The following is a 72,089-nucleotide window of genomic DNA, read 5'->3' on the forward strand; positions in this document are numbered from 1 at the left end:
ACAACAGGTGTAGACCTTACAGTGAAATGCTTACTTACAAGCCCTTTAACCAACAACACAGTTCAAGAAATAGAGTTAAGAAAATATTTACTAAATAAAATAAAACCATTTTTTAAAGTAACACAATAAAATAACAATAACGAGGCTATATACAATGGGTACCGGTAACGAGTCAATGTGTGGGGGTACAGGTTAGTCGAGGTAATTTGTACATGTAGGTAGGGGTAAAGTGACTATGCAGGGGTGTAAATAGTCAGTGTGGCCATTTGATTAATTGTTCAGCAGTCTTATGGCTTGGGGGTAGAAGCTATTAAGGAGCCTTTTGGTCCTAGACTTGGCGCTCCGGTACCGCTTGCCATGCGGTAGCAGAGAGAACAGTCTATGACTTGAGTGACTGGAGTCTTTGACCATTTTTTGGGCCTTCCTCTGACACCACCTAGAATTTAGAGTTGAAGTCGGAAGTTTACATACACTTAGGTTGGAGTCATTAAAACTCGTTTTTCAACCACTCCACAAATTTCTTGTTAACAAACTATAGTTTGGGCAAGTCGGGTAGGACATCTACTTTGTGCATGACACAAGTAATTTTTCCAACAATTGTTTACAGATCATTTCACTTATAATTCACTGTATCACAATTCCAGTGGGTCAGAAGTTTACATACACTAAGTTGACTGTGCCTTTAAACAGCTTGGAAAATTCCAGAAAATGATGTCATGGCTTTAGAAGCTTCTGATAGGCTAATTGACATCATTTGAGTCAATTGGAGGTGTACCTGTGGATGTATTTCAAGGCCTACCTTCAAACTCAGTGCCTCTTTGCTTGACATCATGGGAAAATGAAAAGAAATCAGCCAAGACCTCAGAAAAAAAATTATAGACCTCCACAAGTCTGGTTCATCCTTGGGAGCAATTTCCAAACGCCTGAAGGTACCACGTTCATCTGTACAAACAATAGTACGCAAGTATAAACACCATGCGACCACGCAGCCGTCATACCGCTCAGGAAGGAGACGCGTTCTGTCTCCCACGTACTTTGGTGCACAAAGTGCAAATCAATCCCAGAACAACAGCAAAGGACCTTGTGAAGATGCTGGAGGAAACAGGTACAATAGTATCTATATCCACAGTAAAACGAGTCCTATATCGACATAACCTGAAAGGCCGCTTAGCAAGGAAGAAGCCACTGCTCCAAAACCACCATAAAAAAGCCAGACTACGGTTTGCATCTGCACATGGGGACAAAGATTGTACTTTTTGGAGAAAAGTCCTCTGGTCTGATGAAACAAAAACAACTGTTTGGCATTAATGACCATCGTTATGTTTGGAGTAAAAAGGGGGTTGCTTGCAAGCCGAAGAACACCATCCCAACCGTGAAGCACGGGGGTGGCAGCATCATACTGTGGGGGTGCTTTGCTGCAGGAGGGACTGGTGCACTTCACAAAATAGATGGCATCATGAGGAAGGAAAATTATGTGGATATATTGAAGCAACATCTCAAGACATCAGTCAGGAAGTTAAAGCTTGGTCGCAAATGGACAATGACCCCAAGCATACTTCCAAAGTTGTGGCAAAATGGCTTAAGGACAACAAAGTCAAGGTATTGGAGTGGCCATCACAAAGCCCTGACCTCAATCCTATAGAACATTTGTGGGCAGAACTGAAAAAGCATGTGCGAGCAAGGAGGCCTACAAACCTGACTCAGTTACACCAGCTCTGTCAGGAGGAATGGGCCAAAATTCACCCAACTTATTGTGGGAAGCTTGTGGAAGGCTACCCAAAACGTTTGACCCAAATTAAACAATTTAAAGGCAATGCTACCAAATACTAATTGAGTGTTTGTAAACGTCTGACCCACTGGGAATGTGATGAAATAAATAAAAGCTGAAATAAATCAATCTCTCTACTATTATTCTGACATTTCACACTCTTAAAATAAAGTGGTGATCCTAACTGACCTAAGACAGGGAATTTTTACTAGGATTAAATGTCAGGAATTGTGAAAACTGAGTTTAAATGTATTTGGCTAAGGTGTATGTAAACTTCCAACTTCAACTGTAGGTCCTGGATGGCAGGAAGCTTGGCCCCAGTGATGTACTGGGCCGTACACACTACCCTCTGTAGCGCCTTATGGTCAGATGCCGAGTAGTTGCCATTCCAGGCGGTGATGTAACTGGTCAGGATGCTCTCAATGGTGCAGCTGTATAACTTTTTGAGGATCTGGGGACTCATGCTAAATCTTTTCAGTCTCCTGGGTGGGGGAAAAGGTGTTGTCGTGCCCTCTTCACGACTGTCTTGGTGTGTTTGGACCATGATAGTTAGTTGGTGATGTGGACACCAAGGAACTTTAAACTCTCAACCCGCTCCACTACAGCCCTGTTAATGTTAATGGGGCCTGTTCGGCCCTCCTTTTCCTGTAGTCCACGATCAGCTCCTTTGTCTTGCTCACATTGAGGTTGTTGTCCTGGCACCACACTGCCAGGTCTCTGACCTCCTCCCTATAGTATGTATCATTGTTGTCGATGATCAGGTCTACCACTGTTGTGTCGTCAGCAAACTTAATGATGGTGTTGGAGTCGTGTTTGGCCAAGCAGTCGTGGGTGAACAGTGAGTACAGGAGGGGACTAAGCACGCACCCCTGAGGGGCCCCAGTGTTGACGATCAGCGTGGCAGATGTGTTGATGCCTACTCTTACCACCTGGGGGCGGCCCGTCAGGAAGTCCAGGATCCAGTTGCAGAGGGAGGGGTTTAGTCCCAGGGTTCTTAGCTTAGTGATGAGCTTTGTGGGCACTATGGTGTTGAACGCTGAGCTGTACAGCTGCCCCAAAATTAATACGCATTCATAACACCTTGAGGAATATTGTGTGTACAAAAAAAATGTTTTATCATACAGCCGAGTTCATTACAGTATACAGTACCAGTCAAACGCTTGGACACACCTACTCATTTTTCCCCTCTAGTTGCACATGTGACATGCTGGTAGAAAATAGGTCAAACGGATGTCAGTTTTTCTGCATTAAAGTCCCAGGCCAATAGGAGCGCCACCTCTGGTTGAGCATTTTCTTGTTTGCTTATGGCCTTATACAGCTCGATGAGTGCGGTCTTAGTGCCAGCATTGGTTTGTGGTGGTAAATAGACAGCTACGAAGAATATACAGTACCAGTGAAAAGTTTGGACACACCTACTCATTCAAGCGTTTTTCTTTATTTGTACTATTTTCTACATTGTAGAATAATAGTGAAGACATCAAAACTATGAAATAACACATATGGAATCATGTATTAAGCAAAAAAGTGTTAAACAAATCAAAATATATTTTATATTGAGATTCTTCAAATAGCCACGCTTTGCCTTGATGACAGCTTTGCACACTCTTGACATTCTCTCAACCAGCTTCACATGGAATGCTTTTCCAACACTCTTTAAGGAATTCCCACATATGCTGAGCACTTGTTGGCTGCTTTTCCTTCACTCTGCGGTCCAACTCATCCCAAACCATCTCAATTGGGTTGAGGTCGGGGGATTGTGTAGGCCAGGTCATCTGATGCAGCACTCCATCACTCTCCTTCTTGGTAAAATAGCCCTTACACAGCCTGGAGGTCACAAAGACACGGCGGTTGGAACAAAAAATCTCAAATTTGGACTCCAGACCAAAGGACACATTTCCACCGGTCTAATGTCCATTGCTCATGTTTCTTGGCCCAAGCAAGTCTCTTATTTTTATTGGTGTCCTTTAGTAGTGGTTTCTTTGCAGCAATCTGACCATGAAGGCCTGATTCAGGCAGTCTCCTCTGAACAGTTGATGTTGAGATGTGTCTGTTACTTGAACTCTGTGAAGCATTTATTTGGGCTGCAATTTCTGAGGCTGGTAACTCTAATGAACTTATCCTCTGCAGCAGAGGTAAGACTGTGTCTTCCATTCCTGTGGCGGTCCTCATGAGAGCCAGTTTCATCATAGCGCTTGATGGTTTTAGCGACTGCACTTGAAGAAACCTTCAAAGTTCTTGGAATTTTCCGTATTGACTGACCTTCATGTATTAAAGTAATGATAGACTGTCGTTTCTCTTTGCTTATTTGAGCTGTTCTTGCCATAATATGGACTTGGTCTTTTACCAAATAGAGCTATCTTCTGCATACCCCCGCTACCTTGTCACAACACAGCTGATTGGCTCAAACGCATTAAGAAGGAAAGAAATTCCACAAATTAACTTTTAAGAAGGCACACCTGTTAATTGAAATGCATTCCAGGTGACTATCTCATGAAGCTGGTTGAGAGAATGCCAAGAGTGTGCAAAGCTGTCATCAATGCAAAGGGTAGCTATTTGAAGAATCTCAAATATAAAATATATTTTGATTTGTTTAACACCTTTTTGATTACTACATGATTCCATATGTGTTATTTCATAGTTTTGATGTCTTCACTATTATTCTACAATGTAAAAATGTTTTACAAATAAAGAAAAACCCTTGAATGAGTAGGTGTTCAAACTTTTGACTGGTAGTGTATGTGATATTCAGTTACATGAGGTTACTGCTGAAGTCCAGCATTCAGGCCATAAGGCCTAAAACTGACACCTGAGTTAATTACACATTATCTGATACAGGCTGCAGGACTGAAGGGGTGAAGTGGCCACCAGTGCAGAACAAAACCTCTGCAGTCTTCTCTGCTGAGGGGGACCATGTGCGAAGCTTCTTTGTAAGTGTTGGCTGTGCAGCTGAAGGGTTACTGGACTCAGTCGTGCATCTGCCTGTGCAGCCGGTCACTTAACTCACTCAAGCATGTGGTGCAACTGGAGAGCAGCTGCAGCCAGCTGTTGGTCTGAAGCAGTGAGTGGTGAAAACTGGAGAACCCCTTTCTAGGTCCTATGTGGCCCTCACAATAACATACACAATCACACTAGTTAGCTGACTGCTACTCAGACTAGATTACAGAGATCAGGACGTTGTCAATACAGATGAATGTCCTAAAGGTCCTGTAAAAACTGTTCATCAACCAGAGTGCACTGTACCCGGGAAGGAGGGCTGTTCACCAGGCTTCTAGATTTGCTTTATTGTGAAAATAATATTGATAAGTGTATCTACATTCACACAACATTGAACCGGCTTGATTGATCATGATTGAACCAGACAGACTCAGGTCAGTTGTGGCACTGTCACACCAGGGCCAGTTCCAGGCACAATCGACATAAGTGATCGCTTAGGGCCCCCGACCCCAAAAAAATAAAAGATACACGTTTTTTAGGAACTCAGTCGGTATCTCAATTTACTGTTGAGAGTTAGAATAGTAGATTGTAAATTCAAAATTTGGTTGTGCAGTTTTTCTCTTGTTTTGTCAGTCACTGACAGTCAGCCATGACAGTTAGCCATGTCAGCTAGCAGTTAAAAAATTGGCAAGTTAGTCTAGATAGTTAAACTTGTAGTAATCATGGCCGCATACCGACCGGATACGCAGGGCACGTGCCCAGGGGCCCTGACCTACAGGCGGCCCCATTGATTTTGTTAGTCACTCTCACTCAGATATCATTAACATGGCATACATCATGGCAATGTGTAGAATCACAATCTCGCTTAGGGGCCCCAAAAGGCTAGTGCCGGCCCTGTAACACACAAAACCTTTAACACAGCAGAGAGAGATGGAAATTAGCAACCTACACCCACACAGACACATCCCAGTCAACACCAAAGACATCAAAGGTAGATCCACCAACGCTTCAAACACCTCAATTATTAACTCTGTGGTTTATCATCAGTTTAGGCCTTATTCTGGTGGTACGATATACCTGGCTAAAGATACCTCACTGGAACAAAACCAGTAAACGCCTTCCATTCATACACTCCCTTCTTTACCTCCCTCAAATGACACCCCTCCATTAACTGCTCCATTCCAGCCTGGTGAGACGGAACGGCGGTGAAAGGTGCCTACTGCATGACCAGTCTCCACTTAAGCAGCTTGTCCACCGGGGCGAGGGTACTCTCCTTATGGAGGGGCAACAGGTGTGAGGCAGGTGCCCCGGCTTAAAGCCTTCTCTAGTCAAATATGCATGAGGAAGGTCCCATAACCATGCTGCTGTCTGCGCTCAGCCTGGTTTAACAGCCTGGCAACAAGAGAGGATCATTACACCCTGAGCCTATACCCACTGCAAGTCAAAACAGCAGAGGGGCCTTTTAATTTAAAAGCCCTAATGAGTTTGTATTTTCCATGAGCTTGCCTGATTAATAATTGATATATAATAACAAGTGATCCAGTGTTTGTTTTGACTAGGGTTGCAAAATTCTATAAATTCCCTGGTTTTCCCGAAATCCCGGTTGGAGGTTACCTGGAATGAGGAGGTAATAAGCAGGAAATACAGAATCCTCCAACCAGGATTTCTGGAAAACCGGGGAAAGTTCCTGGAATTTTGCAATCCTAGTTTTGACCCAAGGGAGAGAAGCAAGCCAGCGGAGGGATGTATGTGAGCCTAGCAGTTGCGTGTATTCATGGATGCCAAGGGAAGCCAGGTTTCCCCAGAAACAATTATGTATCTTTGGTCTCTCTGTGTTTCATAATTTTCCTTCCATTCGCAAGAGGCTGAATGTATCTCACCGGAGAAAGCATCCAAACGAGCGAAACAGCGCCCGTCTGTCTCAGTATGTGTTGCCCATCTACAGTGGGGAAAAAAAGTATTTAGTCAGCCACCAATTGTGCAAGTTCTCCCACTTAAAAAGATGAGAGAGGCCTGTAATTTTCATCATAGGTACACATCAACTATGACAGACAAAATGAGAAAAAAAATCCAGAAAATCACATTGTAGGATTTTTTATGAATTTATTTGCAAATTATGGTGGAAAATAAGTATTTGGTCAATAACAAAAGTTTCTCAATACTTTGTTATATACCCTTTGTTGGCAATGACACAGGTCAAACGTTTTCTGTAAGTCTTCACAAGGTTTTCACACACTGTTGCTGGTATTTTGGCCCATTCCTCCATGCAGATCTCCTCTAGAGCAGTGATGTTTTGGGGGCTGTCGCTGGGCAACACAGACTTTCAATTCCCTCCAAAGATTTTCTATGGGGTTGAGATCTGGAGACTGGCTAGGCCACTCCAGGACCTTGAAATGCTTCTTACGAAGCCACTCCTTCGTTGCCCGGGCGGTGTGTTTGGGATCATTGTCATGCTGAAAGACCCAGCCACGTTTAATCTTCAATGCCCTTGCTGATGGAAGGAGGTTTTCACTCAAAATCTCACGATACATGGCCCCATTCATTCTTTCCTTTACACGGATCAGTCGTCCTGGTCCCTTTGCAGAAAAACAGCCCCAAAGCATGATGTTTCCACCCCCATGCTTCACAGTAGGTATGGTGTTCTTTGGATGCAACTCAGCATTCTTTGTCCTCCAAACACGACGAGTTGAGTTTTTACCAAAAAGTTATATTTTGGTTTCATCTGACCATATGACATTCTCCCAATCCTCTTCTGGATCATCCAAATGCACTCTAGCAAACTTCAGACGGGCCTGGACATGTACTGGCTTAAGCAGGGGGACACGTCTGGCACTGCAGGATTTGAGTCCCTGGCGGCGTAGTGTGTTACTGATGGTAGGCTTTGTTACTTTGGTCCCAGCTCTCAGCAGGTCATTCACTAGGTCCCCCCGTGTGGTTCTGGGATTTTTGCTCACTGTTCTTGTGATCAGTTTGACCCCACAGGGTGAGATCTTGCGTGGAGCCCCAGATCGAGGGAGATTATCAGTGGTCTTGTATGTCTTCCATTTCCTAATAATTGCTCCCACAGTTGATTTCTTCAAACCAAGCTGTTTACCTATTGCAGATTCAGTCTTCCCAGCCTGGTGCAGGTCTACAATTTTGTTTCTGGTGTCCTTTGACAGCTCTTTGGTCTTGGCCATAGTGGAGTTTGGAGTGTGACTGTTTGAGGTTGTGGACAGGTGTCTTTTATACTGATAACAAGTTCAAACAGGTGCCATTAATACAGGTAACGAGTGGAGGACAGAGGAGCCTCTTAAAGAAGAAGTTACAGGTCTGTGAGAGCCAGAAATCTTGCTTGTTTGTAGGTGACCAAATACTTATTTTCCACCATAATTTGCAAATAAATGCATTAAAAATCCTACAATGTGATTTTCTGGATTTTCCTCAATTTGTCTGTCATAGTTGACGTGTACCTATGATGAAAATTACAGGCCTCTCTCATATTTTTAAGTGGGAGAACTTGCACAATTGGTGGCTGACTAAATACTTTTTTCCCCCACTGTATCTTATGCTGTCTGGTCAAAAATAATATGATATTGTTGACGCCTATAGCATTTAATGCAACGGAAGTCAGCGAGCATTTGGCCTCCCTTGATATTTTTAAAAATACAATAATAGCCCATTAGCGTTGAGCTAAACTGAGTGAGCTCAACTGTGAATGGTCCTGGCGCACCAATTCGTTTTTTGGAATTGTTGCCTTTCCTAAATTAGCCATGGATGGAGATAGGGATTTGTACTTGTGGTTTTACTTAATTCTCCGTATTCGCCAATGATTATAACGGCAATTCTGATCCAACCATAAATTCATACATTGTGCCCCTGGCCTGAGAGGATGGAAGTTCAGTATGTAGCTTTGTAGTAGGCTAATGTTAACTAGCTGGCTCATCATTACCCATGAAAGGAAGTTAGGCTAGCGAGCAAGCATTTTAGTCAGGTAGCCTAGGACAACAAAAACTAAAAGCGTGTACTGTATGACAGAGTCATAGACCGTTTCGTCAACATGAAAGAGAGAATGGCATTGGCGTTTCTCTACAAGTAGGGTGAGTCAACATGTTTTTCTACTTATGGACACACACACACACACAGATAAATAAATCAATACCATGGACAGCCACATGATATTTAGCTTACATTGATTGGAATTAATAGTTTTTGAAATATTTTAGATGAAATGGTGCTGGAATAGCAGTGGCAGCTCCTGTTTTCTTTGTGACTTGCTGTAACTCTCCAGTGTTCTAAATCAATAGTTGTTTAGTAGTCCGAAAATGTCGGAAACATTAACTTGATTGACCATGCTGTAGGTCATGTAACTGTTTGTTATATGCAATATGCTTTGTGGACTCCACCGGACAGATGTTGCTCTCCGGTTTTGTGATGAAACAAATGTGTGGTTGAAAATATTCTGCCACTGTGTCTTCTTATTGTCTCTGCCTTAGGCCTATATACACAGTATATCACGGTCGCAAGGCATATGAACTAACAGGTTATAGAGCAAACAACGCAATTATCACAACACATAGGTTGTAATATGGCATTTCTTTCCTGGCTTGGCTTCCCCAGTGATTGTCCCCATGCACCGATACTGGAGCAGAGGACACAGGAACAAGCAGAGTGGACGTTCCCAGAACAAGCAGAGTGGACGTTCCCAGAACAAGCAGAGTGGACGTTCCCAGAACAAGCAGAGTGGACGTTCCCAGAACAAGCAGAGTGGACGTTCCCAGAACAAGCAGAGTGGACGTTCCCAGAACAAGCAGAGTGGACGTTCCCAGAACAAGCAGAGTGGACGTTCCCAGAACAAGCAGAGTGGACGTTCCCAGAACAAGCAGAGTGGACGTTCCCAGAACAAGCAGAGTGGACGTTCCCAGAACAAGCAGAGTGGACGTTCCCAGAACAAGCGAGGGTCAGACACAGCCACCGGCTGTCATCTCTCTGAGAACTGCTGCTGGCTTTATGATAGGATCTGTTAATGTTTTATTTAATGATAAATTGTCTTTTAACACATAAAAGTCTTGCAATCCATCAAAAAAAGTGTGTTCCAGAATCTGAACATAAATCCTGGTCCTCAAGACTCCTGGTGATAAAGACGTCCTTATCTCAGTGCGCCAATGGGACTCCAGGGCAAAACAGTTTGGCAGATTGCAATAAAATAAATTCTCAGAGTTTGACATGTTATGCAGCAAATCATAAACTCAAGAGACGCTTTGACATCTTCTCTACTCTACAGCATTTTCATTCCAACTAGGGATGTTGTTTATTTTACTTCTGCTCTTTTTTTCTCAACACTTTTTTGTTGTTGTTTTATTTTACTTTTTTATTAAAAATAAATGCACTGTTGGTTAAGGGCTGTAAGTAAGCATTTCACTGTAATGTCTGCACCTGTTGTATTCGGCGCATGTGGCCAATAAAATTTGATTTGATTTGATTGAAGGACAGCAAAGGTGGCTCAACAATAGCTCTTGGCTTCCATCTAGTGGTAATTTAGGATAAAGCACAGCAACCTTTTATTGCTCCCTTTAGACCAGTATGCATAAAACCGCATACTGCACATTTCCAGTATTCCTCTACTAGCCCCTATGATAAAAATTATTTAATTTAAACTAATGACTGATATACATTGTAAATAAGAGGGCAATTTACACAAGCTCATTGTTCAACAGACCAAGCCAGGCTTCAGTTGTTGAACGCTGATATGTTGACTGACTGGGCTCCTCAAAATAAACACCGGCTGTTGAGTGGAACACTGGCCTTTCTATGCCAAGCGGCGAGCGTTCACATGCGTATTATTACAACGTGGCTCGCTGCTGTACCAAACTGCCCATTGTACTCCACACCCTCACCTATCAGATGACAGGGACATGCATGCGTCTGTCACTTAGTGTAGTCTACCTGGTCGCCACGTGGCAGCTGCTATATGACTTCACAGCATCACCTGGGCCCAAAGTGACAGTAAGAGGCAAACTGATCCCCTTTGACTCTCACCTGGACAAAGCTGGTCAGATGCTACACAGGGCCATGCCCTCCAGGTGACAAATTGGTTGCACTTAAGCGAGTCCTTGTCAAATACACATGAGAACTATTGTGGTGCCTGCTGTATGTCTGGTTCTATTGACTGTGGCCTTAGAAACTTCACATAACATGTGGTGGTTGATTTAGCATTCTAATGTAACTGTCACCTGAGAGGAATAGGCTGTAAATAAAGAATATTTGCCGTCAGCACTTTGATGAGCACTTATTGGGGGACACTGGCAGGAAGGGAATTTTAGGGACATAATCTGTGCTTTAATGAAACATCAGGGCAGTCATGGGTTATTAAAAAAAAGCTTTTACTGGCAAAAATCTTTACTTCAATGGCAATTACATTTCAAATCCAATTGAGGCAAAGCAAATCCATATATACAGGATTACCAAACTTAATCTTAACAATCAAAAGTACAAAAACTATCAAAAACTATCTTTAGAATTGAGGATTAGCTTGTTGATTTGATCATTGTCTGTAATCACATTCTATTATTGTGCAGATTTTGACTTCTTGGGTGTTTTTATTCCTCCTTTTTTCTTGGGCGTTGAGAACTCCTTGTTGCAACACTCACAAACCCAGCAACCTGAGGAGAAAAAAACAATGATGTTACATATCACAGTACATCCACATGAAACCAAAGGCTAAAAAATAGACTGCATTGTGGGATCCTTCAGACTAAAAGGCATCTAGACAAAAACCAGCTATTTATAACATTTGATTTCAACACTTATAAATCACTTTGACCACATTCCAAACATGAACTTTGATGTTTAATGTGCAGCTACACTAATTATAGCAAATTGAGGTAACAAACAACCCTCCTTGACTGCACAGTCTTGGAAAACTCTAAAAACAGATTTCCAATTTAGCATTATTCACCACAAGCCGACAAGTAGCTCAGTTGGCTAAGCAAATTAATACTGCTGTTTTCACATAAACCCAGCTAAATTCAATCACCTCAAAACTCCATATGAGACTACATTAGATAAAATGAGAGAGCGAGAGTGCAACAGCAAGACAGATATATATATTTTTTAAACACACCCACCCTTCCTTCCATGAAGTAATCACTGATCTAACACACATATTGATAGGAGTAAGCAATGATTCCATCACAAAGATTTCACCAAGGAAAGAAGGAATGATGCATCCTTAAAGTATTTACAAAAGCCCCAGAGAGAGAGCTCACCTAGAGGGATAGAGTCCAGGCCCACGCAAAAGGTGTGAAAGCCCCGGTCACACTTGTCACAGAACATCATCTCCTCCTCGTGGTGGGGCTGCTCACACACCGTGCATGTCTTACACTCCATGCACTGCCACGGGTAGGTCTTAATCAGGCCCATCAGCTCCTCACTCATATCCAGGCACGATGGGTGACCTGGGACACACACACACACACACAGAGCATCAATCGCACCACAGCACTACTCCAAATCACACCGCATAATCCCAATTTGTGATCACGACTAGGCTAATCAAACAAAGTTCTGCTGCTCATATTTTAGAAGCTTTATGTTCATTATGAACAATGCTATGTTGTAAATGCAAGCTAGTGTGATTTGTTTCAGTTTTAATTAAAAAACAAACAGAAGTTCCACTTACCACTGTTCTTGCACTGTGAGCAGTGAATGAGAGCTTCTGGCTTTCCTTTCTTGTTGGACTCCTTACCCTTCTGGCAAATGCCACATATAGCATTGGGTATGACCTTAGGCTGCAAGGGCAGAACAATGCTATAATTTTTTAGCAACAAGGCCTAGTGCACCATGTGACAAAGGGCTTCTGAGCAACACACATTATACTGTACAATGTGTAAAAGCCTAAAAGGCCTGATAGGATGTATATATTAATTTATTTCACTCGCAATTGATCCAATCTTGTTAAGTGCTTCTTATTTCACACCCCCAAATAAGAATGACTAGAAATAGCCTATTGTCTAATTTTGAGAACCTCCCACATAAAAAATGACCAGAAATGTGCTTGTAGACATCACTTATATATAGTCGTGGGGACTGGGAGACTACGATAATTGGATCTCAAGAACTCCAAAAGGCAAAACCCAAGAGGTTAAGTTGATTTAAGATTAATTTGGATGTGCCACGCTGTCCCTCATTGCCGCTCATAGCAGGTTAAACACTTGAATGTCCCTCCTGAGGAGACCGAGGTGTTTCCACCCATTGTTTTCCCACATTTATAAAAGGCAGTTAGCCAAAGTCATTTCTGACAGGAGGAAAACTCCTCTTTCCCTGCAGATATTTCATTACAGGATTGCTGCTAACACAATCAAAACATCTCTGTACAGTCTATTTGTTTGAAATCTTTATTTCAATGGTTAACTGTGTCTAAATACTGACATATCAAACGTTTTCCTACATAAAAAGTATTGTATTAGATAAGAGCAGTTAAAGCCTTTCTAAGAAACAAACAACGAAACGTGGAAGGGCGAACCGGAGGTTTGAGACACACAGTTAAGTTAATAAAGGATACAGCTAATTGAATATAAGATGTCATCACAGAAAGAGGGGTGCCAGCTAAACTAGGAGAACAAAGATTTAGCCAAAGGAAGGTATGACAATCAAAGGGACAACTTTATGCCATTGCACTCAAATCAAACACGTAAGACACATGAAATTCTAAGAGAGAGACGTATACAAGTCAGGAACAAATTGAGCTTTGAAGGATCAACATAAACTGTACCTACTTAGGTGCACAGTCTGCACAAATATTGGGAATGTGTGCAAGCAATTGGGAGAATACAGCCAATGAGTATGAAGTAGGCTGTGTGTTCATGGAAATATCTATTTTAAAAATGTCAACCTGTTTGGTGTTGCCATCCTGAAATGTTTCATTTGACTGGTGCAAAACAAGAAGAAAGAAAGGGTTACATATTTTCTGTTAGACTTCAGATGGCTACCCCTGCAGTGTAGTGCCAACACAAGCAATTTATACCATTATGATTCTGAAAATAATCAATTTCTTGTACAGTTCCTGAACTCTACCTTACATTAAAATTATAATAAAGTAAACTTTAAGGCCATGTTCTCTATGGCGACAATAATAGGTTGGGTAAATTATTCTGCAAGTATTGTATCCGTATCGGCTTCAGTCTTAAATTCAATGAGCACCGATATTGGAAAGTTATAGTTACATTCCGAACACATCTATGATGCATTACATACTAAAAATAAATGGAGGGTAAGTAGATAAAAGTTTTACAAAGTTTGGTTTAAAAGTGTGGTGTGCACTCAAATAAATAATTCTAATTCCCTTCGGAAACATGCTGATTGGAAACGTAACAGACAACTCCATCCCTGTGGAAAGTTATGAGCTCTCCACATCCATCAATGACCAATGATCAAATCCTGATGTATGATATGGTGTTTGTGGTGTAGTAATACTAGTCATACCATGACAAACTATGTATATTTGTGCTTACTGCTCTTGCTGTCGTTTTTGGCAAACTAAATTGTATTAATCTGCCATGTTGCCCTTGCAGTAAAACAGATGAGAGTAAATTGCCAGATTGACAGAAGGTAGATCATGTTGATCCCGGAAATGCCACTAATCAATAATTTAAACTTAACACAACAATACATTTCAGAGGCAACCGAAAGTAAAAAAGCCAACATATAGAATGTGTATTAACAGGCCTCTGGCACACTGACATTGTGTTCTCCAGTCTCATAATAAACAAAGAACAGTCTGTAAGGTAATATCAAACAACCGTTATAGAATAACGGCACAAGAATACTGGTTTAAAAGCATACTAATATACACAGATATAACTTGAATTATAAAACTTTCAAACACTCAAGTATTAACGTAATTTTAGTGCTACTACTAAATAAAATGTATGCATCTTATAAAGTCTATCATAAGAAATATGTTGTTTAAAAACAATGAATCTAGCAGCCAAATATACTGTAACTGCTCTCGTCTTAATTAGCCTGTTGCTAAGTACACAGAAAAGAGGTATATTAAGACATTCAAAGAATAGGATAAAACATGTATAAGTCTTTAAGACCAATCAAAAGTGCAGTGAAGAACAAGTCCCAGATGTGACAGAACTACTCCAAAATGTTATTGCTCATAAAGTCTGATATGGAACCATCAGTGTTTTAACCATATGGTTGATATGGCACCATCAGTGTATTAACCATACGGTTGGTATGGAACCATCACTGTTTTAAAGAGACTTTCCGGAAGATTTGCACTTTTTAGCCAGTAGTTCTGAAAGTAACGCTCAAGAGCCAGAGCGGGTCCCCTAAAACTGCTTACATGTGCAGTACGTCATTGCTCTCTCTCTCTCTCTCTGCTGTGTCACTGAGCCGTTGGGCCCATCCTGCAACCTCATTGGATAACGCTGGGCTGGGCTAGGACAGCCTTCTTCTTTCACTGTGCAACTCGTCAATGTGCATCTTGCTAGCTGTCACTCAAAATGGCAAGGGGCTGAAGCAGATTGGCTGGAACTCTAATTGCTAGGGGGCTGACCCACGTGGGTCAAGCCTGCAGTGCTCAAAATGGCAAAACAGCTTCCAGAAAACAGTTGCTTTCAAACTAGGGATTTTGTGGCCAATTGAGGTAAGACAGTAATTTTTCTCATAGATTATGCATGTATGAACTACACATTGACACATCCAGCCCAAAGCGGGAGGTTTAAAAAATACTTAAGTAGTCGCCAAAGATCCGGAATGTCTCTTTAACCATAGGGTCGGTTCACAACCAAACTGGACCAATTGGAAGAGGGAAGGCAGAGTGCTGCCACAAGAGAGAATTATTTCCAACTGGTGGAGTGTTAATGTGTCTGTTAGGAGTGACAGGGCCAGAAATCGGGGTGGGGACAAAGGAGGGTCTCTCTACTGAAAGTGCTGAAGAAGCTGGAAGAGGTGGCAGAGTAGGGGAAAGGGAAGAGAAGTGCTGTTGGAGAAAGTCAGGGGCTTTTTTCTTCTACCTTGTACCCAGGGACAGATTTGTGTTGGTTGGGGCGTGGGGTGGCATCTTTAGCCGGGGTGGCAGTCCTGTCCTTGGCCTTGCCCTTTGACTGCACTCCACTGTGCTGACTGTCCCCATCTGAAGTGTTTCCAGATGAGCTGTCCTGTAAACACAATTCAGTTCTTACTATTCAAGCAAGCTGCCAAGGAGTTTACATAGAAGTCAACTTACAAAGCATCTCTAGGCATTTCATTGTCATTGCATCTCTAGCTCTGAAATCAAGTGAAGTGTGTAAAAACATTTCCAGAATCCAGTTCCTTACTGAATTTTTCTTGCCCTCTTCTCCCTTGTTTTCATCTGCGTCATCCGAATCCCCATCGCTGTCCAGGGCAGGCAGCTCCGGGTCCAGTGGGGGCTCGAACAGGGCTGTGTTCAGGGGCAAGTAGCGCAGTTCGTTGGGAGAGTACCTGTATCAAACACAGGAACATCAATTTATCAGCTATTCAAACATCTTTAGAGGTCAGGACCTCATTCATGAAGACTAGTTTTTTGGTTAGTGAACCGTACCTTTTGTAATAGTCCTGGAACTGCCCAGGGATGAGGGCCACTGGATAGGGTCCAGTCTTGGTTCTCTCTGGGGGAAGGACTTTATACCTCCCTTGGGGTACTTGGATAATCTGTTAGAAAGTTAGTTGAAACTTACTTCAATTACACGTTCATATCCACATAAATAAGTAATACAGTTTATCAATGTACTGATATACTGTATCTCCTCAAACATGAACAAGTGTGAGTTCTTATAAACACATACAAAATATGTATGACTACTAAGCCTATATGTGTATATTTAAGGTATTAACGTACATGTGTCTGAAGGTCAAAATATGCCCTTCTCTCTTCCATCCTTTCCCTGTTGAAGTTACTGTTGAACTCAGCAGCTTTCTTGGCAGCTTTCTTTATGTACTCTGGCACTTTACTGGCTTCAACCTTCTGATGGTTTTGTTGCTGCATTTTCTAGGAGATATTAAAAAAATAAAAATGTTACCACCACAACATATTGAATAATCATGTCAAACTCAAGTCAAGTCAAAGACTGTTGTAACATGCATTTACACTCCCATTTATCATCCACACCAAAGCTACACTGCTCAAAAAATAAAGGGAACACTTAAACAACACAATGTAACTCCAAGTCAATCACACTTCTGTGAAATCAAACTGTCAACTTAGGAAGCAACACTGATTGACACAAAATTTCACATGCTGTTGTGCAAACGGAATAGACAACAGGTGGAAATGATAGGCAATTAGCAAGACACCCGCAATAAAGGACTGGTTTTGCAGGTGGTGACCACAGACCACTTCTCAGTTCCTATGCTTCCTGGCTGATGTTTTGGTCACTTTTGAATGCTGGCGGTGCTTTCACTCTAGTGGTAGCATGAGACGGAGTCTACAACCCACACAAGTGGCTCAGGTAGTGCAGCTCATCCAGGATGGCACATCAATGCGAGCTGTGGCAAGAAGGTTTGCTGTGTCTGTCAGCGTAGTGTCCAGAGCATGGAGGCGCTACCAGGAGACAGGCCAGTACATCAGGAGACGTGGAGGAGGCCGTAGGAGGGCAAAAACCCAGCAGCAGGACTGCTACCTCCGCCTTTGTGCAAGGAGGAGCAGGAGGAGCACTGCCAGAGCCCTGCAAAATGACCTCCAGCAGGCTACAAATGTACATGTGTCTGCTCAAACGGTCAGAAACAGACTCCATGAGGGTGGTATGAGGGCCCGACGTCCACAGGTGTGGGTTGTGCTTACAGCCCAACACCGTGCAGGACGTTTGGCATTTGCCAGAGAACACCAAGATTGGCAAATTCGCCACTGGCGCCCTGTGCTCTTCACAGATGAAAGCAGGTTCACACTGAGCACATGTGACAGACGTGACAGAGTCTGGAGACGCCGTGGAGAACGTTCTGCTGCCTGCAACATCCTCCAGCATGACCGGTTTTGAGCACATCTGGGACATCATGTCTCGCTCCATCCACCAACGCCACGTTGCACCACAGACTGTCCAGGAGTTGGCGGATGCTTTAGTCCAGGTCTGGGAGGAGATCCCTCAGGAGACCATCCGCCACCTCATCAGGAGCATGCCCAGGCGTTGTAGGGAGGTCATACAGGCACGTGGGGGCCACACACACTACTGAGCCTCATTTTGACTTGTTTTAAGGACATTACATCAAAGTTGGATCAGCCTGTAGTGTGGTTTTCCACTTTAATTTTGAGGGTGACTCCAAATCCAGACCTCCATGGGTTGATAAATTTGATTTCCATTGATACTTTTTGTGTGATTTTGTTGTCAGCACATTCAACTATGTAAAGAAAAAAGTATTTAATAAGATTATTTCATTCATTCAGATCTAGGATGTGTTATTTTAGTGTTCCCTTTATTTTTTTGAGCAGTGTATAAAAAAAAAAAAATAAGCAAAGACGAAACTGTAACTTTGAGTCAACTAAAATGTGTCAATGTTGCAGAGCATACTAACATTAGTGATACGCTCTGAACTGAGAGTACTTACAGAGTACTCTTTTGCTATCCTCTGGCGCTCCCTCTCTTGGAGGATGACAGAATACTCAGCATGCTTGCCCGGGTACTCCTTGATCATCAAATCAATTACTTCATCACTTCGTAAAGCAGTCAAGCCTGGAAAAAGAGATTCACAATTACTTAATGTATACAGTTTCAAGGTACAGTGGGGGAAAAAAAGTATTTAGTCAGCCACCAATTGTGCAAGTTCTCCCACTTAAAAAGATGAGAGAGGCCTGTAATTTTCATCATAGGTACACGTCAACTATGACAGACAAATTGAGAAAAAAAATCCAGAAAATCACATTGTAGGATTTTTAATGAATTTATTTGCAATTATGGTGGAAAATAAGTATTTGGTCACCTACAAACAAGCAAGATTTCTGGCTCTCACAGACCTGTAACTTCTTCTTTAAGAGGCTTCTCTGTCCTCCGCTCGTTACCTGTATTAATGGCACCTGTTTGAACTTGTTATCAGTATAAAAAGACACCTGTCCACAACCTCAAACAGTCACAATCCAAACTCCACTATGGCCAAGACCAAAGAGCTGTCAAAGGACACCAGAAACAAAATTGTAGACCTGCACCAGGCAGGGAAGACTGAATCTGCAATAGGTAAGCAGCTTGGTTTGAAGAAATCAACTGTGGGAGCAATTATTAGGAAATGGAAGACATACAAGACCACTGATAATCTCCCTCGATCTGGGGTTCCACGCAAGATCTCACCCTGTGGGGTCAAGATGATCACAAGAACGGTGAGCAAAAATCCCAGAACCACACGGGGGGACCTAGTGAATGACCTGCAGAGACCTGGGACCAAAGTAACAAAGCCTACCATCAGTAACACACTACGCCACCAGGGACTCAAATCCTGCAGTGCCAGACGTGTCCCCCTGCTTAAGCCAGTACATGTCCAGGCCCGTCTGAAGTTTGCTAGAGTGCATTTGGATGATCCAGAAGAGGATTGGGAGAATGTCATATGGTCAAATGAAACCAAAATATAACTTTTTGGTAAAAACTCAACTCGTCGTGTTTGGAGGACAAAGAATGCTGAGTTGCATCCAAAGAACACCATACCTACTGTGAAGCATGGGGGTGGAAACATCATGCTTTGGGGCTGTTTTTCTGCAAAGGGACCAGGACGACTGATCCGTGTAAAGGAAAGAATGAATGGGGCCATGTATCGTGAGATTTTGAGTGAAAACCTCCTTCCATCAGCAAGGGCATTGAAGATGAAACGTGGCTGGGTCTTTCAGCATGACAATGATCCCAAACACACCGCCCGGGCAACGAAGGAGTGGCTTCGTAAGAAGCATTTCAAGGTCCTGGAGTGGCCTAGCCAGTCTCCAGATCTCAACCCCATAGAAAATCTTTGGAGGGAGTTGAAAGTCCGTGTTGCCCAGCGACAGCCCCAAAACATCACTGCTCTAGAGGAGATCTGCATGGAGGAATGGGCCAAAATACCAGCAACAGTGTGTGAAAACCTTGTGAAGACTTACAGAAAACGTTTGACCTGTGTCATTGCCAACAAAGGGTATATAACAAAGTATTGAGAAACTTTTGTTAATGACCAAATACTTATTTTCCACCATCATTTGCAAATAAATTCATTGAAAATCCTACAATGTGATTTTCTGGATTTTTTTCCCTCATTTTGTCTGTCATAGTTGCCATGTACCTATGATGAAAATTACAGGCCTCTCTCATCTTTTTAAGTGGGAGAATTTGCACAATTGGTGGCTGACTAAATACTTTTTTTCCCCACTGTAAGGAGTGGCCTAATTCCCCAAAACAACTATTGGGATGGCTTTGGCCCAAGCTCTTCCTGATTACGCAACAACTCCATGTTTCTAAGTTCTCACCCAAGGTGCACTGTGTCTCGGTGATGACATTTTGCTCCCTCAGATATAGCTTCTCCTTGTGGGAGAGGTCTCTCCTTTCCAAATCTAAAAGAATAATTTATTGAATTTATTGGATAATTAAAAGTAGTAGGCTGCTCCAACCAGAGACAACATTACATATATAAAAAAATTGACGATATAAACAAAGCCTGAAGGTTTATTTCCTTTGATGGTCCTTTGTAGCTCAGTTGGTTGAACATCGAGCTTGTAACGCCAGTGTAGTGGGTGTATAAATGTATACACGCATGACTAAGTTGCTTTGGATAAAAGCGTCTGCTAAATGGCATATATTATTAAGATAAAGCATGGTTAGCCAGAGAGTGACCAGTTTAACATCAGTATAGCATACCGATAGACTCGTTATATCCTATTAGCCTAATCATCAAATTGACACACAATGATCCTACAGCATATATGCCAAACGTTAAGCCACATTACCTGGATATTTTCGCTTGAATGAAGTCACTCCCAGATATTCACTGACTTGTTCTTGCAACATATAGTACTCCCCACTGCCATCTGAGGGCCACCTGTACTCGGTCAGATTTTCTGCTGAGAAGTATGTGACCCTGGGGAAACGCACGTATGACTGAAAGGTTAAGAGCAGAGTAAAGTCTTAAGCCTATGTTAGACACGTAGGCTGCGTTTAGACCAGTCCAATTCTGATATTTCTTTCACTAATTGGTATTTTGACCAATCAGATCAGCTCTGAAAAAGATCTATGTGAAAAGATCTGATGTGATTGGTCAAAAGACCAATTAGTGAAAATAAATATCAGAATTGGGCTGCCTGTGAAAAAACAGCCTAAGTGTTTGTATTGGGGATTGGGCGTGTTCTATTAGGAAGTAGTGATGCAAATATGTCTATCTACGCCTTCAGATACGACCTTACCACATACCCAAGTTCCTGACTGGAGGTGTCGCAACTTCTGGAACTGTCGCCTGAACCCATGCGCCGCCTTTTTGGAGCTTGACTGCCATCATTGGACACTTCCTCAATGTCATCCTAAAAATACAGTTAGGATATACAAAACACCTTAAGTATTACTTGTTAAAGTTAATAGTTCTCTACAGAATAAAAGTTTGTTGGATGTTTTCAGATCTCAAGGGGTGAGTTAATTTCCTACACTGAACAAAAATGTAAATGCAACATGTAAAATGGTCTCATGTTTCATGAGCTGAAATAAAAGATCCCAGAAATGTTCATTACACACAAAAAGCTTATTTCTCTCAAATGTTGTGCACAAATTTGTTTACATCCCTGTTAGTGAGCATTTCTCCTTTACCAGGATAATCCATCTACCTGACAGGTCTGGCATATCAAGGCACTGATTAAACATCATGATCTTTACACAGGTGCACCTTGTGCTGGGGACAAAAGCCCACTCTAAAATGTGCAGTTTTGTCACAACACAATGCCACGTACAGTATGTCTCAAGTTGAGGGAATGTGCAATTGGCATGCTGACTGCAGGAATGTCCACCAGAGCTATTGCCAAATAATTTAATGTTAATTTCTCTACCATAAGTAGTTTTAGAACATTTGGCAGTACATCCAACCGGCCTCACAACCTACTGTAAGTCGCTCTGGATAAGAGCGTCTGCTAAATTACTAAAATGTTTTTTTTTTTTTTTTATGTAAATAGCAAGCCTAGAGGTAACACATTCATAGATGCCAACTATAGTGCCTTCAGAAGGTATTCAAACCCCTTGAATTTCTCCACATTTTGTTGTGTTACAGCCTGAATTTTAAATGGATTAAATGAGTTGTTGTTTTTTTCACCTTTATTTAACCAGGTAAGCCAGTTGAGAACAAGTTCTCATTTACAACTGCGACCTGGCCAAGATAAAGCAAAGCAGTGCGATAAAAACAACACAGAGTTCCATATGGAATAAACAAAAACAAAACGTACAGTCAATAACACAATAGAAAATCTATATACAGTGTGTGCAAATGTAGTAAGTTATGGAGGTAAGGCCATAAATAGGATTACAGATGGGCTGTGTACAGGTGCAGTGATCGGTAAGCTGCTCTGACAACTGATGCTTAAAGTTAGTGAGGGAGATAAGTGTCTCCAGCTTCAGAGATTTTTGCAGTTCGTTCCAGTAATTGGCAGCAGAGAACTGGAAGGAATGGCGGCCAAAGGAGGTGTTGGCTTTGGGGATGACCAGTGAGATATACCTGCTGGAACACATACTACGGGTGGGTGTTGCTATAGTGACCAATGAGCTAAGATAAGGCGGGGATTTGCCTAGAAGTGATTTATAGATTACCTGGAGCCAGTGGGTTTGGCGACGAATATGTAGTGAGGGCCAGCCAACGAGAGTGTACAGGTCACAATGGTGGGTAGTACAGTGGGGAAAAAAAGTATTTAGTCAGCCACCAATTGTGCAAGTTCTCCCACTTAAAAAGATGAGAGAGGCCTGTCATTTTCATCATAGGTACACGTCAACTATGACAGACAAATTGAGAAAAGAAAATCCAGAAAATCACATTGTAGGATTTTTAATGAATTTATTTGCAAATTATGGTGGAAAATAAGTATTTGGTCACCTACAAACAAGCAAGATTTCTGGCTCTCACAGACCTGTAACTTCTTCTTTAAGAGGCTCCTCTGTCCTCCACTCGTTACCTGTATTAATGGCACCTGTTTGAACTTGTTATCAGTATAAAAGACACCTGTCCACAACCTCAAACAGTCACACTCCAAACTCCACTATGGCCAAGACCAAAGAGCTGTCAAAGGACACCAGAAACAAAATTGTAGACCTGCACCAGGCTGGGAAGACTGAATCTGCAATAGGTAAGTAGCTTGGTTTGAAGAAATCAACTGTGGGAGCAATTATTAGGAAATGGAAGACATACAATACCACTGATAATCTCCCTCGATCTGGGGCTCCACGCAAGATCTCACCCCGTGGGGTCAAAATGATCACAAGAACGGTGAGCAAAAATCCCAGAACCACACGGGGGGACCTAGTGAATGACCTGCAGAGAGCTGGGACCAAAGTAACAAAGCCTACCATCAGTAACACACTACGCCGCCAGGGACTCAAATCCTGCAGTGCTAGACGTGTCCCCCTGCTTAAGCCAGTACATGTCCAGGCCCGTCTGAAGTTTGCTAGAGTGCATCCAGAAGAGGATTGGGAGAATGTCATATGGTCAGATGAAACCAAAATATAACTTTTTGGTAAAAACTCAACTCGTCGTGTTTGGAGGACAAAGAATGCTGAGTTGCATCCAAAGAACACCATACCTACTGTGAAGCATGGGAGTGAAAACATCATACTTTGGGGCTGTTTTTCTGCAAAGGGACCAGGACGACTGATCCGTGTAAAGGAAAGAATGAATGGGGCCATGTATCGTGAGATTTTGAGTGAAAACCTCCTTCCATCAGCAAGGGCATTGAAGATGAAACGTGGCTGGGTCTTTCAGCATGACAATGATCCCAAACACACCGCCCGGGCAACGAAGGAGTGGCTTCGTAAGAAGCATTTCAAGGTCCTGGAGTCTCCAGATCTCAACCCCATAGAAAATCTTTGGAGGGAGTTGAAAGTCCGTGTTGCCCAGCGACAGCCCCAAAACATCACTGCTCTAGAGGAGATCTGCATGGAGGAATGGGCAAAAATACCAGCAACAGTGTGTGAAAACCTTGTGAAGACTTACAGAAAACGTTTGACCTGTGTCATTGCCAACAAAGGGTATATAACAAAGTATTGAGAAACTTTTGTTATTGACCAAATACTTATTTTCCACCATAATTAGCAAATACATTCATTAAAAATCCTACAATGTGATTTTCTGGATTTTTTTCCTCATTTTGTCCGTCATAGTTGACGTGTACCTATGATGAAAATTACAGGCCTCTCTCATCTTTTTAAGAGGGAGAACTTGCACAATTGGTGGCTGACTAAATACTTTTTTCCCCCACTGTATATGGGGCTTTGGTGACAAAACGGATGGCACTGTGATAGACTACATCCAATTTGCTGAGTAGTGTATTTTGTAAATGACATCGCCGAAGTCAAGGATCGGTAGGATAGTCAGTTTTACGAGGGCATGTTTGGCAGCATGAGTGAAGGAGGCTTTGTTGCGAAATAGGAAGCCGATTCTAGATTTAACTTTGGATTGGAGATGCTTAATGTGAGTCTGGAAGGAGAGTTTACGGTCTAACCAGACACCTAGGTATTTGTAGTTGTCCACATATTCTAAGTCAGACCCGCCGAGAGTGGTGATTCTAGTCGGGCGGGCGGGTGCAAGCAGCGTTCGATTGAAGAGCATGCATTTAGTTTTACTAGCGTTTAAGAGCAGTTGGAGGCCACGGAAGGAGTGTTGTATGGCATTGAAGCTTGTTTGTAGGTTTGTTAACACAGTGTCCAATGAAGGGCCAGATGTATACAAAATGGTGTCGTCTGCGTAGAGGTGGATCTGAGAGTCACCAGCAGCAAGAGCGACGTCATTGATATACACAGAGAATAGAGTCGGCCCGAGAATTGAACCCTGTGGCACCCCCATAGAGACTGCCAGAGGTCCAGACAACAGGCCCTCCGATTTGACACATTGAACTCAATCTGAGAAGTAGTTGGTGAACCAGGCGAGGCAGTCATTTGAGAAACCAAGGCTATTTAGTCTGCCAATAAGAATGCGGAGATTGACAGAGTCAAAAGCCAGGTCGATGAAGACGGCTGCACAGGACTGTCTTTTATCGATCGCGGTTATTATATTGTTTAGGACCTTGAGCGTGGCTGAGGTGCACCCATGACCAGCTCAGAAACCAGATTGCATAGCGGAGAAGGTACGGTGGGATTCGAAATGGTCGGTGATCTGTTTGTTAACTAGGCTTTCAACTACTTTCGAAAGGCAGGGCAGGATGGATATAGGTCTGTAACAGTTTGGATCTAGAGTGTCACCCCCTTTGAAGAGGAGGATGACCGCGGCAGCTTTCCAATCTTTGGGGATCTCAGACGATACGAAAGAGAGGTTGAACAGGCTAGTAACAGGGGTTGCAACAATTTCGGCAGCTAATTTTAGAAAGAAAGGGTCCAGATTGTCTAGGCCAGCTGATTTGTAGGGGTCCAGATTTAGCAGCTCTTTCAGGACATGAGCTATCTGAATTTGGGTGAAGGAGAAGGGGGGGGGGGGCATGGGCAAGTTGCAGCGGAGGGTGCAGAGCTGGTGGCCGGGGAAGGGGTAGCCAGGTGGATGTTGTGTTATTGGCCTACACACATAATTCCCCATAATATCGAAGTGGAATTGTTTTAAGAAATGTGTTCAAATGAATTAAAAATGAAACGCTGAAAAATCTTGAGTCAATAAGTATTCAACGCCTTTGTTATACCAAGCCTTAATACGTTCAGGAGTAAAAAATATCCTTAACAAGTCACATAAGTTGCATGGACTCACTCTGTGTGCAATAATAGTGTTTAACATAATTTTTTTAATGACTACCTCATCTTTGTACTCCACACATACAATTATCTGTAAGGTCCCTCAGTCGAGCAGTGAATTTCAAACACAGATTCAACCACAAAGACCAGGGAGGTTTTCCAATGCCTCGCAAAGAAGGGCACCTATTGGTAGATGGGTACATTTAAATAAAGCAGACATTGAATATCCCTTTGAGCATGGTGAAGTTATGAATTACACTTTGGATGGTGTATCAATACACCTAGACACTACAAAGATACAGGCGTCCAAACTCAGTTGCCAAAGAGGAAGGAAACCGCACAGGGATTTCAACATGAGGCCAATGGTGACTTTAAAACAGAGTTTAATGGTTATGATAGGAGAAAACTGAGGATGGATCAATAACATTGTAGTTTCTCCACAATACTAACCTAAATGACAGAGTGAAAAGAAGGAAGCCTGTACAGAATAGCAATATTCCAAAACATGCATCCTGCTTGCAATAAGGCACTAAAGTAAAACTGCGAAAAATATGGCAAAGAAATTAACTTCATGTACTGAATACAAAATGTTATATTTTCAAGCATGGTGGTGGCTGCATCATGTTATCGGTATGCTTGTCATCAGCAAGGGCTAAGCAGTTTTTTAGGATAAAAATAAACGTAATAGAACTAAGCACAGGCAATATCCTAGAGGAAAACCTGGTTCAGCCTGTTTTCCAACATACACTTGGAGCCAAATTAACCTTTCAGCAGGACAATAACCTAAAACATAAGGCTAAATATACACTGGAGTTGCTTACCAAGACGACATTGAATGTTCCTGAGTGGCCTAGCTACAGTTTTGACTTAAAAATCAGCTTGAAAATCTATGGCAAGACTTGAAAATGGCTGTCTAGCAATGATCAACAACCAATTGACAGAGCTTGAAGAATTTTAAAAGGAATAATGTGCAAATATTGTACAATCCAGATGTGCAAACTGCAAAGCTCTTAGACTTACCCAGAAAGACTCACAGCTGTAATCGCTGCCAAAGGTGATTTTAACATGTATTGACTCAGACGTGAATACTTACAGTTGAAGTCGGAAGTTTACATACACCTTAGCCAAATACATTTAAACTCTGTTTTTCACCATTTCTGACATTTAATCCTAGTAAAAATGTACACTCAATTAGTATTTGGTAACATTGCCTTTAAATTGTTTAACTTGGGTCAAACGTTTCGGGTAGCCTTCCATAAGCTTCACACAATAAGTTGGGTGAATTTTGGCCCATTCCTCCTGACAGAGCTTGTGTAACTGAGTCAGGTTTGTAGGCCTCCTTGCTCGCACACACTTTTTCAGTTCTGCCCACAAATGTTCTATAGGATTGAGGTCAGGGCTTTGGATGGCCACTCCAATACCTTGACTTTGTTGTCCTTAAACCATTTTGCCACAACTTCGGAAGTATGCTTGGGGTCATTGTCCATTTGGAAGACCCATTTGCGACCAAGCATTAACATCCTGACTGATGTCTTGAGATGTTGCTTCAATATATACACATAATTTTCCTTCCTCATGATGCCATCTATTTTGTGAAGTGCACCAGTCCCTCCTGCAGCAAAGCACCCCCACAGCATGATGCTGCCACCCCCGTGCTTCACGGTTGGGATGGTGTTCTTCGGCTTGCAATACCCCCTTTTTCCTCCAAACATAACGATGGTCATTATGGACAAACAGTTATATTTTTGTTTAATCAGACCAGAGGACATTTCTCCAAAAAGTACAATCTTTGTCCCCATGTGCAGTTGCAAACCGTAGTCTGGTTTTTTTATGGCGGTTTTGGAGCAGTGGCTTCTTCCTTGTTGAGCGGCCTTTCAGGTTATGTCGATATAGGACTCGTTTTACTGTGGATATAGATACTTTTGTACCCGTTTTCTCCAGCATCTTCACAAGGTCCTCTGCTGTTGTTCTGGGATTGATTTGCACTTTTCACACCAAAGTACGTTAATCTCTAGGAGACAGAATGCGTCTCCTTCCTGAGCGGTATTGACGGCTGTGTGGTCCCATGGTGTTTATACTTGCGTACTATTGTTTGTACAGATGAACGTGGTACCTTCAGGCGTTTGGAAATTGCTCCCAAGGATGAACCAGACTTGTGGAGGTCCACAATTTCTTTTCTGAGGTCTTGGCTGATTTATTTTGATTTTCCCATGATGTTAAGCAAAGAGGCACTGAGTTTGAAGGTAGGCCTTGAAATACATCCACAGGTACACCTCCAATTGACTCAAATGACGTCAATTAGCCTATCAGAAGCTTCTAAAGCCATGACATAATTTTCCTGAATTTTCCAAGCTGTTTAAAGGCACAGTCAACATAGTGTATGTAAACTTCTGGCCCACTGGAATTGTGATACAGTGAATTATAAGTGAAATAATCTGTCTGTAAACAATTGTTGTGTCATGCACAAAGTAGATGTCCTAACCGACTTGCCAAACTTATAGTTTGTTAACAAGAAATTTGTGGAGTAGTTGAAAAACGACTTTTAATGACTCCAACCTAAGTGTATGTAAACTTCCAACTTCAACTGTATGTAAAATATCACAAAACATGTTTTCTCTTTGTCATTATGGGGTATTCTGTGTAGATAGGTGAGAGAAAAAAATAGATTTAATCCATTTTGAATTCAGGCTGTAACACAACAAAATGTGGAATAAGTCAAGGGGTATGAATACTTTCTGAAGGCACTGTCCCTTTAGCATCTATTGACGATAGTATCTTCTGGCCAGGGGAGTTTTGTCAAGAGCCCCGACGCTTGTTCTAAACATTAACACGCATCTCTTGCGGTATGGTTTTGGAAACAGCAGGAACAGATCTTTCTTATCAGCGATAAATATATATATATTTTTTAAAGGTTAAATTACCACACACTAGGGGTGTGAACGTTTAAACGTCAAAACTTGTGGTCCTTAACGTTAAGAAAAATCCTAAACGTTTCCCCACGAAATGTTTATGGCAGTGCAGTTACCACAAAACATATTATTTTCCGTGTTAAAGCCTAACTAGACAATAGGCTATAAAGGCCGGGGAAAGTTGTGTAATTTAAATAGAATTTTAGGCTACTTTGGTGAATTTGCAAGGCATGCAAGATAGATTACCAAGACATATGCGCACCACGCTTTTTTCTGCCTGCCCCCTCCTCGCTCTCCCTCGCGCTGGCTTGCCTGGGGCATATTCATTACACAGATTCTGTTGCAAAATGTATCTTAAGCGAAAGCAAACAGAATGAAACGGGGAGGGAGAGACCTTCCTGCTATTGTCCAATAGAAACTCTCCTTTTAGTTGCAAAAAGTTTTGCAACTGTTTCGACTAATGATTACACCCGTGCTCTTTCTCTTTGTGTGTGTTCAGTCTTGGCAACTAAATCAGTCTCCTCCGTTCCAAAAATACTGCATCTTAAGAGTCGATTCCTTACGAATCTAATCTTGACACTCAGAAATGGGAGTCGACGTGCAAGGAGGAATCAATTATTTTGGAGTCGACGCTCCATGACTACGTCGTTAACAGTTGGAAAAATGGCAGAGAAAGGCAAGCGATAGCAGCAAAGTCCTGTATGGCAATACTTTGAGAAGGTACATGAGAAGGAAATGCAAACTTTGCGAGGTGGAATTGAGGTACAGTAATGGTAGTACAGGTGCAATGCTTAACCATCTGAAAAGGACGCACCGTGAGACCCAACCCGTTGCTGGCAGTAGCGCAGCTGCACTGTGAATGTGCATGGAATTTTATGAAACGTTCTATCGTTTTAACGAAAACCCGATATAGAAAAGGGCCGTTTTAAAAGTTAAGAAAAATTGTAAATTTGTCACATCCCTACTACACATCTTTATAGGGTTAGGGTTCCCACATTGCCATATTTCCATGTTGCAGCGCTTGTTTACAGAAAACCGATGGAAGACTGATACCACTAGCTGTTCTAATTAGCCATCTGCGTCTCCAAACACCTGTGTGTAAACGGAAGACTGATACCACAAACCTGGTCACTGAAAAATACTGTTGGCTGCAACTGTGTTGAAACTACTTAACAGTAAGTGTATATTTTGCATTTGTGAAATTATTTTGATGTGATATGAAAGTAAAGGGCTTTATGTTTATAGGACTGTACCGCAATTGAGAATACATTCACATTTAGATGGAGTTTTATCAATTGTGCCTGACAAAGCCAATTCGCCTCGAAGCAGAACACGTAAGGTCCTTGGACTATAAGAAGTAACATTAGTCTCATTAAGTCCATTATTGGGCTAGCCAGTGGAGGCTGCTGAGGGGAGGACGGCTCATAATAATGTCTGGAACGGAGCAAATGGAATGGCATGAACATGTTCGGTGTATTTGATACCATTCCACTTATTCCACTCCAGCCATTTCCACAAGCCCGTCCTCCCCAATTAAGGTGCCACCAACCTCCTGTGGCTAGCCTTGAGGTAGGCCTAGTCCCAATTGTAGTGATGCCCTCCATTGTCTGTACCGCATAGCCGCGTACATTTACATAGAACGTCCCTTGTCTGTCACGAATGTTGAATCAAATGTTAACTTAATCTGACGATTGTCCATGGGGTTGGTCCTTCAACTGGTTGTAATTTAAGACAAAATATCCACAGTAAATAATTATTAAACTGACTTCCAAACGCAGGTCTCTGTGTGGCAATCAAGAATTTGTTTGGTCATGACCCAAGGCAGGTGCACAAGACGGAAGAATATGCTTGCGATGCATTCATACTATCCCAAGTCTTGCAGGTGTTTACATGGTTTTGCGCATGTGCCAGGTGATAGACTTTAATAGCAGTACCAGCGCTCTAAAAAGTCAAGTAAATAATACTTTCCTGTGGATGTTTTTTAATTTTTTTTTATTTACTTTTACCCCCTTTCTCCCCAATTGTCATGATATCCAATTGGTAGTCAGTCTTGTCCCATCGCTGCAACTCTCCTACAGACTCGGGAGAGGTGAAGGTCGAGAGTCATGCATCCTCCGAAACACAACCCTGCCAAGCCGCACTGCTTCTTGACACACTGCTCGCTTAACCCGGAAGCAAGCCGCACCAATGTGTCGGAGGAAACACCGTCCAACTGGCTACCGATTTCAGCTTGCAGGCGCCCGAGCCTGCCACAAGGAGTCGCTAGAGCGCGATGGGACAAGGAAATCCCGGCCGGTCAAACCCTCCCCTAACCCGGATGACGCTGGGCCAATTGTGCTCCACCTCATGGGTCTCCCAGTCATGGTCGGCTGTGACAGGCTGCAGCCTGGAATCGAACTCAGGGCTATAGTGACGCCTCAAGCACTGCAGTGCCTTAGACCGCTCGGGAGGCCCTCCTGTGGATATTTTGTCTCCAATTTCGACCGTCCGCACAGACAACTGGTCGAGTAAATGTATCTAACATTCTACCTTGTAAGAAAACTTTCCAAGTTTTTGCAGTGCTTTGTTTCAGACGGTATACCAATAATTGGACTTGGACAGAAGTCTAATGAGACACGATGTAAACAAAAACTATGATATACTGGCACACTAAACAGCTAGTTAAGTATCTAGCTAGATAGCGAGACACTATGCTAGCTAAGCAAGTTAGTTAGCTAACGGTATGGATAACTAGCTAGTAACGCTAGGTATTCCTAGTCGTTAACGTTAGTTAACAACGACACAATTTACAACACATCGATCTCCCCCATATAGTAACATAGCTAACAATAATCTACATAACAAGTGGCATGCGTTCAACAACGCTGAATAAAACTAGTAACTAACGTGGCCTACTACTGTATTAAATTGTAATTTGTAAATATTTCTAAAGTTAGCTAACTAGCGAAACGGCGGTAGGTTTGATGACAACAAAGGAGTTTGAGGTTGATGTGTTTTCGTTAGCGCGCACCTTAGCATGTTGTCTTCAACACATTATTAGTATGTATATGGCCAGCAATGTGTATATTGTGTTAAGATATATTTGCCAAGTTTACCTTTATAGACTGCGCTCCCGGGGTCACAGGGTTGCTATCGCAAGGTCTGGGTGGGAGAACTGTAGCCATGTTTAGCGGCTACTAGCTAGCTAGTTTCAGAGATGCACACTAGGATAATAATGTTACCGACTGGAAACAGACACGGAACAAATGTTCCACAAACAAATGTTCCTCAAATTATGTCCAACTCTAAATTGGGCAAAGCGGACGTGGTTGGCTTAGATTGTTGACATGTTGACTACATTTCGTCTCCAATGTTTACTGGAAACATAAATACATTTGCACAATGAGCACTTTCTCTCAAATATATCGTTATAGTGGTTAGCTAGCAAGCGAATTTTAGCATTCACACGAAATCAGTCAAAACACCTCAACAAGACATGGTGCAAGCCAAGAACAAGATTAAACTAGCTGAAACGAGTCACTTAAGATTCCCGACATGGCAGTTTCTTGTCATTGTTGGTAGCTGTCTGGCCATCCAGAATTACAACAACTCACGGACTTCTGCCCCATTGAAGCTTGCGCATCGTTTTCGTGACGTTGTCAGCTAACCCATCTATAAGGGTGGGGATAATTTTGTACATACATTTTTGCCACAACCAATCAAATCCAAATCAAATGTATTGATCTCGTACACAGATACGTTGATGTTAAAGCAGGTGCAGCGAAATGCTTGTTTCTAGCATCTGTAATCATCAAGTGCTTTGAAAGGCTGGTTATGGCTCACACCTCCCATCATCCCAGACACCCTAGACCAGGTGTCTCCAACAGGCAGTGGTGGAAACAGTACAACATTTTCATACTTGAGTAAAAGTAAAGATACATTAATAGAAACCGACTCAAGTAAAAGTGAAAGTCACCCAGTAAAATACTACTTGAGTAAAAGTATTTGGTTTTTAATATACTTAAATGTAATTGCAAAAATATTCTTAAGTATCAAAAGTAAAAGTAGAAATCATTTCAAATTACTTCTATTAGGCAATCCAAACAGCACAAGTTTCTTGTTTTTTTAATTTACGGATAGTCAAGGGCACACTCCAACACTCAGACATAATTTACAAATGAATTTGCGTTTAGTGAGTCCACAACATCAGAGGCAGTAGGGATGACCTGACCAGGGATATCCTCTTGATAAGTGTGTGAATTGAACCATTTTCTTGTCCTGTTAAGCATTTAAACTGTAAGAGTACTTTTGGGTGTCAGGGAAAATGTATGGAGTAAAAAGTACATGATTTTCAAAGACATCATTATTATTGTTGTTTATCCAGTCAGATAAACACTCCAAACAGTCAATCCTGGGCTCCCGAGTGGCGCAGTGGTCTAAGGCACTGCATCTCAGTGCTTGAGGCGTTACTACAGACTCCCTGGTTCGATTCCAGGCTGTATCACAACCGGCTGTCATTGGGAGTCCCATAGGGCGGCGCACAATTGGCCCAGCATTGTCCGGTGTAGGCTGTCATTGTAAATAAGAATTTGTTCTTAACTGTCTTACCCGAAAAACGGTGGGACACAGACCAACTACCAAAAAACAACTACCATGCTTTCACTTCATGCTGCTAGTACAAATAACATGTTTTTATTTTTTATTTTTTACACTGCATGGTTCATTTTTGTACCATGGTAGCTAGTACAATGAAAACATTTTTTTTTTGGACACTACCATGGCAGAAAAATACCATGGTATTTGCACTAGTACCATGGTATTTTTGTGCCATGGTAGTGACCAAAAAAACATGATAGTACCATGGTATTTTTTTTCATTGTACTACCATAGTACATTTTTGTAAGGGATTGACATTATCCCACCCCTGCATATCTCCCTCCTTTCTCTCTCTCTCTCTCTCCCGCCCTCTCAATTCAATTCAAAGGGCTTTGTTGGCATGGGAAACAAATGTTTACATTGCCAAAGCAAGTGAAATAGATAATAAACAAAAGTGAAAGACAAAAAATGAACAGTAAACATTACTCACAAAAGTTCCAAAGGAACATTTCAAATGTCATATTATGGCTATACACAGTGTTGTAACGATGTGCAAATAGTTAAAGTACACAAGGGAAAATAAATAAACATAAATATGGGTTGTATTTACAATGGTGTTGGTTCTTCACTGGTTGCCCTTTTCTAGTGGCAACAGGTCACACATCTTGCTGCTGTGATGGCATACTGGTATTTCACACAATAGATATGGGAGTTTATCAAAATTGGATTTGTTTCTTTGTGGGTCTGTGTAATCTGAGGGAAACATGGGTCTCTAATATGGTCATACATTTGGCAGGAGGTTAGGAAGTGCAGCTCAGTTTCCACCTCATTTTGTAGGCAGTGTGCACATAGCCTGTCTTCCCGAGAGCCAGGTCTGCCTACGGCGGCCTCTCTCAATAGCAAGGCTATGCTCACTGAGTCTGTACATAGTCAGAGCTTTCCTTAATTTTGGGTCAGTCACAGTAGTCAGGTATTCTGCCACTGTGTAGTCTCTGTTTTTTTTGTTAATTCTTTCCAATGTTTCAAGTAATTATCTTTTTGTTTAATCATGATTAGGTTGGGTCTAATTGTGTTGCTGTCCTGGGGCTCTGTTTGTGTTTGTGAACAGAGCCCAAGGACCAGCTTGCTTAGGGGACTTGGCAGCCTGGCGGGTAGGAGTGTTGGGCCAGTAACCGAAAGGTAAAAATCTTTAGTTCTGCCCCTGAGCAAGGCAGTTAACCCACTGTTCCCCGGGCGTCGAAGACGTGGATGTCGATTAAGGCAGCCCTCCGCACCTCTCTGATTCAGAGGGGCTGGGTTAAATGCGGAAGACACATTTCAGTTGAATGCATTCAGTTGTACAACTGACTAGGTATCCCCCTTTCCCTTTGTCCAGGTTCATCTCTCTGTAGGTGATTACTTTGTTATGGAAGGTTTGGGAATCACTTCCTTTTAGGTGGCTCTTTTCTGGATTTTGATAATTAGTGGGGAGGTTTTCCAATGCCTCGCAAAGAAGGGCACATATTGGTATATGAAAAATAAAAAGAACCAGACATTGAATATCCCTTTGAGCATGGTGAAGTTATTAATTACACTTTGGATGTTGTAGCAATACAGCCAGTCATTACAAAAATACAGGTGTCTTTCCCAACTCAGTTGCAGGAGAGGAAAAAACCGCTCAGGGATTTCACCATGAGGACAATGGTGACTTTAACACAGTTACAGAGATTAATGGCTGAGATAGGAGTAAACTGAGGATGGATCAACAATACTAACCTAACTGACAGAGTAAAAAGAAGGAAGCTTGTAAATGTATCCTGTTTGCAACAAGGCACTTAAGTAATACTGCTAAAAATGTGGCAAATCAATTTACTTGTCCTGAATACAAAGTGTTATGTTTTTTGCAAATCCAATACAACACATTACTGAGTACCACTCTCTATATTTTCAAGCATAGTGGTGGCTGCATCATGTTATGGTTATGCTTGTAATTGTTAAGGACTGGAGAGTTTCAGGATAAAAAAGAAACGGAATGAAGCTAAGCACAGGCAAAATCCTAGAGGAAAACCTGGTTCAGTCTGCTTTCCAGCAGACACTGGGAGATGAATTCACCTTTCAGCAGGACAATAACCTAAAAAAGAACACCAAATCTACACTGGAGTTGATAACCAAGAAGACAGTGAATGTTCCTGAATGGCCGAGTTACAGTTTGACTTAAATCTACTTGAAAATCTATGGCAAGACCTGAAAATGGTTGTCCAGAAATGATCAACAACCAATTTGACAGGGCTTGATGAATTCTGAAAAGAATAAATGGGCATATTTTGCACAATCCAGGTGTGGAAAGCTCTTTAGTGACTTACCCAGAAAGACTCACAGCTAGTCCCCTGTAGCTCAGTTGGTAGAGCATGGCGCTTGCAATGCCAGGTTGTGGGTTCGTTTCCCACGGGGGCCAGTATGAAAATGTATGCACTCACTAACTGTAAGTCGCTCTGGATAAGAGCGTCTGCTAAATTATTAAAATGTCAATGTAATCGCTTATGAGCCCTTCCCAATGACGCAGAGAAAAATATATACATAATACAAATAAATGAGTAACATGAGGAATAAAATACAGTACAAGATCAATGTGCAGGGGTACGAGGTATTTGAGGTAGACGTACATGAAGGCAGGGTAAAATGGCTTGGCATCAGGATAAATAATATTGAGTAAAATAAAGAACAGAGTAGCAGCAGCATATGATGTGTCTATGTGTTGTGTTGGTATGCGTTGTGTGTGTGGGTTTTGTGTGAGTGTCAGTGTAGTGTGTTTATAGTGTATATACTGTAGTATTGTGAGTCAGTGCAGGATAGAGTCAATGCAGATAGTTAATTAAATGGTTACCCAGACTATTTAGCAGTCTTAGGGAAAGGAAAGGGAAAGGTGATACCTAGTCAGCTGCACAACAATGCATTAAACCGAAACGTGTCTTCCGCATTTAACCCAACCACTCTGAATTAGAGTTGCAGGGGTTTGCTTAATCGACGTCCACGTCATTGGCGCCCGGAGAGCAGTTTTTGTTGGGGGTTAACTACCTTGCTCAAGGGCAGAACGGCAGATTTTTCCACCTTGCCGACTTGGGCATTCGAACCATTGACCTTTCGGTTACTGGTACAACGCTCTTAAATGTTAGGCAAACTGTCGCGCCCTCTAGGCTTACGGCTATTTAGCAGTCTTATGGCTTGGGGGTAGAAGCTGTCTCTGAGCATGTTGGTCCAAGAGCTGATGCTCCGGTACCGTTTACCGGACAGTATTAGAGTGAACAGTCTATGGCTTGGGTGGCAGTAGTCTTTGGCAATTTTTCAGGCCTTCCTCTGACACTACCTGATGTAGAGGTCCTGGATGGCGGGGAGCTCGGCCCCAGTGATGTACTGGGCTGTCCGCACCACCCTCTGTAGCGCTTTGCTGTCGAGGGCGGTGCATTTGCCATACCAAGCGTTGATGCAACCAGTCAAGATGCTTTCGATGGTGCAGCTGTAGAACTTTGAGGATCCGAGGGCCCATGCTAAATCCTTTCAGCATCCTGAGGGGGAAGCGGCGCTGTCGTGCCCTATTCACGACTGTGTGGGTGTGTGTGGACCATGTTAAGTCCTTAATGATGTGGACGCCAAGGAACTTGAAGCTCTCGACCCGCTCCACTACAGCCCTGTCGGTGTGGATGGGGGCGTGCTCTCCCCTCTTTCTCCTGTAGTCCACGATCAGCTCCTTGGTCTTACTGACGTTGAGGTAGAGGTTGTTATCCTGGCACCACACTGCTAATTTTCTGACCTCCTCCCTGTAGGCTGTCTCGTCACCGTCTGTGATCAGCACACCCCTGAGGGGCCCCGAGTTGAGTGTCAGCGTGGCGGAGGTGTTGTTGCCTACCCTCACCACCTGGGGCTGGCCCGTCAGGAAGACCAGGATCCAGTTGCAGAGGGAGGTGTCTGATTGTCCAGAAGTGCTTGGTGGTCATTTGTGATAATAGTATGAACTTTCTGTACAAAGAAAGTAAAGATAAACTTGACAAAATAGCAAAGTCTGGTTGGAACTCATAAGATGTCGCCTTTCTCCGTCGGTGCCATCTTCTTCACATACATGTACATATAAAGTGACTAATCAATTAGTTACATTTCTCTATCAAGATTGGGTAACTGAACGCAGCCCAGCGCTCTGCGATTGGTTAAATGGTTTTGATTGAACAGTGTTGTTTTTCGTTTCTTAACAAGTTTTCATTGGTCAGTTCCAGATAGTGTGAAACAATACCAGAGAAGGAACTGACATCCCACTCACTATTTTTTTCTGGTTCACATACAGTCAAGGAACTAAGTAGATCAGACCCAGTTGCTGTGCACCCCTTAAAGTAACTGTCCAGTGAAAATCTCATTTTTAAAAGCTCCTATTCTGTTTGCTCAGACCCAAATAATGTTGTTGACTCATCCTTAAAAGGATAGTTCACCCAAATGACACATTGGTTTTGCTTAGGGATTAATAGAAATTTACAGCATGGGTACCTGGAGGAAAATAGGGGCGGTTCATGCTATTTAAATTTCAGTCAAGGGGAGGGTTTAGTATTTAGTTTATCTAGTCCAGGGGAGGGTCATGTAATTTATAATTGATGAAATGTCTATATATCTTTCGGATTCTCCGCTGGGCGCACAATATCAAGTGGGCCAATAGGCTATTTAGTGTGCTTTCAATCAAATGATCCATAGTCTATAGGCCAGGGTTATTCAACTCTTACCCTACGATTAGAGGGGAACAATGAAAAAATGCAGTGGAACTGGCTTCGAGGTCCAAAGTTGAGTTTCAAGACTATAGGCTACGAAGTTAATTTTTGGAGTAGCACAGAGCAAAGTTATATTTCTAAGATAGCTGCTAGGATGGTGTAAATAAAGATAGGCTGTATTACACACTGCAATGGATATCCAATCCTGAGCCCCGTCCTGCTCTGCTCTTGCTGATCAAAAACTTAGTGTGCAGCCTAACCAATGGCTGTGCTGTGTAGGCCTAAGGTGGAAGTTCAGGAGGAGAGTCAAAGGCTTCTTCCGATTGTTTTTTATTTTATTAGACCTAGTCCATACAATGCAATATCTTGCGTGTGGACTAGTTTATAGCCAGTGATGTCATACTTGAGTAAAAGTAAAGATACCTTAATAGAAAATGACTAAAATAAAAGTGAACATCATCCAGTAAAATACTACTTCAGTAAAAATCTAAAGGTATTTGGTTTGAAATATATTTAAGTATCAAAAGTAAAAGTATAAATCATTTCACATTCCTTATATTAAGCAAACCAGACCGCACAATTTTATTTTATTATTATTTTACAGATAGCCAGGGGCACACTCCAACACTCAGACATAATTTACAAAAGAAGCATTTGTGTTTAATGAGTCCGCCAGCTCAGAGGCAGTAGGGATGACCAGAGATGTTCTCTTGATAAGTGTGTGAATTGGACCATTTTTCTGTCCTGCTAAGCATTCGAAATGTAACTAGTACTTTTGTGTGTCAGGGGAAAAGGTATGGAGTAAAAAGTACATTATTTTCTTTAGAAATGTAGTGGAGTAAAAGTAAAAGTTGTCAAAAATATAAATAGTAAAGTACAGATACCAAAAAAAAAATACTTAAGTAGTACTTTAACATATTTTTACTTAAGTACTTTACACCACTGCTTATAACCTACGTTTTGTTCAGTTTGAGAAGGAGAGCGTGAAGATGTGGAGGAAGACCGGAGGTCAACTTTGATAGCTTGCTACTACCATAATTGATTTTATTTAAAACAATTATTCTTGCCCATGATGTAGTTATCAGAGTTATTGACCTCACAAGAAGCAAGATTCAAGTAACTTACATTGAGTGCTGAAACTTGAAGAAGCGGCACAATCAATCGGAAATGGACAGCTCATGGTGCTGAAAGTAGGCAAATTCAAGAAGGCATAATTCATTTCAACAGTCTTCAATTTAATTAGACTAACAACAAGATGGTTTTGTGTTGCAGACTATTTCTCCGATTTAAAAAATAGGCCGTAGGCCTATCTGTTTTACAGACGGAATTAGGCTATAGGCTGCTATATCCAAAGATTTATTGGTCAATTCCTCCACCCACCATGTACTCTTTAAATAGCCTACCTCCGTGTCAGTGAAGGGCTGTTAAGTTAAAACCAAGACTCAAATTGAGGGGGTATGCCAAAGGCCTAACTTATTAAAGAAAATGCCAAAGGTGCTTCTACAAAGTATTGACTCAGGGGTGTGAATAGTTATATAAATGAGATATTTATGTATTTATTTTTCAAGAAATTAGCTAAAGTTTAAAAAAGTAATAAATAATTGTGTGTAGATGGGTGAGAAATCTATTTAATCTATTTTGAGTTCAGACTAACAACAAAATGTGGAATAAATCAAGGGGTATGAATACTTTCTGAAGGCACTGTATACAGTGAGGGAAAAAAGTATTTGATCCCCTGCTGATTTTGTACGTTTGCCCACTGACAAAGACATGATCAGTCTATAATTTTAATGGTAGGTTTATTTGAACAGTGAGAGACAGAATAACAACAACAAAATCCAGAAAAACGCATGTCAAAAATGTTATAAATTGATTTGCATTTTAATGAGGGAAATAAGTATTTGACCCCCTCTCAATCAGAAAGATTTCTGGCTCCCAGGTGTCTTTTATACAGGTAATGAGCTGAGATTAGGATAACATTCTTAAAGGGAGTGCTCCTAATCTCAGTTTGTTACCTCTATAAAAGACACCTGTCCACAGAAGCAATCAATCAATCAGATTCCAAGCTCTCCACCATGGCCAAGACCAAAGAGCTCTCCAAGGATGTCAGGGACAAGATTGTAGACCTACACAAGGCTGGAATGGGCTACAAGACCATCGCCAAGCAGCTTGGTGAGAAGGTGACAACAGCTGGTGCGATTATTCGCAAATGGAAGAAACACAAAAGAACTGTCAATCTCCCTCGGCCTGGGGCTCCATGCAAGATCTCACCTCGTGGAGTTGCAATGATCATGAGAACGGTGAGGAATCAGCTTAGAACTACACGGGAGGATCTTGTCAATGATCTCAAGGCAGCTGGGACCTTAGTCACCAAGAAAACAATTGGTAACACACTACGCCGTGAAGGACTGAAATCCTGCAGCGCCCGCAAGGTCCCCCTGCTCAAGAAAGCACATATACAGGCCAGTCTGAAGTTTGCCAATGTCACACCCTGGCTCTGGGACTCTATATGTTGAGCCAGGGTGTGTATATTCTATGTGTTGTATTTCTGTGTTGGCCAGAGTGGTTCCCAATCAGAGGCAACGAGTGTCAGCTGTTGCTGGTTGTCTCTGATTGGGAGCCATACTTATAGAGGCTGTTTTCCCACATTAGTTGTGGGATCTTGTTCCGTTTGGTTGTGTTTCCCGTAGGACGTCACGTTATCGTTTTGTTGTTTTGTTCGTGCATTCATTATATAAATAAAGTATGTTTGCTCATCACGCTGCGCCTTGGTCTACTCCGTCGAACGATCGTGACAGAAGATCCCACCATACCAGGACCAAGCAGCGTGTCCAGGAGCAGGCGGCTTGGACATGGGAGGAAGCGCCGGGAAAGGAGCTGGAAAGGTTGGCGATGGCCCAGGTGGGCAAATCGTGGTCCTGGGAGGACATGCTCGGGGGCAAGGGGCCATGGGCTAAGATTAAGGCCCTGGCGAGAGAGGAGCAACGGCGTCAACAGTGTCGTCGTCGGACGGACGAGAGGCAACCCCAGAAAATTTTTAGGGGGGGGCACACGGCATGGGCGACTGGGCAGCAGGAGGCTGCCACAGGGCGAAATGGGAGACGAGGAGAGAAGGCCACCGGGTTACGGGAGCCATTGGTGAGAGGAGGGAAGGAAGTTGTAGAGGCACGGCGAGAGGTACTGAGGTGTATTGCCAGTCCGGTCCGGCCCGTTCCTGATCCCCGTTTAAGGCCAGTGGTGTGTGTTCCCAGTACGGTCCGGCCTGTTCCTGTTCCTCGCACCAAGCCTACGGTGTGCGTCGCCAGCCCGGCCCGGCCTGTTCCTGCCACTCGCACCAAGCCTACGGTGCGCGTCGCCAGCCCGGCCCGGCCTGTTCCTGCTCCTCGCACCAAGCCTACGGTGCGCGTCACCAGCCCAGCCCGGCCTGTTCCTGCCACTCGCACCAAGCCTACGGTGTGCGTCGCCAGCCCGGCCCGGCCTGTTCCTGCCCCTCGCACCAAGCCTACGGTGCGAGTCGTCAGCCCGGCCCGGCCGGTTCCTGCTCCTCGCACCAAGCCTACGGTGTGCGTCGCCAGCCCGGCCCGGCCTGTTCCTGCTCCTCGCACCAAGCCTACGGTGTGCGTCGCCAGCCCGGCCCGGCCTGTTCCTGCTCCTCGCACCAAGCCTACGGTGTGCGTCGCCAGCCCGGTCCGGCCTGTTCCTGCCCTTCGCACCAAGCCTACGGTGTGCGTCGCCAGCCCGGTCCGGCCTGTTCCTGCTCCTCGCACCAAGCCTACGGTGCGCGTCGCCAGCCCGGCCCGGCCTGTTCCTGCTCCACGCACCAAGCCTACGGTGCGCGTCGCCAGCCCGGCCCGGCCTGTTCCTGCTCCTCGCACCAAGCCAGGGGTGCGCATCGTCAGCCCGGTCCAGCCCGTTCCTGCTCCACGCACCAGGCCAGGGGTGCGCATCGTCAGCCCGGTCCGGCCCGTTCCTGCTCCACGCACCAGGCCAGGGGTGCGCATCGTCAGCCCGGTCCGGTCCGTTCCTGCTCCACGCACCAAGCCAGGGGTGCGCATCGTCAGCCCCGTCCGGCCCGTGGCTGCTCCACGCACCAAGCCAGGGGTGCGCATCGTCAGCCCGCTCCTGCCCGCTCCTGCTCCACGCACCAAGCCAGGGGTGCACGTCGTCAGTCCGGCACAACCCGTGCCTGGTCAGCTGCTCCACACCGGAGCTTAAGCAATCCGCTCCTACGATGTCCAGTCCAGCTCCAGCCAGCGGGGCCAAACCGGACCAGGGGCGCCACGGGGGGATGGTTGAAGGGTGGTGGTCTAGCCCGGAGCCGGAACCGCCTCCGAGGAGGAATGCCCACCCAGCCCTCCCCTGGGTTGTTGATGTTTAGGCGCGGTCGCAGTCCGCGCCTTTAGGGGGGGGGTACTGTCACACCCTGGCTCTGGGACTCTATATGTTGAGCCAGGGTGTGTATATTCTATGTGTTGTATTTCTGTGTTGGCCAGAGTGGTTCCCAATCAGAGGCAACGAGTGTCAGCTGTTGCTGGTTGTCTCTGATTGGGAGCCATACTTATAGAGGCTGTTTTCCCACATTAGTTGTGGGATCTTGTTCCGTTTGGTTGTGTTTCCCGTAGGACGTCACGTTATCGTTTTGTTGTTTTGTTCGTGCATTCATTATATAAATAAAGTATGTTTGCTCATCACGCTGCGCCTTGGTCTACTCCGTCGAACGATCGTAACAGCCAATGAACATCTGAATGATTCAGAGGAGAACTGGGTGAAAGTGTTGTGGTCAGATCAGACCAATATCGAGCTCTTTGGCATCAACTCAACTCGCCGTGTTTGGAGGAGGAGGAATGCTGCCTATGACCCCAAGAACACCATCCCCACCATCAAACATGTAGGTGGAAACATTATGCTTTGGGGGTGTTTTTCTGCTAATGGTACAGGACAACTTCACCGCATCAAAGGGACGATGGACGGGGCCATGTACCGTCAAATCTTGGGTGAGAACCTCCTTCCCTCAGCCAGGGCATTGAAAATGGGTCGTGGATGGGTATTCCAGCATGACAATGACCCAAAACACACGGCCAAGGCAACACAGACCTTAATCCCATAGAAAATCTGTGGAGGGAGCTGAAGGTTCGAGTTGCCAAACGTCAGGCTCGAAACCTTAATGACTTGGAGAAGATCTGCAAAGAGGAGTGGGACAAAATCCCTCCTGAGATGTGTGCAAACCTGGTGGCCAACTACAAGAAACGTCTGACCTCTGTGATTGCCAGCAAGGGTTTTGCCACCAAGTACTAAGTCATGTTTTGCAGAGGGGTCAAATACTTATTTCCCTCATTAAAATGCAAATCAATTTATAACATTTTTGACATGCGTTTTTCTGGATTTTTTTGTTGTTATTCTGTCTCTCACTGTTCAAATAAACCTACCATTAAAATTATAGACTGATCATGTCTTTGTCAGTGGGCAAACGTACAAAATCAGCAGGGGATCAAATACTTTTTTCCCTCACTGTATTCTGTGGTTTGTAGCTAAAAGTTGGATGTCAAGAGGAAAAAATATATGCACTCACTAACTGTAAGTCACTCAGGATAAGAGCGTCTGCTAAATGACTAAAATGTAAATGTAAAAATGAAACAGTTAGTCGTTAACTGTAGCAGCATTTAGCTAGCTACTAGTTAGCATAGCTCCTAGCAATCATGACTAGCTAGCTAGCTAACAACAAAAATATCAGGAATGGAGCTCCCCAGCTTGTGGTCCTAAGAACAGGAAATTAGTTAGCATTTTCTACCTCTGGTTCGTTGAGAAGTATAAAAGATTATGGATTTACTGACTAGATACTTGTCTCTCCGCCCTAACAATGGGAGTTGTTGTCCACAAAGCGGCACGGCGGGCTGTCAAGCTCCCGCTTATTCCTCTCTTTGAATTGGTGGATACATCTCATTTTTTAATATTCGATGAGGGTTGTTAATCTTTCAATGGAGAAAGATTATATACTACTAGACTCATGTCATGAATATGCATAGCCATCTCGAGACAACTCCGATAGTGTTTTTACACAAAGTTGCTGGCATGTCACGTGTCCTACTTATAGCCGTACAATCTAAGCATTATGAAACTTCTATTAGATCAAATAAAAGTCACATAGCAAATAAGCCATAAAAAAAGAAACGAAACAAGCCACGTGCTGGAGAAGACAGATTTTTGGCCAAGTTGGGCTTCTCGCTTCGCCTCTTACTCTCTGGCAGTATCCAGCTGCAGATTATGCTCGCTGACGCCACCTGGCCTGCAAATCGCAAAGCGCATGCACCTCAAATTGTATTTTTTGTGTCTCAGTTGGTATGTGTGCGCATGTTAAGAGAATTTATTAACTAACTATTTCAGTGTCTCTGTGCGTCTCCCAAAAGGTTGTAAGGCTTTTGGATCAAGAAACGGACAGAGCCTCAGTGCAATAGCCAGGTCTTTATTCAGAGAATTATGCCCAGAGAATTCTGTTATCACAATTTCAGAGTCCATCTTTTATACACACACGTCATACAAAAATCCCACCCCGCTTTAGGCGGGCTGTATTTTTCCACTGTACATGGGTTTAGCTCATGTTTTCCTCTGCTCTCCTGACCATCAGGTCACACACACACACACACACACACACACACACACACATACACACACACACGTTCTTATCATAGTCTACTCCCTGCTCGGGCAGGCTGCATTCCTCAGTTATCGCCATTCTCACAATATTCTGCAACATGTTTCATACTCTCTTCCAAGCATAACGGTTTCTCTTCTTCTTCGCCGTCCGGCCCAACTCCCACTCACATTGCCAAACAGCAACACAATGTAATCTCAACTTGCCCTACGCTCACACATTACCAGGTAGTAGATTCTAACACATCTCACACAGTTTTGGAGTGTAATAATTAGTCATTAATAATTAGTCATTACCAAATTCTTCTATCAATCCACCCTTTGACTAAATATTACACACATACTCACAAAATATATGTTGTTATAGAAATGAATTACACACATTGAAGCATATAAGTTGATTTGCATATAAAATGAATCACTAGTACAAAACAGACTATAAAAATACAATTTGTCTTGCATTGCTACCCAATTTTACTTCCAACCATAATTCACTCTTCTTGTTAGGATTTTCACTATAATTTTCATTGAAAAGATAGTATACTTAAACATCAAAAAATTGTCTCATTTAATACAGGTTCATCAGGATTGAAATGTTCTGCATCGTCCACTAGAGCGGGAGGATATAGGGCGTCATTCCATCGGTCTGAGTAGGGAATGGGCCCATAGGTCACTGCTTTCTCCAACGCCTTGCTCACCAACCCTCTGACACAGGGAATAAGACAACATCCACAAAGAACAAGCATACCCATACAAGCTATAGCTGCATCCAGTCATTGATCTATTCACCCCCGAGTTCTCAGCCCATTCTTCACTTAATGCCGTGAGACCGCCCAGTGCTCTAGTTACTGTACCATCTGGGGCTGTATTGTTGGGGATAAACGTACAACAATGACCTCCCACCATCTTGCAAATTCCGCCCTTCTCTGCTAAAAGCATATAGAGAGCCAACCTATTCTGCCAGGTCATGAGTGAGGTGGCGGATAGTTGGTCTGAGATTCCCTTTACTGCATCCCTTGTCTAATTAACAAACCTTTGTAGATGTAATTAATCCAGTCAACATTTTTATTAATTGTAACCCACCAGAAAAACGTTGTTGTAAACCCTTCTCCAATTTGATCTGCGATTCGCATTACTTTGGTGTCTATAACATTGATAATCTCCGGGGGTCATGGTGAATTGGGGTTCCTTAGTATTATCCTTTTTAAGAGTGGTTATTTTAATATCAGAACAATTAGGTGAGGTTTGGTTTGATCCCAAATCTATCACACAACAGAACATGGTCTGAGGCATAGGTGCAGTTAGAAGGGTTGGCCTACCTGTTGAACAGGCATAACAATTAGTTTGACCCAACGCTCTAGCTGTGTAGTTCATCCACCTTACCCAGAAGTTCTCATTTGAAATTCCTTCTACTTCTCCTTGGTTCATTTCCTGCAAGAGGAAATATTCTACCCTTGGTGGTTTAGTGCTATTTAGGATTCCTTCTGAGGGCCTTTGAAGGGGTGTTAGACTTGTTTTTGATACCTCTGGTGATAACATTAGATCTACCTGCTGTTCTGTCTCGGGGGTGGAAGATTAATTTCTCTCCTGAAAAATGAGCCTCACACATGTTTTTGCCCCGACATCATCAACACAGACCCAATAGTTCCTTGCTATGTCATCTTGCATAATTGACTTTACCGTTATCACCAGTTCCGTTTGACCTTTATCATGGGTTTGTTTAATTCCCCATCGGTGTGCTGCGTCCATCCCATTCTCATAGTATGTTCCCCAGGTATGTTTAAACACCCTTGCCCAAGGAAATGAGCGTTCCCCAGTGCAAATGTATTTACCATACCTTTTAGGACCTAACTTTCTTGTACATTCCCACCTTCTTACCAAAGCCCCCAAAACCTCCTATCTCTTCATGGGAGAAGTCGAATAGTATCTTGAATCCCCCATCTTGTCCTAAACGGACTTTAACTATAAAATAATAATTCCCCCAATAGTCTTTCTTGGTTTCAGTATTTCTACGAGATCGAATCAGTGCCTTGGTATTATTTTGTTCATCATTTCCCTGTTTAGGTTGACCTGGATTAATCCATATTATGGTTAACACGATGATGCAGCTCAGAGTCCCCCAAAATCCCCAAAACCGCCATCCCAATCCTGTCCCTGACCCACCTGCCTGGTACTTCCCCATACCCACACCTCTATAAACACCCCACAGTGATGAAAGGTCGGTGTAGGGTTTCATCGTTAACAGAGTTTACCCCCGAACCCTAGTGGTTCAGTTATTCTCTTTAACTCTGTGTGTGTTCAACAGTGTTAGTATGTGGGCCTACCTTTTTGCAGTGGGTAACGTGGACCCAAGTGGCTCTCTCAGCTATTCTTATAGCGAAGGCAGTTACCAATAGGACTTGGTATGGTCCCTCCCAGCGTGGCTGCTTTCAATCCTTTTTCCTCAATGATTAGATCCACACCCAGTCTCCAGGTTGTATACTATGAGTCACCTTCTCCTTTAATTCTCCTGTAGGACACAAATTCTTAGACATACAGGTATGGTTAACGAACAATTTTCTCATGTGTTCTGCTAGTGTATTCTCTAGTTCTATGTCTGCCTGTTCTGGTCCTGCTAACTGTGGCATTCTGTAAGGTCTTCCAAACACTTTCTCAAAGGGGGACAACCCAATTTATCTGGTGTTACCCTAATCGTCATTAATACTATCTGTAGACATTGTACCCAATTTCTTCCTTTCACTCCGTGATAACTCTATAAAATCAATTTCCAATTGCTGGACTGGATATTTTGCCAGAGGGATATTCCCCCTGGGGTGCTCTCTGTCTATCTTGGTGATTATTCTGTGCACAGATGACAATTTTTTTTTTGTAATTCGTTATACCATAGGCCACAAAGTGTTTCCTAACCTGCTCTCCCATCTAACCTGCTCTACCATCCCCCCTATTGACACATTGCTTTACCCATGTGTCAATATTTCCGCATATCAAAACAGTGACTTTAATAAATTTAATAATTTATCCTTATGCCAGACATTATCTCGTAGGATTGACCCTTTCTTTACAGTATGAAAATGTATGCACTCACCAACTGTAAGTCGCTCCGGATAAGAGCGTCTGCCAAATGGCCAAAATGCAAAATGTAATCAAGAACATAGGAAATATCTGTTTCCCCGTATATTGTTCCTGTCACCCTTCTTAATGTCAGATTTCACTCAATTGCCAATATAATCCCTTACTTCGTATAAGTAAGCAGTGATATTTTATTCCAGGCATCTATTTAAAAAAAAAAATGATACGTTGTCTCCTACTGTCCCTTAACATATACTGTAGGGGATTCTCCTCAGTCCTGGGAAAAAACTCCCCCTCAGAACACATCGGATAACTCCATGTTTCATTAAATTCACTTAACCTAGAAATTACAAACCCATAACCACCTTCCGGTAATCTACTGATTTAAACCTGTTGCATTAATTTATTAAAATATAAACCTATTGTTTAATAAATCCAGAACCTACGAAAAAATGTACTATGCCATCAGCCTAATAGTAAAAACGATCTCCCATTGTTCAATTTGAACTGTCTGCACAACTCACTGTTGTATAAACAAACTATTCAGACATCCGCTTCACATTACATTTACATTTACGTCATTTAGCAGACGCTCTTATCCAGAGTGACTTACAGTTAGTGAGTGCATACATTCTTTTTTATACTGGCCCCCTGTGGGAATCGAACCCACAACCCTGGCGTTGCAAACGCCATGCTCTACTGAGCTACATCCCTGCCGGCCATTCCCTCCCCTACCCTGGACAACGCTGGGCCAATTGTGCGCCGCCCCATGGGTCTCCCGGTCGCGGCCGGCTATGACAGAGCCTGGATTCGAACCAGGATCTCTAGTGGCACAGCTAGCACTGCGATGCAGTACCTTAGACCACTGCGCCACTCGGGAGACTAAACTAGATTACCCTCTGCTTCGTTTACTAAATCCTGGCATTAGTCAATTCTATCCACACACCACCAAAAACAAATTACATATTTGCATACACATAACTAGAAAGCATGAATTTAATACCATTCCTGCTTAAACAATGCAATTCAACATTTCTCCTCACCCAATTTCTATTACCATTTCTTTTCTTTTTTTTTACTAAAATTATAGCCACCTCTTATGAAACCCCCAATCTGTCATTGTTTAGAATACAGCAGATCTAGGCAACTGTCCTTTCTAAGTAGGCTACAAGTAACACCGAACACTTGCTGTATTTTACCATCATATATTGAATTCATGTCCATATTATCAATATCCAATTTATTTATAGACATTACTCTAGCAAACCCTTAGGCAATGAAAGAAACAAATAAATAAATGACTACCACGCAAACGTTTCAAACCGTCGCTTATACATCCCCAAACCAGATACTCTGTAGTTTCCGTTCCAGCAACACATACCAGCAGATAATTTACACTCATAAAGACAGATTTAATCACTCTATGTGATTAAAATGACAAATATATCCCACTACTATCACAATGGTCTGTCGTCTTACCATCTGATACAAAATGACATTCCTTAATGGAAATCCTACATTGGCTTTGTACAATATTGTACAAACTTGTCTTTAACCACATTACTTCTGGTCAGTTTATTCAGAAAACCCATATTAATTATGTCTCACCCATGACGTATGTCTACGTTTGGGTGAGCAAGTTAATATATAATTATTATTCAAATTATTATTTTATGAAATCTCTAGCCTCCCATTCAACACAAATCCCCTTCATCAAATATACTCCCAGCAGAACTGACAAAAAACACAGATTGTGATTTCCAGGACACTGTCCCTTTGTTCTGGCCTCCTATCTCCCCGAGAGTTGGCATGACTCAACTCCCTTTAGGTCTCTCTTACTCCTCTTTTCTCTCCGTTCTGCTCATGGTGAACAGCATACATTTTAACCTCAATGAGAGTTGCTGTGCCCCAGCCATCAGGGTCTTTTTTATTGTTTGAGAAATGTCAGACCTCATTCCGCTTAAAAAGGCTATTTTTAATTGTTGATGATACGGACCCTCTTGTGCCGCCCCTGGTCCTGGATCTATTAGCCCACTGTTTGCATTGAACACATCTCTCAGTCTCTCTAGGTATTGACTAATAGTCTCACGGTCTCCCTGCTTACACTCGTGGACTTTGGAGAAGTCGGCATGTCTGTGATAATATTCTCTCTGATTATCACAGAGTTGTGCCAACTTATCTCCATAAGCCCCTCCCTCTTCCCACTCTAACACCTGCGCGTTCCCATCTCCGGGAACCCAGTTTCCCCTTACTGCCGCCCAGTCCTTCAACACTATCTGTCTGACTGCCCTCTCTAGTTCCCCTGTATTCAGCTTAAAGCTGGCGGTCAGCCCTTCCATATCTCTTCTGAACTGGTGTACCCCCGTCTTAGGGTGGGGTATCCCTTCCACTGCTCTCACTACATCTCTCTGAATCCATGCTCTGTATACTTGTAAGGTATCAGGCTGGTTCAATTCTCCTGCTCTGGGGTTTGGCAGGTCTATTAAGGGATAGGATTGCTCCGTTTTACCCTTACCGCTGCCAGCCCCATCTGACTCTTCCCCTTCTGTCTCCTCTTCTCCCTTTCTCTTGGCCTCAGCCATGTACCTCTCTAGCTTTCTCCTTGTCTCGTCTTTCTTTCTTTTCAACTCCTGTCTGACTTTCTCTGCCCTTGTCCTGTACTCCTCTACCTTTTGCTCTTCCTCACCTTCATCTTCCCTTCCTCCTCCAGTCCCTCCTTCCTCATTGGGAGGTGGGGCCGGTGGGGGGGCGACGTTGTTCCCCTGCACTCTCCTTCTCCTTACTACGTACTGACTCCCTCCTGAGCTCAGCTCCTAACTGGACTTTTGTTGTGGGGTTCAAGTCTCCTCAGGGACGTGGGTCTTCCACCCTTCAGTCCCTTGACCCCCCTATTGTACCCTTGTCTCATCTCCCATTTAAGATAACACACCTGCTCTCCTGTCCTCATGTGCTATCGCATTACTCAAAGTAATACGATCCTTCCCTGTAGTATGCGCCTCGCACTTACATATTGCAAACTTTTTTGGTAATAGTACTGCATCTAGGAGGTCAAGAATCAACTCTGCATGTGTAATTGGTTTACCCGAAGTCGTAACCATTCCTCTATTCTTCCACTGGGCAGCAAAGACATGTACAGTATTAAAGGCGTATGCCCTATCGGTATAGATAGTTATAACCTTCCCTTTACCCAGTTGGCATGCTTTTGTTAATGCCACTATCTCTGCCTGCTGGGCAGAGTAGTTTCTTGGCAAGGGTTCAGCAGCTAGAACCTCGTTCTCTGTCACCACAGCATAACCAGTTGCATCGGTGCCATCAGGATTCTTCCTTGAAGATCCATCAACAAACATTGTTACTTCACAACATGGTATAGCTAAGTCTGTTAAGTCAGGCCTGGGTAGTACTATTTTTTCAGTTTCTTCAATACAGTTATGGGGACTACCATCATTTACAACAGGAACTAATGTTGCAGGATTCAATGTTGTACATCGTTCAATAGTTAGATTTGGCATGTTCAGCAATACTATCATACAAGATAGGTGTTGGGCTGGTGACATGTACGCCATCTTGTGTTCCAATAGCAGAATTGATACTGCATGTGGAACTTTTAAGGTTAGATCATGGTATAGTACAATTGAAGCTGAATCCTGCACTGCATTTGCAGCTGCAACAACTGATTGGCATTGCCTGAGCCACCTCATCAAGTCTTGAAGAAAAATATGCAACCGGTTTATTTTTGTCCCCATGTTTTTGTGTCAGTACTGATGTCATATATCCCTCTCTACAATCCACAGTTTGAGTAAATGGTCTATCATATCTAGGAAACGCCAGCACCGTTGAAGAGGTCAATAATTGCTTAATTTCCTCAAATTGCAAATCAGCCTCGTTATTCCAAATTATTTTATCATGTGCTGCCATAGCTTTTCCATAGATCACTCAATTTTCCAGTGTGTAACGCACAATGGGGAATCCATGCTCAACAGTAATTAATAATTCCCAAAAAGCTCATCATTTGTTTCTTATTCAGAGGTTTAGGAGCTTTTAATATTGCCATTTTTCTTGACGAGTTTAGGGTTCTCCCATCCTGCGTTATCGTGTGACCTAAATAAATTACCTCTTTCTGCCAGAGTTGTAGTTTCTTTTTACTGACCTTGTGTCCTTGTCCTGCCATAAAGGTTAACAACTGGAGAGTATCCTTTTTACACCCCTCCTCTGAGGGGTTTGCTACCAGTATATCATCGACGTATATCAATATTTGGCTCCCCTCTTGGGGTTCGAACATTCCCATATTCATACGACTTTCATATCACATTAACACAACACCTTGAATCACCCTTTTCTGTTTATGTAGTATTGACTAGTCCCCCAGAATTATCTCATACCGTTACAGAGGAATTTATCCCCTCAAATGGAATCTTGACAATTCCTGACAGTCTCATACAACAGAAATGGGTTCTCCCTCCTCTAGCCACCTTTTCTATATAACAAGTAATTCAAAATAGTTTCACACAACACCTGGAATCACCCCTTCCTGTATAGGTGGTCTTGACTAGTCCCTCAGAATTATCTCATAGTGTTACAGAGGAATTTATCCCCTCAAATGTAATGTTGACAATTCCTGACAGTCTCATACAACATTAATGGGTTCTCCCTCTTCTCTATACATCCACCTGGAATCACCCCTTTCTGTTTATGTAGTAGTGGTCTATTGACTGTCTCACCTTTAGTGGTCTATTGACTGTCTCACCTTTAGTGGTCTATTGACTGTCTCACCTTTAGTGGTCTATTGACTGTCTCACCTTTAGTTTATTTTGGTAATGGCCTATTACCGTGAATCGTTACGGACCCACCAACATTTCACTAATGAATAAAGACCACTGACCTTATCCTTGCAGCTGAGATTCAATGTAGGTTTGATTCCGTCCCCGTCTCTGTCATTATCAGGTGTTCTCTGGCCTGTGTTATTGAACCCTTAATGCCAAAGGGCAGGTCTTTCTGTTTACGAATGTATCATTCGCCCATCGATGGTTTTCAGACTTACCTGGAATGACAGAGGCAGGTATTGGAATCCGGCTCGAAAGGACCAAGCTGTTAAGAGAATTTATTAACTAACTATTTCAGTGTCTCTGTGCGTTTCCTACAATTCTACAGTTTGCCATGACTTATGCCATGTTAATTATATCTGAGTGAGAATGACTAACATAATTAATGGGGGCCCCCTGAAGTTCAGGGCTCCTGGGCACGTAAGTGGCGTGAGTTCACATCTAGACATTATTTCCCCTTTCAGCCTAGCATTTGTTTTTCAACAGCAGAGATTTGTATAAACCTTTGTCGTGTATTAGGATTATGGAATGTTGTTTATCTTAGTTCAAATGTAGCAGTTGGAGGGTGACGCCCCAGGGGGGATAGGTGATTGGACGAAAAAGGGAGCAACCCATTCATTGCCATTGTTTATAAGTAGGACCTAGACAAAGAGCGGGCAGAAGCATTCAGATTAATTTGGGACGGTGCTTCTCCAGACACCGCGGGTCTGTAACTTATGCTGTAAGCTTGTGATATTAATAAAAGCTTCTAATCACGGTGCAGCCTAAGCGGACTCTTTGATTGACAGCAATAAGCCACCAACAGCCGACGGGACACGATACAATGGAGGCTCCGCTGAGATATTGATTGCATCGTTCTTGGTTCCCTTCCTGAGTCGCGAGTTGACTACTGCTCAAGCCGGCTTTAAAGGTGAGATTTCTCACACAATTTGAGCATTAGTTATTTCGATGGCTCATTGGGGGGAATTGGATAGTATGCACCGTTAAAATTACTTGGGATTGGGCTGTGGTGCTATTGTGGTCGACTAGGAGTCTGTAATAATTATTCTAAAATGTGGTTGCATTGGTAAACGGTAGATAATTGGAATTTTAGAGCACAAAACGGTAGGAATTAAGGCAGATATTGGCAGGTGTACAATTAAGGCAGATATGCGTATACATTAGAGCGCTGTACCGCGTAAAGACCCCAGGGGGGCCATTTAGAATGGGCCGCAAATCCGGTTGCGCGTTAGAATGTGCAAGTCGGTGTGTTTTTAAAGAAAAACTCGGGTTGATGGAATTTATCTGATTGTGATTATTGCTTGACTTTCATCCGACGGGGTGTCCGATTGGGTGGAATTTCTCAGTAGATGGTCATTAAAACCCACGGTAGCACAAACGGTAGGAAAATAAGTCAAAAAGAAAGGGCAGCGCAGGATGCTTGTTGCGTGTGGTAGGCCACAGTTAGCTAAAGGCTAAGGCTAATGTTAATGCTAAATGCTGGAGTGTGGTTCATGCCACATTGTACATAGCGGCTAATGCTAAATGCTAAGGCTAAATGCTAATTGTGTTGCGTGCTACATGCTAACGGGTGTCCTTAGAGGTCTCATTGCGATGGGATAAGCCTCTTAAACGTGTTTGTGTGTGTGGAATTCAGAGTTCTACGCAAATGTGAGCTCTGTTATGTGTAATTGTTTGATTATAAGGTATAAAATAGTGAGGTTGTAGCGGAATGCTGGCGTTCTATTGTGTGGCAATCGTATTGTTAAATGGATTTGCGCATGCGCTTGATTTTACGGCGCTAAAACTACTACACGAGGGGATTGGTTAAACTACAACACGGGATTGTGGGTAAAGGGTCATATTTCTGTGGGGTTGCGTGCTTCAGGGGGAGACAGAGAAATAGCCACAGACAAGAGAGATTTGGACACAAATCTTCTAATCGTTAAAGTGACTATTGTTCGAAAATGAAACTATTTGTTGAGATGTAGTGAATTTATAAATTAGATATATGTTGACGGATATAATAAGTTAAATTAAAAGACGATTAAAATAAATAAAAATTAAATAAAAATGTTATTGAGCTATTTAGTCCTGAATTAAGTCTTATAGCGAATATGAGTGGGGGAATATTGAATGTGGATAACTTAGTTAAGTGTATAAACTTTAAATGCTTGTCTGTCCCGTTTTGTTCCCTTGTCATATGAGAGGCGATAGGACGAGAGCAGAGGAGAGAGAGAGAAGGGGCTGACGTGCGTCACGTGACAAGGTGTGACGCAGGCAGAGGATCAGTCAAAATCAGGCCAGTGCTTTTTTGTTTACAAATCTTCCCCTACAGGATGTTTGATGTTATGACAATTTCGCAGACGCTTGGCAACAGACTGATCATTTGAATAAAATTTGCATTTTGGAGTCTCTGTACATTACTTGGCTTGATTAGGGGTTCGGTTGGAAAGCAGGTACTGACATTATTCTGTGAAATTAAGATACTTGGGTGCATATTAAACAATGGAATTTATGAGTGTGGTAAGGTTGTAGATTGGAAGTCGTGGGTTTTTGGGGTTTTTGGGATTGCTGTGAAGTTGACTACTTGTATTCACTTTCCGGAGGGGTTATGGTAAGTGGGCCACTAATTGATAAATTGGTAAAGGATTGGTTTTAATTATTCATAATTTTTGATTGATTTTTGTAATTGATTTTTTATTTTAATTAGAAATATTTTTTGAATAAAAATTTTAATTGAATTTTTTAATATTCATATTTTTATTGATTATATTTTTGGGGTTGTTTAGGTTATATTAATAATTAAAGGGGGGAAGCCATAGGCTATATAGGCTAAAATAAAATATTTCACAATAAAGGAATATAAAAGAGTAGTTACAATGGGGAGAAAGGACAGCAAGGCTATGAAAGTCATTACACCGGTTGATATAGTGGAACAGAGTAATCCTTTAGTTAAGGGTATTGCGAGGTTATCCGGCAAATGGAACAAACGTTGGCCTGACATTGAACAACCATGGCCAGTGGAAGGGACTCTTAACCCTGACGTCATCAACATCATGAAAGTGCTTCTGTCAATTTACAAGGCAGATCAGAAGAAGGGAAACCAAAAGGAACGACGTAAAGAAAAGAGACAAAGGGAGCTGGGTGTTCTTAAGCTGTTTGAAGATGAAGGACAAAAACTGATGAAAGATACCAACGATAAGGGAAGCAAAGGTATGGAGAAAAGGCTAAAGGAAGAGAAGTCGACAGAGAAACTAAGGGTAGAAGTCAGTATACCTTTCTCACATACGGATTCGGCGAAAAGACCCCCACCTTATGAGAAGGAAGTAGAGCTTAGGGATGCTTATCCTCAGCTTCCAGTGATCCTCCAGCAGGGTGATTATTACATCAGAGATGAAGATGAACGAATAATAGAGAGAGGACAAGCAGAAACGACCATAAAAATGCATCCAAGCTCCAAAAGTAAAAAGAAAACGAGAAGTCTGGAAACTAAGGGTGGAATGAGGTTAAGTAGGATGAAACTGGATGAGGACGATGATGATCAGAGTGATTTAGAGGGGATCATGGGTGGATATGATCCTGTGATCAAACGGAGGTTGGCCAGAACAGAGAGAAGGGGTGAGGAAGGTTGGAAGAAGAAGGATACAAGATATTCCAGGGCTGAGGCAGGTTTGAAGAAGAAGGATACAAGATATTACAGTGCTGAGGAAGGTTTGAAGAAGAAGGATACAATATATTCGAGTTCTGAGGAAAGCAAAGATGAAGAAAGCGATAAAGAGGAGACTAAAGGTGCTGTGTATTCGAAAGGAGTTTATCCTGCAAAGACTGGCACAGAAGAAATAGAAGGAGATATAGACCGATGCTTATCAGAACTGGAGAAGGCGAGGACTTTAGGAGAGGTAAGAGAGCTAGAGGAAGAACTCCAGATGCTGAGGATACAGAAGGAGAAACAGCTGAAAAAAGAATCCAAAAAAGGTGAGACAAAATATGCATTAAGGCCAAGGAAAGAGACCACGAGCAAAATGATACCAGTTATCATTCGAGGTCAAAACTTTGAATATAAGCCGTTGCAAAATACCGATATGTCAAATATACTTGAGAAGCTGCCTATTCTTCAAAATGGGGCCTATCCTTGGATTTCGAAATTGGAAGAAATTACGGTGGGAACACAGTCAGCCATAGGAGACGTTAAGAGACTGTTGGCTAATCTCATTGGGATTCCAGATATGGAAGAAGTCTTTCAGAGAGCTGGACTCATTAGATATGTAGGGACTTCAGTGAATGATCCTGAATTGTTGGCTGCAAGTAGGAATCGTCTGTGGAGAGCATTGAAAGATACATTTCCAACAAATGTGCATCCTGATAATATTCTGATTGACCCACTAGGACAACAAGAAAATCCGAGGGCCTATGTGTCAAGAGTTCATCAAGTGTGGAGAAATATTACTGGAAATGATCCAGATGTGAGTCAAATTGAGCAGTCAATTTTGAGAGCTAAACTGCAAATGGGACTGCCCTCACCAGTAAGAATCAAACTTGCAGAAGTGGTTGGACTTGGAAGCATGACAAAAGGCGTCTATACCGATCATATAGCCCATCAAGTGGATCTGTACAGGAAAAAGGAACACAATCAGAAAGAACAGGACGAAGAAACTCTCAGAAAACTCAATCAAATACAACTGGGGGAGAATAAAAAGGATAAGAAACAAGCTTTGGTTATGCAGAATCAGTGTGCACCAAATCAACAATCACTGCCACAGCTTCAACCAGAACAGGTCCAACCGCAATTGTACCAGCCACCAATGGCGGCACCAGTTGTTTCATATCCACAGCCAATTTCTGGACAGACACAGAATTGGAGAGGAAGAGGACGAGAAGGCTTCGAAGGAAGAGGAAGGTTTCAGCCACACTTCCAGCAATCTCAAGATGTGTGTTATAATTGTGGACAGGGTGGTCACTATGTCCGGGACTGCAATTGGTCAGGAGGAAAAATCAGAGGGAATTTCAGAGGAAGATACAGGGGCCAGTCAAGATCATCTGGAGGACCGGTGAACCCCTACAGGGGTCCGGAGCAAGGATTCTAGAGGTGCCTAGATGATCCGAAAGGGGGGTGTCAGCTGGTAGCATCAGGACCGGAAAAAGACCCAACAATTGAGGTGAAAATAAACAACCGACCATTGGAAGTGATGGCGGATAGCGGAGCTGCGTTCACCTGTGTTCGGCCTGAAGATGCTACACATCTCCCTATGTCCAATCAACTCATTAGGACAATCGGATTTGAGGGAGTAAAACAGCTGATTCCTCTTACGGAACCAATTGAGCTCTGCTATAAAGATCAGAAAATTACGATACCCATACTGGTATCAGAACATACACCTGTTGCATTATTGGGAAGAGATGCATTGTGTAAGTTGAACTGTACAATAAGATGTACACCAGACGGCTGTCTGATAGAAATGCCAAAGGAAAAGGTTTACCAATTGTCGATGATGACAGAGATGGATTCGTCTTCAGTATTCTGGATTGGAAATCTCAGTGAAGATTTTATGAAGCAGGCTAAGATATGGGAAAGATTTATTGTTGCAAATATGCCGGATGCGAAGCTTCCGGAATATCCATTCCATTGTACGCTCAAGTATTTCAAGAAGGCTGCCCAACCACACTCAGAGGAATGGTTGAGTCATCAACCGAAGAATGTTCAACTTAGCTCAAGTTGCATTATTTTAGGACCACAAGGAGCAGCTATGAAGATAAACACAGACGACTATCTGAATAAAGAATTTGAGATTGAGAAGAGTGTGCCACATGTTACCTTGTTGGTTTCGGAAGGCAATGAGCAAAAGCAAATAGGAGAAATTATGACAGAAGCAGAGAAACTTAGTTTCAGACCAATGAAAGAGAATTTGGCGATCTGGAGAAGTGAAGATCAACGATTTCTTAAAATAATGATTTCGGCTCAAGGACAAGGAGAGCCACAGGCTGTAGGAATGACACATGAATCTATTTGCAATATGAAGATGGATTCAGACTCTATGAAAGAGGAGATGTTGCAACAAGTTCCAGAAGGGTTGTGGTCTCAACATAGTACCGATATTGGACTTGTGAAATCAGCCCAACCTGTGAAAGTTGAACTTCGACCAGGAGCCAGACCTCCATGGAAAAATCAGTATCCATTGAAAGATGAAGCAATCCAAGGGATTGAACCACAAATTGAAGGACTTTCGAAAGCAGGGGTTTTAAGGACAACAAAAAACCCTCGGAGTAACACGCCTTTGTGGCCTGTGGAAAAACCAGATGGAACTTATCGTGTGGTTCATGATTTGAGAGCAGTAAATGAGGTAGTGACTGACTTTCCAGCAGAAGTGCCAGACCCTCATACCTTGTTAGCCCAAGTTCCTCCTGATGTGACACATTTTACAGTACTAGACTTATGTGGAGCATTTTTCAGTGTTCCACTTAGTGTAGAGAGTCAGAATTTATTTGGGTTCACATATAAGGGACAATTCTATGAGTACAGTAGAATGCCACAGGGGTACCGGCATTCTCCTCATATCTTCAATAAAGTACTGAAGGAGGATTTGGTAGGGATAGATCAGATATTGCAGAGCACTGTCATTCAGTACGTGGATGATTTAATGGTTTGCTCACAAAATAAGGAAACATGTCATAGAGACTCAATTAAATTACTACAGGTATTGGCAGAAAAGGGGCATAAGGTTTCACAGAAAAAGCTGCAATATTGCCAGGAGAAAGTTGTATATTTAGGTCAAAACATAACTCATGGCCACAGAAACATTTCGGACAGGCAAGTGGAAACTATTCGTAAGGCTCCGAAGCCTAGAACGGTCAGAGAGATGATGACATTTCTGGGTATTGCTGGTTATTCCTCAGCTTGGGTAGAGGATTATACTAGTTTGATGGCACCTTTGAGAGCTATGGTTAGGGGTACTGAGAGTGGTCAACTCCATAGCAATCTTTCCTGGACACAGGAAGGCCATGTGGCATTTGAAACGATCAAACAGAGGTTGCAGGAGGCACCTGCACTTACACTGCCAGATTACTCGAAGAACTTTTTGCTATATGTGTCTACTTCTACTGGAGGTAGATATGCGTGTGCGGTTCTTTGTCAACCGACAGGCACGGGGACGAATCCTCAGCCTATTTCCTACTACTCTACTGCTTATTCAGAGGTAGAACTAGGGTTACCACTGTGCTACAGAGCAATGGTGGGAGTATATTCAATGTATGACAAAGCATCATCGGTCACGATGGGCTACCCAGTAACAATTCTTACCCATCATAGTCTCAGAAATCTTCTGAACTATGGGAAATATACATTGACTATGCCTAGGCTCAGAGACTATCATAGGCTCTTAGAGCAGGAAGATGTCACCTTAGTGAGGTGTGATACAGTAAATCCAGCCGAGAGTTTACCAACTTCAGAGGATGGTGAGCCACATGATTGTGTCCAGGAAGCAGAGAGATATTCGAGGCTTAGATCAGATTTACAAGCCTTTCCATTACGTGAGGCAGACCTGGAGTATTGGACTGATGGGTCTTGTTATCGGGTGGGAGATAAATTATGTGCTGGTTATGCAGTAGTTAGAGGCAGAGGAACGGGATTTGTTGTGGAAAAGGCTGAAGTAATACCACAGCCTGCGTCTGCACAACTTGCTGAACTTATGGGGCTAACAGAAGCATGTTTGTTAGCAGAAGGAAAGCGAGTAACCATATACACTGATTCAGCATATGCACATAGTGTATGTCATTTGTTTGGGGCAGTATGGAAAGGTCGAGGGTTTAAGAAAACGGATGGTTCTCCAATACAACATCATGCGCAAATAATGAAACTGTTGCATGCTATGATGAAGCCTAAAGAGATAGCGATAGCTAAGTGTGCAGCTCACAAGACAGATATGTCAAGAGTGACACAAGGGAACAAAGCTGCTGATGAAGCTGCAAAAGCCGTCGCAGGAGCGGATAAATTGGGAAAAGTTTTTCTGGTCACTCATGTAGTGGACTTGGAAGACAAAATTACGCTTCGGGATGTAATTTTGATGCAAGAAGCTGCTTCTATGATCGACAAACAGCTATGGCTAGACCGAGGAGCGGTCAAAGATGCTACTGGTCTGTGGAGAAACCATGAGGGGTTGATAGTAGCGCCTCTAGACCTCTTAGGTCTGATGATTCAGGAAGCACATGGGTTAGCTCATGTTGCAAGGGGGAGGTTAACAGAAAGATCACAAAGGAATATGGTTTTTGGGCTCCATATTTGTTTGAACAAATTGATTATATGATAGGAAGGTGCACTATCTGTCTTAAAAATAATGTTCGAAGAGGGATAACTGTTCATCCAGGTTACATTCCTACACCAAGGGGTCCTATGCGTGAGTTGGTTATTGACTTTGTTGATATGATAAAACCAGTTGATGGGCAAAGATACATGTTGGTGGTTGTAGATAGATTTTCACGATGGACGGAAGCTTGTCCAACCAAGCGTAAGGATGCTCAGTCGGTTGCCAAGTTCTTGTGTAAAGAAGTCATAAGCAGGTGGGGATTACCCGATCGAATATCCTCGGACAATGGAAGGGAATTTGTGGATAAATCAGTTAAATTGATGTTGCAAAAATTGGGAATTAAGCAACGTCTTGGAGCAGTTTATCACCCACAAAGTCAAGGGATGTGTGAAAGAATGAACGGTGTCTTGAAAAATCGCATTGTGAAAATTTGTCAACATACAGGTCTAAACTGGATAGCGGCGCTTCCTTTAGCACTAATGGTGTGTCGCTCAAGTGAGTTACGTGATCTACGTATGACACCCCATGAGTTGGTAACAGGAAGAAGGATGCCTACGCCTTGTTTGCGAACAAGCGGAAAGGGTCCAAGCTTGGCTCTGTTGGAAGATGAAATGAGAGCGTACGTTACATATATGGCCAATTTTCATAAAAAGTTGTCCACATATGTTTCTGACAGGCAAAGACAAGAAGAGGTGCAGAAGGCGCTTGAGGAGGATAAGAGGAATACAGTACAATCGGGAGACAAAGTATTCGTAAAGGTATTCAGAAGGAAGTGGTATAACGAACGTCGTGAAGGACCATTTGAAGTGGTTCGTAGTACTGGAACAGCTGTCCAGGTTAAGGGGTCTCCTACGTGGTATCATTTGTCACATTGTGTTAAAGCACCTACAGAAGAGGTGCCACACGCAGAGAGAGAGGATGGAGATAGGGGAGAACAGGAAGAGGGAGAGATTGTCAATGTTGGGGATAACGTTGATAATGGTGACACTTCTGATGATGCCAGAGATGACTATGCAGGGGATGGAAAGGAAAGGGGATTTGGGGAAATTGATTTCCAATACGTCCCAGAAGCAACAGGGAATATTTCAGTGGAATGTGAAGCAGCAGAGACCACCAAGGGCAACTCTGTTACAGGAGAAGCTAGTGATTCAGTTAGACAAAGTAGGCCTAGACCAGTTAGGAGAAAAGTCAGACCAAAACGTTACGAAAACTAGGGATGAAGTAACAACAATAACATCAACACTTCAGTCTGTTATAACAACAGTGGGAAGCAATTTAACTCTTTCAACATTGACAGTTATTAAAGCCATAAATATATCGCATTCGATTACAAGGGAACCAATAGCTCCAGCACCAATTTTAGAAGAAAAGACTGTTATTAAGGTTAGGAGGGGTGAGACAGCTCATCTTCCGTGTAGCTGTGAGAGATGGAGTGGGGGAGGGGACGTTCCTCCCACATGGAGCGATAATTATGGAGAAGAAGTATTGTTATCAGGACCAGATGTAGAAGCGGTGCCCCCTAGTCAAAGGAAGTATATTTTGTACAACAATATGGAGGGGAATAGGGTTATGAGTGATTGTTCACTTATTTTGTGTAATGTTACAGAGAAAGATCAGGGAGAATATATGTGTACTTATCTAGTGCAAGCATTAAAATTTGTTCCGGTTAAGAATTATTGGTTAAAAGGCTATGTAATTCGTAAAGTAACGATTATAATGGAAGAGTTGAGGTCTGTTGTAGCCTCCACGGTCACCAAAGGAGTTCAGGATAAGTTTATCACAGTAGTCACTCCAACAATGAATAATACACAGAGTATATCGGTAACTTTCCCACTAGAAGTAATTAAGGGTGTTAATTCATCAACTAAATCAACTACTTTAATGGTAACTTTGGAAGGATTTAATGGTACGACGGCAATAACAAATGTAGGAAGTATGACACCGACACCGACAACAACTTTTCTGAAAGTAAAGTATGTAGCAGGAATGACTCAGCAAATAGTGGTAGAGAACAATATAGGTTCAGCTGAAATAGTACAGGATAATATCATGGAGGTACAGGATGAGGTCTTTGGATTCAACATAACATCAGAAGATACATCTGATCAATACCGCTCGTTAGGGAAAAGAGAAGCTAAATGGAAAGCATATGGATTTGATTCGTCTGTTTTGAAGATTAAAGATCAATGGGCAGGGAGAAATCTTTGGTTCCAGCAGTTAACTCATTCTGTAAGATCAGTGAGGAATCTTGAGGGTCCATGTCTGTTGAGAATTCCAGCACCAGAGACGTGGGGTTCCATTTTAGTGACGGTCGCTCAACCGCTATCAAGTGTGTGTCAGTCTTATGCGTTGTCATGGCTGTTGTATCAGCAACGAGCATTGACAGATAAAGTAATGTCGTTGTCAAAACATTTGTTTAAGCCTAGGTTTAGGTGTTCTTGGTTAAATGAATTACCCTATGTGAATTTGTTGGATGGTAAGGAAAGTCAGGTAACAGCGAACCCTGAAGCATTTGAGGTGAAAGCCGTGAGGGCTAAAAGTTGTTTTTGTTCTAATAAAACATATGATGTAAAGGGTATGTTCATGGGAATATCAGATTGTGATGATTATATGATGACTTTGGATAAGCATGAACATAAGATTAGAGATGACAAATATAATGTAACTTTTTATGTACCAGATAGTAAGAAGAGCAGGACTTTGATGGTGAAAGATCAACTTTTGCCTGGCAATGTAACTATTGGGAATTTTAGAGATATTTGGTGGGTTTGTGGTGATAAAGCATATATATTCTTACCCTATGGATGGACAGGATGTTGTTACATGTCGACGTTGAAGCTTCCATATGAGGCTTTTACTATTAAAAGAGGGGTAGCACCGAACACAGATCAATCTGAAACTAGAGTTGAAAATAGGGTGAAAAGAGATATGGCTACGTTTCATAGTCTTGAAGCCTACCATTGGAGAATAAGTCTGGGAGAGAAGTGGGGACTCGGTCTTTTTCCATGGTATGGTGTAACATTTTTGGCAGATCATATTGATAATATTACATATACTTTGCAGGGGTTTGCGAATGAAACAATAAGAGGGTTTAACCTTCTGTCAAATACTCAAAGAAGTCACAGACTGACGCTGTTGAAACATGACATGGCTCTTGACTATATTTTGGCAAAACAAGGTGGCTTATGTTTGGCTATGAATCTGACGGGGGATGATTGTTATACTTTGATCCCAGATAGTTCCGATAATATCACGAGTGTTATAGATGCGTTGAAGAATATAAGGGATGCATTTGGTAGATCTGAAGGAGCGGGATGGTCAGCGAAGTCTTGGTTGCAAGATCAGTTAGGCCCAGTAGGGGCAGTTATGGTTCAGATTTTAGTTGCAGCGCTGATAGCGTTGTGTGTGATGTTTTGCTTTTGTACTTTGTTACTGACCTTTGCGAAAGCTATGATTTTAAGATGGGTTGGTATTGTGATGCCTGGAGACAACACTCAGATGCCGTTGTTGACTGTTCCTGATCTGGATGAAGATGGACAAGGGGGTCTGGATGGAGTACTAATGGATAAATATCCTTTTTGATTATTTGATCATTTTTCAAAAAAAAATTTTCAATATTAGTGTGATTTTTAGTATGATTTTATGAATCAAAGGGGGGAATAGGATAATGTGATTCATACATCATTTATATATCATTTTTATATTCTTAGTTGATATCATTTATATATCGGTATCATTTATATATCATTTTTATATTCTTAGTTGATATTGATGTTCAATTTGAAAGTGTTGTTTTGCAAAAGATACTGTTTGATCTTTTCTTTTCTTCCAGAAGCATTTGGGGGAATATGTGGAGATTGAAATACTCAAACAAGGACAATATGAAAGGACAATGACTGGAGGAGATGAAACAAGGAGGGTGTGGAAAGGTTCCCATTCCATCATCAACAATCCATTGGAAGTCGAGACTACGGGGAGATGAAGTGTAGTGGACTACATTCCAGTGTCTGCAATGAAATATAGACATATTTGCATGTGTAATACATAATTTGTGTCATATTCTTAGGTATTAATTTTTGTAGAATGATATTTGATGTTATTGGATACATGTGGGGATCGTAGATGTTTTTGTTTATTTCGTTGATGCTTAGGGACAGGGAGTCTAGGCAGGGAGAGGTCCACTGTAGGGTCCAATGGGTTGACCAGCCTTAGAGTGGACATTTTTTTGGATAGTATTTTGTTTGCAGGGGCTTACATGTGTATTTAATTGCATCATAGTTTCAAATGCATTTACATGGTTTATGAGTTTATCTGGAGTATCTAGGTGGTTGCCTGGGGCAGAGGGACTGTGAGAGAATTTTACTGTCTTGATTGATGGATGGATATTTATTTTATTTATTTTTAGTCATTTAGCAGACGCTCTTATCCAGAGCGACTTACAGGAGCAATTAGGGTTAAGTGCCTTGCTCAAGGGCACATCGACAGATTTTTCACCTAGTCGGCTCGGGGATTAGAACCAGCGACCTTTCGGTTACTGGCACAACGCTCTTAACCACTAAGCTACCTGCCGCCCAATATCTGGAAAGATGGCTGCCGGACAGGTTTTTCGCTCTCACACTCCATAAAGATTTGTTCATATTTCATAGTAATGTATTCACACTTCATAAACAGTTATTCATATTTCATAGAAAGGTATTTACACTCTAGAGGAGAATGTTTTTGGTTTAATGTTAAGGATACTCAATAAGACAAATTGTTACTGGTCATAATCCTATTCTGTTTGTTTTCGAGACTTTTAGTTAGTCTTAAGGGGGGAAATGTCGTGTATTTGGATTATGGAATGTTGTTTATCTTAGTTCAAATGTAGCAGTTGGAGGGTGACGCCCCAGGGGGGATAGGTGATTGGACGAAAAAGGGAGCAACCCATTTATTGCCATTGTTTATAAGTAGGACCTAGACAAAGAGCGGGCAGAAGCATTCAGATTAATTTGGGACGGTGCTTCTCCAGACACCGCGGGTCTGTAACTTATGCTGTAAGCTTGTGATATTAATAAAAGCTTCTAATCACGGTGCAGCCTAAGCGGACTCTTTGATTGACAGCAATAAGCCACCAACAGCCGACGGGACACGATACCTTGACTTCTGCCTCTGACCTTTGCAACATTGTTTCAATTTTGAATTGCGATCTCCACCGTGTCTGAACGAGACAGACAGCAAGTTGGTCTGGTTTTCATCGTAACATACAAAAACTAACTAGCTAGCTATGCTGCGGGGATAACAAAGTTAATTTATTGTTTCATTGTTTAAAATCAGTTCAAATGAAAGTTGTCTCTCTCGTCTTTCTTTTGTCTAGTATAGCCATTTAGCTTAGATAGCTAAGCTAGCCACGCATAGAACTAACGATCAGTCGGCTTGGCTGGCAACAATCCCAATTGAATGAACGACAAGCCGGCATGAATAGCAAGAGACCCTAGATTTGTGTTTGGGTCTATATCTCGAGGAAGGATGGAAATGGTATGAATAAATTAATCAAAATAACATTTAATTAAAATATGTCAATCCTTATTTTAATAGGTTGGTAACCGTTGTTTTAAAGTGATAATGCCCTCAAAGCCATGATATATTGGCACGGTGTGCTGGCCCGAGACGAATGCCAATATGTCCTCCAAACCACAGCTTTTTGGGCATTATCACTTAAATACACCCCTCTCCCCAAGTCCATCATGGCACAGGTGCCACCACACTCATGTCTCCTCTCCTTCTCCCTCCTATCCGATATGCTGCCAGCTGCAACCACTTTTTCATGACCGACACCACATCGCTCTCGGATGCTTTAGATGTTAACGGATTCTTCCGGACAACAGCTAATGAACAAGAGCACAAGTGGTCGCAAAGATGTGCAAATGCAGTTGCAACAGGGTGAATTGAATATTTTAAAATGTCATGGTAATTGCATTGCAGGAAGCCATGTGCCATGAGACATTTGTAAATATGAAAAATCCTTACCAATCAAAACATCCCTCAGTCGAAGAGATGCAAGAGAGATTTTCCTATTCACTCTTCTCCAATTCATGTTTTTTGCCAGTGCGTTGGAAATTGTGCGCCTCATTAAACGCCACACGGCATCCTTCACGTCGCATCCCCCAACGAGGCTCAAGTGGTTAATCTAAAGGAAAATAACATTTAAATAATGTATCAATTGACATCAATAAACTTTAAGCCACAAGTCACATCATGCTTTTATCCTACATAAAGTTGAAAAGTTTTTACTGGGGAGTGAGAGACACGCATTTTCCTTTTCATAAAAGAGTTTGTGGACATAAATCCTACTTTTTTTGTCTTGCATAACTGAAAAATGATTTGAATCCCATAAACTCCCATTGAATCTCTCTAAAAGAGCATTAGCTACAAAGTGGAATGAAACTCACCAGTTTAAGTTTGAAGCCAGCCCCCTGAAGATCGGTTTCCAGGCTCTGGAGACCTTGCTGATCTTTCAATGGCAGAAGGCCTTCTTCAATCGCATATTCTGCTCCATTCTGCTGTGCTGTTTGTAAGAGTCGTAGGATGAGTGTCTGTTGTTCCAATATCATCTCTTGCTTGGTAAGCATTTCCCAAATTAGCACTGAAAGACATTTTAAGGGGCATTTCACTATAACACAAAGAGGTGGACAAGAGTGCCCTTTTGCCCTCAGAACAGGCTCAATTTGTTGTGGCATTGACTCTACAAGGTGTCGAAAGCGTTCCACAGGGATGCTGGCCCATGTTGCCTCCAATGCTTCCCACAGTTGTGTCAAGATGGCTGGATGTCCATTGGGTGGTGGACCATTCTTGATATACACGGAAAACTGTTGAGCATGAAAAACCCAGCAGCGTTGCAGTTCCTGACACAAGCCGGTGCGCCTGGCAGCTACCATCATACCCCGTTCAAAGGCACTACTTACATTTTATGTCTTGCCCATTCACTCTTTGAATGGCACACATACACAATACATGTCTCAATTGTCTCAAGGCTTAAAAATATATTTTTAACCCATCTCCTCCCCTTCATCTACACTGATTGAACTGGATTTAACAAGTTACATCTATAAGGGATCATAGCTTTCACCTGGTCAGTCTGTCATGGAAAGAGCATGTTTTTAATGTTTTGTATACTCAGTGTATATTATCATATATATATATATATATATATATATATATATATATATATATATTATTTATTGCTACTCACCAGAAGGAGGAGAGACAGGGAAGATGTGTTTATCCTCTGCAAACACCCATTTGTCCTGGTCAAGGCACTGACTCTTGAGATTGGAGTGAGCTGTAATGCCCTTCTCAGCAGATGTACAGTGGGGGAAAAAAGTATTTAGTCAGCCACCAATTGTGCAAGTTGTCCCACTTAAAAAGATGAGAGAGGCCTGTAAATTTCATCATAGGTACACGTCAACTATGACAGACAAAATGAGAAAAAAAAATCCAGAAAATCACATTGTAGGATTTTTAATGAATTTATTTGCAAATTATGGTGGAAAATAAGTATTTGGTCAATAACAAAAGTTTCTCAATACTTTGTTATATATATACCCTTTGTTGGCAATGACACAGGTCAAACGTTTTCTGTAAGTCTTCACAAGGTTTTCACACACTGTTGCTGGTATTTTGGCCCATTCCTCCATGCAGATCTCCTCTAGAGCAGTGATGTTTTGGGGCTGTCGCTGGGCAACACGGACTTTCAACTCCCTCCAAAGATTTTCTATGGGGTTGAGATCTGGAGACTTGCTAGGCCACTCCAGGACCTTGAAATGCTTCTTACGAAGCCACTCCTTCGTTGCCCGGGCGGTGTGTTTGGGATCATTGTCATGCTGAAAGACCCAGCCACGTTTCATCTTCAATGCCCTTGCTGATGGAAGGAGGTTTTCACTCAAAATCTCACGATACATGGCCCCATTCATTCTTTCCTTTACACGGATCAGTCGTCCTGGTCCCTTTGCAGAAAAACAGCCCCAAAGCATGATGTTTCCACCCCCATGCTTCACAGTAGGTATGGTGTTCTTTGGATGCAACTCAGCATTCTTTGTCCTCCAAACACGACGAGTTGAGTTTTTACCAAAAAGTTCTATTTTGGTTTCATCTGACCATATGACATTCTCCCAATCCTCTTCTGGATCATCCAAATGCACTCTAGCAAACTTCAGACGGGCCTGGACATGTACTGGCTTAAGCAGGGGGACACGTCTGGCACTGCAGGATTTGAGTCCCTGGCGGCGTAGTGTGTTACTGATGGTAGGCTTCGTTACTTTGGTCCCAGCTCTCTGCAGGTCATTCACTAGGTCCCCCCGTGTCGTTCTTGTGATCATTTTGACCCCACGGGGTGAGATCTTGCGTGGAGCCCCAGACCGAGGGAGATTATCAGTGGTCTTGTATGTCTTCCATTTCCTAATAATTGCTCCCACAGTTGATTTCTTCAAACCAAGCTGCTTACCTATTGCAGATTCAGTCTTCCCAGCCTGGTGCAGGACTACAATTTTGTTTCTGGTGTCCTTTGACAGCTCTTTGGTCTTGGCCATAGTGGAGTTTGGAGTGTGACTGTTTGAGGTTGTGGACAGGTGTCTTTTATACTGATAACAAGTTCAAACAGGTGCCATTAATACAGGTAACGAGTGGAGGACAGAGGAGCCTCTTAAAGAAGAAGTTACAGTGTAACGATCCCGGCAGTCTGAGTCGGGTCCTGTCGGTGTACTAGTTTTTCTGCTCGTGATCTCCAGTTTCCCGAGGGTTCTGGAACGCTCCCTGCCTGGTTGCCGGGCAACGTTGCTAGGCGGGAGCTCTCTTGATTTCCGCACCTGCATCCCATCAGCAATCTGCACACCTGGTCCTGATCATCACCCTTCTTAGGCTCTGGCCTAACATCCATTCCCTGCCGGATCGTTAGCCATGAACAGTATGTTTATCAGCGGATCAGTCTTAGAGCTTAGAGCATTAGTTTTGTTGTTTTGCACCTTGTTTGCTTGTTGTATGCTTACCTCCGTTTTGTTCTCCCTGCAGTCACTCGTCCGGAACCTTCACCCAACCTCTGCCTGATGGTCGGCGGCTGCCGAGCCATCATTGGACCAACTACTGCACCCTCAACAACTCATCCACGCCGCCCGCTCTGTTCCCTGGATTAGTCAGCAGCACTCGTGGATCAGTTAAATAAACACTCACCTTTGACACCACTTACCTTGTCCTGGTCTGCTTCTGGGTTCTGGCTTAGTAAACCGTGACAGAACGATCCGGCCAGTAATGAACCCAGCGGACCTGGACTCTGTTCGCCATGCCATTACCCATCAGGAGAAGATGTTGGGCCATCATAGCACGGTACTACAGGAGATCGCGTTGTCAGTTCGGAACCTTTCTACCGGTCTGACGGAGGTCCAGAACCAGCGCAAGTTTCCGGTGGAGGATCCACTACCGGTTTCACCCATCTCGCCTGCCGCTTCTGGAGCTGTGTCCTTCCGTGAGCCCAAGGTTCCGACGCCGGATAAATATGAGGGGGAGCTGGGAAGATGCCGTTCCTTCCTTATGCAGTGTGGATTAGTGTTCGATCTACAGCCCTACTCTTATGCCACAGACAAAGCTAGGATAGCCTTTGTGATTGAGTTGCTGCGTGGTCGAGCGCTGGAGTGGGCTTCAGCCGTTTGGGAACGACAGGATCCCTGCATGGCTTCATACCAGGGGTTCACGGCCGAGATGAGGAAGCTCTTCGACCATTCCGTCCGAGGGAGGGACGCAGCTAGGCGCCTGTTTTCGCTCGCCAAGGAACTGCAGCGTGGCCGACTTCGTGATCGAGTTCAAGACGTTGGCTGTGGAGAGTGGGTGGAATGAGGAGTCTCTGCAAGCGGCCTTTTACCAGGGTCTGTCGGAGCAGCTCAAGGATGAGTTGATCTCCTATCCGGAGCCTAGTGACCTGGACAGCTTGGTAGCCTTGTCTATTCGGGTGGATAATCGAGTCCGAGAGCGAAGGAGGGAGAAGCAATGGGTCCCGTCCAACCGATCAGCTTCTCAGGTTCCAGTCGGGTCGGGGATTGGACCAGAATACGTCGATCATCGTCCACCACACAGGATTAGTGGAGAGGTCCTGTCTCCCGATTCTGAACCCATGCAAGTGGGGCGGCACGGGTTAACCAAGGAGGAGCGCCAACACAGACGTAGGACTAACTGTTGCCTCTACTGTGGTGGTTCGGGACATTACCTCGCCACTGGTTCCCGGCGGTCGTCAAACTGCGCGGCTCGCTAAAGTTGGGAGGACTTTTAGCGAGCCAGTTTCGACCTCTCAATACCTCTGTCAGACCCCGTTTCCCGGCTACCCTTATGAACAGGAATCAGAGCTTAGCGATTAACGCTTTTATCGATTCAGGTGCCGATGGAAGCTTTCTTGATGCCGAGTTGGTGGAACAGCTGGGGCTTTCCAAGGAGCAATTGCCGGAAGCCATTGAAGCTACCACTCTGGACGGCAGTAGTCTGGCACGTATCACGATGAGGACTGAACCGGTTAAGATGCTGTTGTCGGGGAATCATTCTGAGATGATTTCATTCTTCATTCTGCCGTCTTCCCATGTTCCTCTGGTCCTTGGATACCCCTGGCTGAAGGAACACAATCCCACGTTCGATTGGGTGACGGGCAAGGTAACGAGTTGGAGCCTTGATTGTCATGCTAACTGTCTCAAGACTGCCTGTCCCCATTCGGTTCCCAGTCAGGTGATTGAGGCTAAACCCCCAGATTTGTCCCTGGTTCCCGAGACATATCACGATTTGGGGAAGTGTTCAGTAAGCAGAAGGCTCTGTCACTCCCCCCACCGACCATATGATTGTGCCATCAACCTGTTCCCTGGAGCTGTCTACCCCAAGGGAAGGTTATACAGTATCTCCCGACCTGAACGTGAGGCTTTGGAGACCTACATCAAGGAGTCCCTAGCTGCTGGTCTCGTTCGTCCCTCGTCATCACCCCTGGGGGCAGGATTCTTCTTTGTGGGTAAGAAGGATGGCTCTCTTCGACCGTGTATTGATTATCGGGGGTTGAATGACATCACGGTCAAGAACAAGTATCCCCTGCCCTTGATGAGTTCTGCCTTCGACTCCTTACAGGGTGCTACGGTGTTCACCAAGCTAGACCTACGCAATGCGTATCACATGGTCCGGATCAGAGAGGGGGACGAGTGGTTGACGGGTTTCAATACACCGATGGGTCACTTCGAGTATCAGGTGATGCCGTTTGGACTGACCAATGCTCCAGCGGTATTCCAGAGTATGGTGAACGACGTCCTGAGAGATATGATCGGTCTCTTTGTGTTTGTTTACCTGGATGACATTCTGATCTTCTCGAAGGAACCTTCCGACCACGTCCAGCATGTCCGGCAGGTTCTGCAGCGATTGTTGGAGAATCGCCTGTTCGTGAAGGCCGAGAAGTGCGAGTTTCACGCCCACACGACATCCTTCCTCGGGTACATCATCTCCAGGGGAGAGATTAGGATGGACCAGGAG

At 43.0% G+C, this 72,089-nt stretch overlaps 1 protein-coding gene across 2 annotated transcripts; it reads right to left on the bottom strand.

Moving 5' to 3' along the window:
- Window positions 1–11,047: 11,047 nt before the first annotated feature.
- phf10 (PHD finger protein 10) lies at window positions 11,048–32,038 on the bottom strand. Of its 2 annotated transcripts, XM_041858957.2 has the most exons (12): window positions 31,553–32,037; window positions 21,061–21,167; window positions 20,601–20,731; window positions 20,124–20,207; window positions 18,254–18,378; window positions 16,554–16,703; window positions 16,257–16,366; window positions 16,012–16,156; window positions 15,709–15,852; window positions 12,363–12,471; window positions 11,950–12,138; window positions 11,048–11,343 (listed from the first exon to the last, which is right to left on the bottom strand). In XM_041858957.2, the coding sequence occupies exons 1-12, from the start codon at window positions 31,619–31,621 to the stop codon at window positions 11,249–11,251; spliced, it is 1,458 nt and encodes a 485-aa protein (XP_041714891.2). In that variant the 5' UTR covers window positions 31,622–32,037; the 3' UTR covers window positions 11,048–11,248. The 2 variants fall into 2 exon arrangements, with proteins under 2 accessions (XP_041714891.2, XP_041714892.2); XM_041858958.2 differs by lacking the exon at window positions 20,124–20,207 and having other exon boundaries at window positions 31,553–32,038.
- Window positions 32,039–72,089: the final 40,051 nt, after the last annotated feature.

Source organism: Coregonus clupeaformis, chromosome 31 (assembly GCF_020615455.1).
Source record: "Coregonus clupeaformis isolate EN_2021a chromosome 31, ASM2061545v1, whole genome shotgun sequence".
NCBI classification, from domain to species: Eukaryota; Metazoa; Chordata; class Actinopteri; order Salmoniformes; family Salmonidae; genus Coregonus; species Coregonus clupeaformis.

Bases quoted from the DNA above. Each gene is read 5' to 3' on its own strand.
- phf10 (XM_041858957.2), bottom strand. From the start codon at position 31,621: ATGGCTACAGTTCTCCCACCCAGACCTTGCGATAGCAACCCTGTGACC. The intron at 20,732-21,060 runs GTATGTGGTAAG...GCGTTTCCCCAG, and splicing joins ACCTCCAGTCAGGAACTTGG to GGTCACATACTTCTCAGCAG. The intron at 12,472-15,708 runs GTAGAAGAAAAA...CTGCCCTTGCAG, and splicing joins AATCTGTCCCTGGGTACAAG to CCTAAGGTCATACCCAATGC.